Source organism: Zea mays, chromosome 8, assembly GCF_902167145.1.
Source record: "Zea mays cultivar B73 chromosome 8, Zm-B73-REFERENCE-NAM-5.0, whole genome shotgun sequence".
NCBI classification, from domain to species: Eukaryota; Viridiplantae; Streptophyta; class Magnoliopsida; order Poales; family Poaceae; genus Zea; species Zea mays.
This window is the reverse complement of record NC_050103.1, coordinates 46,129,818-46,201,906: the sequence shown is the minus strand read 5'-3', so window position 1 is coordinate 46,201,906 and position 72,089 is coordinate 46,129,818. Positions and strand designations below refer to the sequence as shown.

The following is a 72,089-nucleotide window of genomic DNA, read 5'->3' as shown; positions in this document are numbered from 1 at the left end:
ATGATTGTCGCATGATTATTATTTGTGCATCAACATGCTTCTCTCACCTTTATTCCAATTATAAGAACTTGTAAATAATGTGATGTACTGATATGTTAAAAATGTCTTACCTCGTGTCAGATTGGTAAGTCTTGTTAGGTCGTGTTATGTGTTTCTCTTGTCTTGCTATCTAGGTGGTACTGTGATTGTTAAACCCTTTTTGCAAAAAAAAAGTTTGTTGCTTGTTCTGTTCATAAAAAAAAGACCCCCCCTCCAAACAACCTTGAGTTTAGCGAGTGAAACCTCAAAAAAAATTAATTATGCTTGTGTTAGTGTTTTCTAACCCTTGTGTGTTTTATCCATAAAGTTACACCTACACAGCTTATAGACCCCCACAGCTTGGCCGCTAGACCAACCCAAGTCTCCTTATGCACTTGTTGTGTCAAAAAAAATGTTTTCTTTTGGTGTTCAATTGCACAAACCCTATCAAGGCCATGTTTCTTCCCATAGATCCTGTCCCGAATCTTCATAACCTTTCTGGTGTTCGTCCTAAGCAACCTCATGCGACTACCTCTCTTTTCACCTGGATTTGGTAATCCTTTTTCTTGTGAATCATGTTGGCTTTATCATCCGAATCTCAGGATCTCCTATTGATTCTGCCCCGTTATCTGGTTATCTACTCTAACCGTTCTCAAGTATCGGATGTTGAGTTGCCTAAATCTCTCATTTCTGGTCATTCTCATACCCCCTTCTCCGAGAATCATGACGCCATTTTATCAATTTTATCTCTAAAGGGCATATCCAAGTGGATTAATGGATGTTGTTGTTATCTTTGGATCTCTCATGTCTCTAAAAGCTTATCAATCTCGATCTCATGGTTGGTTCCTCCTCATATTAAATATCGTATCAATCCTTGGCTGATATTCCCCGTGATGATCATAAAATAGTTCTCTGAGTTGAAGAAAATTCTCATGTGATGCTCTTTTGCCAACAATCTTTGCTTCAACTTTATTCACATTTTCTGAGCCATACTCTCATGGGCTCCATCTATTTATGCTATGTGGAATTCTCATTGGTTACGTTTGGTAATGGTGTTATGACTAACGACCGATGGTGCCGCGACGAAACCGAGAGCCTACTATGGTGCGCACATGGTTAGCTGCTCGTCATGTGCTGGTATCACAGTTAATAGTCGTGATCCATTACGAGACTATACTGATGTGCTATCTTTTGTGGACACTCTCGGAATGATCGCTGCATTTTGTCTCGATATGTCGCGATATTCTAACCAAATCTGTCTTTAGTATCTTGTCAGATACCCTCTCATGAATTTACATCTATCTTCAGTCTGGGAGTTACATGCTTCTCCACCCTTAAAGATCCTCATTCGAATCTCGGGACGAGATTCTTTTAAGGGGGGGAAGGCTGTGATACCCCAGGTGTCTATTTCGGGTTATGTCGGAAGAATTATCCTAATCTTGAATGCTCAGTGAAAATTTCTATTTCTTGATCGTGTCTATCTCTGTCTATCAGGCTTTCTCATGGAAGTTCACCGAATTCAGAGTTATTCGATCGCAAGAAACAACCAATTTTAGAGCGTGTTAAAACTTTTAATTCTCGGAACTCATGCAGACTCGAAGATCATTCTCGAATTATAAATCTCATCTGAAGCTCTTTAAATCAAACTCTCGACGGCTGTTATTTGGTCTAAGCCCGAGTCTAATTTTTCGAACCTTGATCTATGTTCGACTATTTTATCCGAGTCTGTACTCTCAAATGGAATACTCAATATGACGTCCTCAAATTAATTCTTACTCGACTCAGCCTAATATCTCATGTCCGAACCGAACTCAAAACCCCGTATCGATAGCGATTTTAAAATATCACGATTCGCCTTCTCCGACAAAAAAATTCCAAAGCCGATCAAATCTCAGGACGATTTATTTTCAAATCACGCGTAGGGAATTATTTTCGAGCGAAGTCAAATCAAACTCTCGGCCGAGTTAATCGCCCAATCTTCCGAAACTCTAATTCGCTCTGTTCTCTGTAGAAACGAATTCCGCGGGAGCATTTTTATTCGGGAAAATAAATTAGCGTGACCCGATTTCGTGTTTTGGGCCAAGCCCATTCCAACCTAGCCCATTTGACCCACTATGAAACCCTAACCCTAGGGCCTCTTCTATAAATAGGAGCCCTCTCCCTTGCAAATTGGCTTTTATTCATCTACCCCCCAGCCGCCAACAACCTTTCTCTCCCTCCCCACGCTGTCTTCTTCCTCCCCTTGCTGTCTTCACCGACGCTCACCTCACATGGACGTCCAGCTCCCCCCTCCACTCGGTTCCCTGGAACGCAACAGTAGCCAGCGACCTCTCCAAGCTGGCCATGGCGCGACGCTGCTGCTCCAATTTTTCTCTCTCGCTCTGCTCTCCCGGCCGCTAGCAGCCATGGTCGGGCTCCCCTGGAGCAGGCGCTCCCAACAGCCATGGCTCCCTCCCGGTTGCTCCTTGCTGCTTCTTTTCCCAGGGAGCTGGCGCAGGGGACAACTCCATCTCTCCCCTTGGCGCCCCCTTTAGGCAGGGCAGCAGGGAGCTCCTTACCCCCATGCTCCAGTGCCTCGCCGTGGAATCCCCCTCTCTTCCTTGCTTCCTCAACCGCGCCAATGGTGGCTCAGCTCCAGTCCTTGGTGTTTTGGTCCCTTCAACCGCACACCATCGCTTCTGGGTCATCTTGGCCGAGCTCGCCCCTCCCTGGCATGTCCACCAATGCTGGCAGGGAGTAGCTCCATGGCGCCCTTTTTTTAGCCGCAGTGCAGATCGATGGACCCCCTGTCCTGGGCACCAGCATAGTGAGCTACTGCCCTATCCGCTGCTTGCCTCAACCACATCTCCATGGCCGAGCAGTCCCCCCTGCAGCGAGCTTCTCCTTTTCCCCAACGCTACGCAGCTCCTCCACGGCGAAACGCCGCTGTTCCTGCAGCCCCGGCACCTCCCCTGGCTTCCTCGCTGCTAGCGCTGCGCGCGTGCCACGTGTTCGGCGATCTGTCCAAGTGAGGTGTTAAGCAGTGAGCAGCACGCCGTGATGCCCGCCGGTGGGTTGCTGTTTTTGCGCAGCCTCGTCATCGTTTTTGTTCATGTAACACCCGGTTTTAAGGAACAAAGTCGGGTGCATCTCATACATGCGCCAAGAAGACAACATATATAATAACAGAGTGTATAGAGATAAATGTCATAAAACATCAGAGTATTTATTACATAGCGGAAAACTTATTACAAAATAAAATAATAAATATAAAACGAACTAAGGATCGTCGGCGCAAATGTCAACTGAGAAACGCCACCTAGATCAAGTCGAATGCCTCAGTGCTAGGCGGCTCCTCTTCGACCACCTGTTCTTCTCCTGTGGGGGGGGGTGTGAGACAGCAAGAGTGAGCTCACATACGTTCATAGCTCAACAAGTCGTGGGGAATAATGTGGCATGAACTCACCAAAGGTGGGAGTTCATGAAGTGTAAGGCTGATCAATGAAATAAAGGCTGAAGCTGAGCATTGCTTTTAGAAGTTGGTCAAAATTTTATTAGCAATTACTAAGTGTAAGTAAATACCAAACCATAGTAAATATAAATAAAAGTAATAATAAAATAATCCCACATGCAATGAAATGACAGATTAAGTTTAAGTTCCATAAATTAATCATGTGAGTGTCCGAGCCGCTCTTGACCGTGAGCACGGCTAGTATACCAGTTTTACACTCTGCAGAGGTTGCGCATCTTTACCCACAAGTCGTGTTACCCATTTGCCACGGAGTTGATAAGACTCCATACACCTCTACCTAGGAAGCGAGGCAGGGTACCACTACGAGGCCTTTACAAAGTTCCACTAGCTTCAGACTACCCGCTACAGTTTATAGGAAGTTCCAATGCAGGGTTCCTGACTGACTGCCATCGCAGCAAAATCAACCAGGGACCTCCCTACACTGACCACTCCCCTACTGCCCTTGCCCCTTTCGGGTAAGGTAGCCCTCCACTAGCTTTCCTAGTTAATCAGCCAAGGGCGTCCCATTAAACCCTTGTGGTAGCACTGTTTTCCCGGGTGGTTCTCCATGTTCCCATTAACAGAATGATCTTATCATGAACATAGAATAATGAACAAATAATAACAAGTGTAATCATGAGTAGTGAATATCTCCATACCCTAAACCATATAAAGCAATAGCATGTACTACCCAAAACTTTAGTAGTAAAACCAGTGGTGAAACAAGGTATAAAGATAGTCAAAATCTAGGGTATCCTATTGGGTCCCAGCAAAATTATCCTATGTAGATCATTATGAATAATAAGAACATGAATGGGTAAAAGAAGTGATCAAGGGCACAACTTGCCTTCAACGAGCTCCTGCTCAGCTATCTCTACTTGTTGAACCTCAGATTCCACAGTGGCTTGCTCGTCTACTCGCATCAATACAATACATACATAGCATAGCATAAATTAACATCACATCAAACATGCAAATAGAATATACAGTAATAAACTAGACATTAAAATAAGATCACAGGAATTGGAATCATTAAATTTGGAGTTATATATTTTAAGTTATGAATTTTCCAATGTTTTATGTATTTAATACAAGATTAAGTGGAAGAATAATTTTAATGTGTTTGTCATGTCAGAACAGAGGCACTAATGGGTAGACAATATTATTACAAAAATTTAGGAACTGGAATGGACCAATTTGGAGTTCCTATGCATTTTCTATGAATTATACAAGTTTTAACATTTATTTATGCACTAAAAATTGATTTCTGATATTAATTTCTAATTTTCAAAGTTCTCTGGATTGGGCCTCAAATACTAGGAAGCGCAGGGGTTCTGGCGCAAGAAACCAGAGACTCAGTAAATAGCGCCCCCAGGACGGCGGGTTGATTCCTAGATTTTCTAGGGTCTCTTCTGCAAATCGGTAAAGTGAAGGGGTACGGGCGAAACTGAGCCGCCCGATCAGAAACGGAGGGCTCAGATTAGATCTGGGTTCCACGTGAATCGGTACGCAATGCATGCCCTCGGATCCAAGATCCATGGCCAGGGAACACACACCCTCTCACCCATCCGATCCCGATCGGATGGCCCTCGCGAATTTGGCCGAATCGTTATCTCACTTCTAATCAGGACCGTTCGCCGTGCATCCAACGGCGCCCGGACACCCCCTTCTCCTCCTACCCCGCGACGGCGGCGCAGCTACCTGAGCGCGGTGGCGCCCTCGCCGGAGTGCACCAAAATCTCATCCCCGACCCTCTAAAGTTCAATTAACTCCCCTCTACATGATGTCAGGTGAAAGGCGAAGCAAGGGGAGGGAGTAGTACCGGCAGGCACGGCGCGAAGTCCCCTGGCCACGGCAGACGGTGTTCCACGACGGAAGAGGAGATCTTGGCGAGCGATTAATGGCGCCGGAGGCAGCGATTTCCCGCGACAGCCGGTCCGAGAGCACCCACACGCACCGGCGCTAACCCCCGGTCTCTCAACTCCACGGATTATTGGCGTTAAAGGGACGATTGAGGTGGTCGCGATTTCACTCCCTCGCGGTGATGTATGGCGGCGGTGTGTAGATAGGGGAAAACCGCAGGATCGGCGCAGACTCTTTATAGCTCGGGAATCCTGCACCCGAAGACTCGGTCCCCGCAATCGCCGTGGCCGTTGCCACGATTCCCGCACCGCGCACCGGCGAATTTTGCGGTGTCGTTGCGTTCTGGACGACGAAGCTGCCACCGGGGTCCACCGGTCAGCGTCCGAAGTCGGGGCGAGCATTGCGCGAAACCCAGCGGCTGGTATGCGGGCCCAAGCCATCAGCGACAGCGCGCGCTCCGCGTGGTTTGGAAAGCGCCGACTACCCGGCCCCACCAGTCAGTGGATTCGCGAGATGAACGGTGCGCGTGGCTGCGGGGGTAGGGGGAATTGGGCCGCTAGGGGCAGATTCGGCCCAGGCTAGGTTTGTCTTTTTTTTTCTTTTTATTTTCTTTTCTCTCTCTCTTTTCAAATTCAAGTTGTATTCAAATTTAATTCAAACTCTTGTGACAAATTATTACAATTTATACTTGCAGCATTTAGAGATACTAATTCCGGAGGTATTTATTTACATATATTATTTACTTATTCCTATCCTTTATCTCTTTCTCTTCTCCACATTTCTAGAATTCCTTTTAGATTTTAAATTCCACTATGGACTTTAATATATTTCTTGTCACATTTTTATTTTATTTTGTCACAATATGCACACAAAAGAAACTCCCAGCATGATGCATGATTTATTTGAGTGTCCTTTATTTGATTATTTATTTGTGAAAGTGAGGTGTTCACATGAAATGATAGACTTAGATGACACACATGTATATAAAGGAATACTCTTATTACAAAGTGGGTATTACAAATCCTACCCCCCTTAAAAATAATCTCGTCCTCGAGATTTAGGAAGGACTAGGGAAAAGATGGGGAAAATCTATGCGAAGCTCGTCTTCTCTTTCCCAAGTTGCTTCATCTTCACTGTGGTGACTCCATTGAACTTTGCACATCTTTATCACCTTATTTCTTGTAACTCGAGTCAGGGTGTCCAGAATCTTGATAGGGTACTCAGCATAGGTCAGATCATCTTGAACACTAAGGTCCTCCATTGGTAGTTGCTCCTCAGGTACCCTGAGGCACTTCTTCAGCTGAGACACATGGAATACATCATGTACATCTGACAGATGATCGGGTAACTCCAGTTGATATGCAACTTCTCCCACTCGCTTTAAGATCAAGAAAGGCCCAATGAAGCGAGGGGACAACTTTCCTTTAACTTTAAATCTCCTCATACCCCGAAGAGGTGACACCTTCAAATAGACATGATCACCCTCCTTAAACTCCAGTAGTCTCCTTCTATTATCAGCATAGCTCTTTTGCCTGGACTGTGCAATTCTCAAATTTTCTCTTATCATTCGTACTTGTTCTTCTGCCTCTTGAATAAGTTCAGGCCCAAAGAACTGTCTTTCTCCAGTCTGATCCCAATATAGAGGAGTCCTGCATTTTCTGCCATACAAAGCTTCAAACGGTGACATCTTCAAACTGGCCTGATAGCTATTATTATAAGAAAACTCAGCATAGGGTAAGCTCTTCTCCCAACTGCCACCATGCTTGAGAGCACAAGCCCTTAACATATCTTCCAGCACTTGATTAGTCCTCTCTGTCTGTCCATCAGTCTGGGGATGGTAGGCTGAACTAAAATTCAACTTTGTATCCAAGCTCTCATGCAACTTCTTCCAAAATCGAGAAGTAAACTGTGATCCTCGATCAGACACGATCTTCTTAGGCACTCCATGTAGACAAACTATCCGAGTCATATACAATTCTACTAGCTTGGCTCCCGTGTAATTAGTCCTCACAGGTATGAAATGAGCCACTTTTGTCAATCTGTCCACACTTACCCAAATAGAGTCATACCCAGCAGGGGTGCGGGGTAGTCCAACAATGAAATCCATACCAATTTCTTCCCATTTCCACTCGGGTATCTTCAATGGGTGCAATAATCCAGCGGGTCTTTGATGTTCGGCCTTGACTCTTTGACACACATCACACTTAGCCACATGGGCAGCAACATCTCTTTTCAGTCCATACCACCAATACTTTTGCTTCAAATCCTGATACATCTTAGTGCTACCAGGGTGGATGGAGTAATCAGAATCATGAGCTTCTTTCAATATAGTCTCACGGAGGCTATCAATCTCTGGAACACATATCCGATCTTTGAACCATATAGTACCTTGCTCATCCTCCGTGAATTCCGGAACTCGACCATCCGTGATCAGATCCTTAATCTCTTGAATCTTAGCATCACCAACCTGACCTTTACGAATCTCTTGCTCCAAGGCAGGTTCCAACTCAATGGTAACTCCTTCAGTGTGAGTAGCAATTCCCAAATTGAGTCTCTCAAAGTCTTTTGCTAATTCATCAGGTAGCTGGACAACAAAAGCGGAGTGAACATGTTCTTTCCGACTCAAGGCATCTGCGACCAAATTCGCCTTGCCCGGGTGATAGTGAATCTCCAAATCATAATCCTTAATGAGCTCCAACCAACGGCGTTGCCTAAGGTTGAGATCCTTCTGAGTGAATATATACTTCAAACTCTTATGATCCGTGTACACTTGACACTTAGTTCCCATAATATAATGTCTCCAAATGTTAAGGGCATGCACAACTGCTGCCAGTTCCAAGTCATGAGTGGGGTAGTTCAATTCATGTTTCCGCAACTGATGAGACGCATAGGCGATCACATGACCTTCTTGCATAAGCACACATCCCAATCCTTAGCCACATGCGTCACAATAGATATCAAATCCCTTCTATAAGTCTGGCATTACCAACACCGGTGGAGATATTAATCTCTCCTTCAATTGATCAAAGCTTTCTTGGCATTTCTCATCCCACTTGAATTCTCTTCCTTTCTCCAAAAGCGATGTCATAGGCTTGGCAATTTTAGAGAATCCCTCAATAAATCTCCGATAATATCCTGCGAGTCCCAAGAAACTCCGAATCTCAGTGACGGTAGTGGGTACTCTCCACTCCATTATCTCCTTAACTTTAGCAGGATCCACTGAAATTCCTCCATTAGAAATAATATGACCAAGAAATGGCACCTCGCCAATCCAAAACTCGCACTTGCTAAACTTAGCGTAGAGTTGATTATCTCGCAGCTTTTGTAGCACCAACCTTAGATGTTCCTCGTGATCACTATCACTCTGAGAATAAATAAGAATATCGTCGATGAATACCACGACGAATCTGTCCAAATACTCCATAAACACTTTGTTCATCAAATTCATGAAATAAGCTGGTGCATTGGTTAATCCAAATGACATAACAGTGAACTCATATAATCCATATCGGGTGGAGAAAGCCGTCTTTGGAATATCCGATGGTCTAATCTTCATTTGATGGTAACCGGATCAGAGATCAATCTTTGAGAATACTCTAGCACCTCTCATCTGATCAAATAAGTCCTCAATACGGGGTAACGGATACTTGTTCTTCATGGTAACATCATTAAGTGATCTATAATCCACACACATCCGCTGTGATCCATTCTTCTTTTGTACAAACAGAACCGGTGCTCTCCAAGGTGAAGACTCGGATGAATGTATTCAGCCTCTTGCAACTCCGTTAAGTGCTTCTTGAGTTCTTTTAACTCTTCTACAGACATCCTATATGTCCATTTAGAAATAGGAGCAGTCCTAGGTAAGAGATTAATGACAAACTCAACTTCCTTATCTGGTGGCATCCCTAATGTCTCCTCTTAGAAAGACATCCAGAAAATCCCTAACTGCATGGATGTTGCCACCCACAAACTTCTCATCTACTAAGAATGCCACTAGTCTGATGGTGGTAGTTACTGCAACTTCACTTCAAATCTTTGTCCTTTGGAACTGGTGAGTTCTACAGTTCCCTTAGCACAGTGTATATACTGCCTTTGCCTTTCTTAACATGACATACCAAGGATCACGTCTATAGTGCTCTCTTCTAACACTATAGGGGTAGCCCATCTGGGTTAGAAACACAGGGTAGGAAAGGAAGAATTGTAGACAAGGCGAGTAATTACGAAGAATGTTACTGCGGGGGGTTTATTAGCTAAGTAGATTAGTGTGTCACCTACTAAAGCTAATACTTTAACTTATGGTGGTACATGCTAAGATGCCCGTCTATACTATTTCAATCAATCAAAGAAGCAAATCAGGCATTAATCATCAGAACAATCAACCAACTTTTTTTAAGTAGAGAAAATAGTATTAATTTCATCTTAGGTTCCCTATCTCTTAACAATGTCGTAAATGTAGGATTCCAAGGTGTGAAATCCATCTTGTCTTGGAGTGGAAAAGGTAAGAATGATCAGAGTAGAACAGTAGAAGGTGAGACAGAATCAAGATAAGATAAGTATAGAATGAATCAGAGTAAGGTAAGTATAGAATGAATCAGAATGAGGTAAGTAGGTAAGGGTTTTGTCCATTTCTATCTAAGTTTCGTCCTACAGTCGACATTTCCTCTGATACCACTTCTGTAACACCCGGTTTTAAGGAACAAAGCCGGGTGCATCTCATACATGCGCCAAGAAGACAACATATATAATAACAGAGTGTATAGAGATAAATGTCATAAAACATCAGAGTATTTATTACATAGCGGAAGACTTATTACAAAATAAAATAATAAATATAAAACGAACTAAGGATCGTCGGCGCAAATGTCAACTGAGAAACGCCACCTAGATCAAGTCGAATGCCTCAGTGCTAGGCGGCTCCTCTTCGACCACCTGTTCTTCTCCTGTGGGGGGGGGTGTGAGACAGCAAGAGTGAGCTCACATACGTTCATAGCTCAACAAGTCGTGGGGAATAATGTGGCATGAACTCACCAAAGGTGGGAGTTCATGAAGTGTAAGGCTGATCAATGAAATAAAGGCTGAAGCTGAGCATTGCTTTTAGAAGTTGGTCAAAATTTTATTAGCAATTACTTAGTGTAAGTAAATACCAAACCATAGTAAATATAAATAAAAGTAATAATAAAATAATCCCACATGCAATGAAATGACAGATTAAGTTTAAGTTCCATAAATTAATCATGTGAGTGTCCGAGCCGCTCTTGACCGTGAGCACGGCTAGTATACCAGTTTTACACTCTGCAGAGGTTGCGCATCTTTACCCACAAGTCGTGTTACCCATTTGCCACGGAGTTGATCAGACTCCATACACCTCTGCCTAGGAAGCGAGGCAGGGTACCACTACGAGGCCTTTACAAAGTTCCACTAGCTTCAGACTACCCGCTACAGTTTATAGGAAGTTCCAATGCAGGGTTCCTGACTGACTGCCATCGCAGCAAAATCAATCAGGGACCTCCCTACACTGACCACTCCCCTACTGCCCTTGCCCCTTTCGGGTAAGGTAGCCCTCCACTAGCTTTCCTAGTTAATCAGCCAAGGGCGTCCCATTAAACCCTTGTGGTAGCACTGTTTTCCCGGGTGGTTCTCCATGTTCCCATTAACAGAATGATCTTATCATGAACATAGAATAATGAACAAATAATAACAAGTGTAATCATGAGTAGTGAATATCTCCATACCCTAAACCATATAAAGCAATAGCATGTACTACCCAAAACTTTAGTAGTAAAACCAGTGGTGAAACAAGGTATAAAGATAGTCAAAATCTAGGGTATCCTATTGGGTCCCAGCAAAATTATCCTATGCAGATCATTATGAATAATAAGAACATGAATGGGTAAAAGAAGTGATCAAGGGCACAACTTGCCTTCAACGAGCTCCTGCTCAGCTATCTCTACTTGTTGAACCTCAGATTCCACAGTGGCTTGCTCGTCTACTCGCATCAATACAATACATACATAGCATAGCATAAATTAACATCACATCAAACATGCAAATAGAATATACAGTAATAAACTAGACATTAAAATAAGATCACAGGAATTGGAATCATTAAATTTGGAGTTATATATTTTAAGTTATGAATTTTCCAATGTTTTATGTATTTAATACAAGATTAAGTGGAAGAATAATTTTAATGTGTTTGTCATGTCAGAACAGAGGCACTAATGGGTAGACAATATTATTACAAAAATTTAGGAACTGGAATGGACCAATTTGGAGTTCCTATGCATTTTCTATGAATTATACAAGTTTTAACATTTATTTATGCACTAAAAATTGATTTCTGATATTAATTTCTAATTTTCAAAGTTCTCTGGATTGGGCCTCAAATACTAGGAAGCGCAGGGGTTCTGGCGCAAGAAACCAGAGACTCAGTAAATAGCGCCCCCAGGACGGCGGGTTGATTCCTAGATTTTCTAGGGTCTCTTCTGCAAATCGGTAAAGTGAAGGGGTACGGGCGAAACTGAGCCGCCCGATCAGAAACGGAGGGCTCAGATTAGATCTGGGTTCCGCGTGAACCGGTACGCAATGCAGGCCCTCGGATCCAAGATCCATGGCCAGGGAACACACACCCTCTCACCCATCCGATCCCGATCGGATGGCCCTCGCGAATTTGGCCGAATCGTTATCTCACTTCTAATCAGGACCGTTCGCCGTGCATCCAACGGCGCCCGGACACCCCCTTCTCCTCCTACCCCGCGACGGCGGCGCAGCTACCTGAGCGCGGTGGCGCCCTCGCCGGAGTGCACCAAAATCTCATCCCCGACCCTCTAAAGTTCAATTAACTCCCCTCTACATGATGTCAGGTGAAAGGCGAAGCAAGGGGAGGGAGTAGTACCGGCAGGCACGGCGCGAAGTCCCCTGGCCACGGCAGACGGTGTTCCACGGCGGAAGAGGAGATCTTGGCGAGCGATTAATGGCGCCGGAGGCAGCGATTTCCCGCGACAGCCGGTCCGAGAGCACCCACACGCACCGGCGCTAACCCCCGGTCTCTCAACTACACGGATTATTGGCGTTAAAGGGACGATTGAGGTGGTCGCGATTTCACTCCCTCGCGGTGATGTATGGCGGCGGTGTGTAGATAGGGGAAAACCGCAGGATCGGCGCAGACTCTTTATAGCTCGGGAATCCTGCACCCGAAGACTCGGTCCCCGCAATCGCCGTGGCCGTTGCCACGATTCCCGCACCGCGCACCGGCGAATTTTGCGGTGTCGTTGCGTTCTGGACGACGAAGCTGCCACCGGGGTCCACCGGTCAGCGTCCGAAGTCGGGGCGAGCATTGCGCGAAACCCAGCGGCTGGTATGCGGGCCCAAGCCATCAGCGACAGCGCACGCTCCGCGTGGTTTGGAAAGCGCCGACTACCCGGCCCCACCAGTTAGTGGATTCGCGAGATGAACGGTGCGCGTGGCTGCGGGGGTAGGGGGAATTGGGCCGCTAGGGGCAGATTCGGCCCAGGCTAGGTTTGTCTTTTTTTTTCTTTTTATTTTCTTTTCTCTCTCTCTTTTCAAATTCAAGTTGTATTCAAATTTAATTCAAACTCTTGTGACAAATTATTACAATTTATACTTGCAGCATTTAGAGATACTAATTCCGGAGGTATTTATTTACATATATTATTTACTTATTCCTATCCTTTATCTCTTTCTCTTCTCCACATTTCTAGAATTCCTTTTAGATTTTAAATTCCACTATGGACTTTAATATATTTCTTGTCACATTTTTATTTTATTTTGTCACAATATGCACACAAAAGAAACTCCCAGCATGATGCATGATTTATTTGAGTGTCCTTTATTTGATTATTTATTTGTGAAAGTGAGGTGTTCACATGAAATGATAGACTTAGATGACACACATGTATATAAAGGAATACTCTTATTACAAAGTGGGTATTACAGTTCACCCCTGGTGAGACCGCGACGATCCTTGTTCGATTCCGCATCAGCGTTATTTTCATATGATTAATTGTGTATGTGTGCTGTTTTATTTTTGTTTTGTGGAGGAGAGGCACCCCGTGTTTTGCGAGGAGAAGGCAAGCCGCTCAACGCTCGTCGACGTGCGGAGCTATGCACAAATCGAATCGCCAACATTCTTACAAACACCGATTGGGTTTGTTTATGGTGAGCCGATGCATGTCGCTCTCGACTGACTTGATTAATAAATTATATAGATGTGGTTGAAATGTTTTGGCGGTAGGTCGTAATATGGTCGTACTCATGATTTCGAGTTAGAGATTGGTGGTTGTCGATTCGTATAAATTGGTCGATGTGGTGCGTGTTTAAAATTGTATTGGTATGGATTGAAGTTTGTGGCGAAGGAAAAAGAAGTAGAAAAGAACTCGGATGTTTTTACGTTTCGATAGGAAAATATGTGATGCGTTGTTTGATGCGAAAACTAAGTTACAAAATGTGGATTTTGTTTTGGGAAATGCATCGATATGTGTTTATGTGAAAAGTGTATTTGTTTTAAGCAATGTGATGGGATTCGTAATTTTAGAGGGGATATATTTATTGATGTGACGAGTAGTTTAGAGAATGCTAGTTTGCGTGGAGGATGTATCGTTAAGACATGAGTGTCGGAGTTCATTTATATTAGTGGTCGCGCCACATTGAGTGAAGTGTCTCGAGTGCACGCCATAATGTGGTTGTATGCGAGACAGGGTTATGCGTATGATGAGTTTAGTAAAATTCCATCGGTGTCAGTTGTGTTAAGTTGAAGTTTATTTGTGCATGTAAAGTAGTAAGGTATTTAATGCTTACGACTCTTAGTCGATGGTAGAAATTGTCTTGGCTTAAATAGAGAGGTGGTGACATGCCAGAGTAGTCATCGCTTTCTCTATATTTATAGGTCAAGTCATGACGATGCGTATTATGCGCTCGTTAAATTAGGCTTCGCATGTAGTGTATGATTGTGCTCACGATTTCGAGTAGACACTTCACGTAAGTCAAGTAGGTTTGTGATACAAGGATGTAATGGAGTAAGTTGTTTTAGGCTAATTATTGAAATACCCGGTTCGTAGGATAAACATGTAAGCGTTCATGATTTGGGAAGTAAATACGTGGTGATTGCGATTTGGAGATTTGTGGTTTACGATTCATATGAGTTGGTTGGTGTGCGCATATACTTGTGAATCTGTGGGTTTATAAAAATGTTGTAGTATATGTTGTATCTCGAACTGCGATAATAATAGGCAAGCCGACGTATATGTCGTATGACGGGCTATGCCATTCCTTTGGTTAATCAACTTGTTAGATGGCTTTGGTTAAGCTCGTAGTTACGATGAATTACTTGTTGTAGTCTAAATGCGTATGGTTATGATCGCGGGTAAAAAGTAGTAGTGCTCATGTGATGTCTAATTTAAAATGCAAATTGTTGAGTGATTGTCATGAAGAATGCATTGTTAATTGGTTGTAGTAATTTTAGTGCACTAATGACTTGAATAAAATTTGCAAGTCGAATTGTTGGTTCTAAATTGATTGTCTCAACTCGAACAAATAGTAAAGCGTTAGAGTAATTTAAGTCTCTCGAACGCGGCGATTCTTGAATTATATAGGAGCTGAAATTTATTGATTGTTGTTTTGGACTGCACGCACTATTTTAGTTGTGCTGTATGTTTGATGAACTAAATTGTGTTTTCTGTAGATATGTTCTATAGAAAAGTGGTAGATAACTTTATTATCTTGCTGGTGTTAAAATTTGACAGCCATAGGTCTGACAGTTTAGGAGTTATGCTGTTCACAAATTCAGTAACTGAATCTGTCCAAATTCTGTACAGATTTCAGAAACTGTATTGTTTGTTCAAATTACTGTTGCAATCTGTTCATGGTCGTTATAAGAAAGTTGTAGATGCTTTTCGGATCTTGCTTGTGTTAAAATTTCATAACCACAGGCCTGATAGTTTAAGAGTTATGAATTTTACAAACTGCTTGCTGTGTTCTGTCCACCGTCAGAACAGATTTCGAAAACTGTGTTGTTTGATTTAGTTAAACATTGAATCACTTCTTAGTGATTATAAAAGTTATGTGGTGCTTTTGCTGAGCTTTCCAAAAAAGTCTTGGATCACTCTTTTTGGTGGTCTGAAGCTTAAGTTATGAATGTTTCAAATATGAAGACTGAATCTGTCCAGTTCTGGACAACAAAGTCTTTTAGTGATGTTTATCCTTAGTTAAATATTGAATCACCTTGGGATGTTTATAAATAATTTGTAGAACATTTAATTAGCTTTCCAGAAAGTTTAGGATCAATTTGTTTGGATGTCTGAATCTTCAGTTATGAATTTTTAAAATCACAAGTCTGAATCTGTCCAAATCTGGACAGAGCTGCTGTGATTGCACTTTTTGACCTTGCTAAGTGTTTAATCATGCTGTGATGAAAACACCAAAATTGTAGAGCACTTTCTAAAGCTTTCCAGAAAGTCCTAGTTTGCTAGTTTTGGATTAATATTTGAAAAGTTATGATTAAAACAAGTAACGGCTGTATTGCTGTCCAAAAATCTGCAAGTGAGCAAATGAATGTTTAGTTCACCCTATTTACTAAAAATGTTTGGTTGACACTTAAGTAATGTAGACTTGCCATGACTAAGCTTAATAATGCACATGTGTCATGTTTTGTATGTTTCTTGCTCTAGTTGATTATGATATAGGAGTTCCGTAGTTAGTGATGCCTATGTCGTATTCAAGCTTACGTTGTCTTGGTTGGACTTGTGTGGTCGGTGATGCTTAGAACTAATAAAAAGCCGTATCCAAATAAATAAAATGTGCGTGTACTTGTCATATCGTATTTGTGTTGCGTAAATAAATAAAATATGGTCGTCTTGTTAATGGTGTTAATGATGAACGCCGATAACATACGAATAGCTAGCGCTTGCGTATAGTCGTTGCGGTGTCTTACAATTAAATGTTAGTTTGCTACCATGTATTTATATAGCTTGTGATATTTTTCATTGTATTCATACATATGCATCCTGCATCTCATTTAGGACCGAGAGGTGACGACCGTGCAAGTGATGTGGTGCCAACCACAAGATGCAGTTGGTGGACGTACTGAAGGATGGTGGACTTAACCAGTGGATGCTCGCCAAGCTAGTACCTCCCCCAGCAAACACTATCTAAGTGCTAAATTAAAGGCAAGCCCCGGTTTTATGCATAACCGTTTATATATGCTATTTTACTACACTTAATGTTTGTAGGCTTGTACTGTGCACTTAAGTGTAGGAGTTGTTTGAAAACCCTAGTTGCATGATCTCAGGAATCCTTTTTGAGATGGATACTAGTATGCTAGGTCGAGTAGTTGCTTTATTTAATTAGGATCTCGGTAGAAGACGAGTGATTTTTCTAGCACTCGCGCGAGATCAGGAATTGGTTGTACCCACTTTTCATATCATATTGATAGTTGGTTGGTGGACACGGATCCATGGGGATGCGTGGTCTACGAGGTGAAATTGGAATAAGGATTAACGTGCGGATACCTGTGTCAAGCGATTGAACATACTAAGCACATGCCGAGAAATATGGTAAATCGGTAAGCCTAGTACCTGAGTGAACCTGGCAGTGGACATATCCCCTCACGTGACCTGAGACGTGGTCTCCCATTCCGGTTATGGTGGGTACAAGTGCGGTTACTGCACGACGGCAGTCGGGGTCAGTGAGGCATTGTACGCCAAGGTGGTGAGCCCTGATATGCTGACGGGGAATCGATGGGGACGGTTGATGTGTGTGGGGACGGAGTGCCCCTGCATGTCGTGTGTTTAGGTTTACCTTGCAAGGATAAAAACTCGATTCGAATCGTCTGCTTCTCGCAGCTAATGAGACTGCTTGATCCATTGTACTGCATTGAGTAACAAGTGGAAATATGATGAGTTGATATAAGATGTTGATTGCTAATAATGTTTGCTACTATGTATGAGTAGATAGTACACATTTAGCCTTAAGAGAGTCACACTTAAATTGACAAAGTTAAAACTTGACTTAGAAACTCAGCTAGTGCTTTTGGCAACCAAACCCCACAGCCAAACAACTGCATGTCTAGAGGTAGAGGAGTAGACTCCTCACACCGGGTAAGTCTAGCTGAGTATTAGTATACTCAGCCTTGCTTGTGGCATAATTTTTGCAGGTACATCCTAGATTTGGTTGATGGTGTGACTTGGCCTTCATCCCAGCCACCGGGATAGACGGCCGAGTGGGTTATTGCTTCCGCAGGAGAGGACCAGGAGGAGTAGCGTGGCCAGGCTTCACCATGTTACTCGGTTTTCTCCGTTAGTTATTTCCCTGCATTAAAATTTATGGTTATTATTTCTGAAACTCCGATAATGTAATCACTAATAATACTTATTAAATTTGTGGTATTATGTTTTATTGTATTTCTCTGTGCCTCACCTTCGTGTGAGCTACTGGTATTCGATCCTGGTATGTTGCTTTTATCGGACTAGATCCGAGGGACTGACGGGTTATTCCTGTTTAAGTGTGTTGCTGCCCTTAAGGGTGCGACTTGGGCACTTAAGCTGGAATAATTCGGGCGGTTCCGGCACAAATGATTAAATGGAAAACAACTTTGCAACGGGGTCTCTGGCGGGTGTTTTAAGTTTTCCTTACAGACTAGTCCCTGGGTTACTATTCAATTGAGTCACTGACATCTCGGAAAACCCCCTGGATTCTTCTAATCCTAACCCGAGGTCCTTCTCCCAAATTAAACAGTACCCGCAGCGGAAGAAAGGGCGGAGGTGCTTACCGGAGGCGAGATTGCTCCGGTGAGGTGGCCGAGGGTGTAGGGGAGGTTCCGAGGGTCACGGCGATGTGCGGGTCGCCGTCGGGGATGGTCGGAGTCGGCCGATCCGCGTGCGCAGGCGAGGGAGCTCGTCGGTGGCGAGGAGTCCAGCCTATCCAGGGCGCAATTGACCAATCAACGGGTCAGAGAGCTTCACCAGGGATCAAGGAAGGGGTGTGCGCGAGGAATTGAAGAATGGCTCAACGGAGTGCCCAGTCTACGCGCGGAGGCGGGCGGCCGAAGTCCGGTGAGGTCGATCATCGCCTTCCAGTGAAGTTTTGCCAGGTCCGAGGGCTTGGAAAGCTTCACGGGCCAATGGCGGAGCTAACCGAAGCGCTAGCGCGACTTGGGGGTGACTAGTGTGGGCTGGCCACGGTGGCCGAAGCTCTGGCAGCAATGGCGGGCGGGAAGGAGCTCGCCGGAGCTAAAGAGGGGTGTCTGGCGCGGCGAACACCAGTGCGCGCTCTGGCGTCTGGCACAGCGTCGAGCACGAGGCAGCGCAGAGAGAGGTCGAGTTCAAGCGCGGATTGGCCCCAAATCTTTGAGATTATGGCCATGATCCCGTTGAGAGATATCTTCCTCTCAGGTTCCTTTGTCGTTTGTGTGTGGAGGCTAGCAGGTTTGGCTGACTGGTTTAAGAGATAGAGAGTGGAGAAATCTTGTTTGTCTCACTGCCGCACACAGGGAGAAGATCTCTGGTTTGACGTGTCCACGACATGCGTCCCAATGCCATCTTCTGGCACAAGACAGAGAGGTTAGTTATGCACATTTTTGTCAATGGGGCCATTAGGATTTGAGTTAGCAATCAAGGTGGACACGCTTGATCTTTGGCTCAAAGTCTGAAATTCAGAATTCTGAATTTCAGAATTCCCTAATGAAATCCCACTTGAGAGGCTTGTTTAGAGTTTTATTTAAATTGTTTTGGCCAAGCTCCCATAATCTTTGTTGTTGCTTATTTAGTATACTTTAATGTTTATAATTAGCCCAAGCCATGATTCTGAATTTTTCATACTCTTTTCCCCATTTTCTTGAATTTTGTTTATAGGGCTCAATTAGGGTTTTTGTTGGGGTTGCACATTTTGCCTTTTTGAAAAAACCCATTTGTTTTGAACATGACACTTTGAAGTATAAGCTTAGTGGATCCTTTATTCTTAAGTCAATTTGATGTTCATGCTCAATTTTGGTTCACATAGGATGATGGTTCTTGGGTTAGCACTTGAGAGAAACCCTAGGTGACACTGGGGTGTCACAGCCTTCCCCCCTTAAAGGAATCTTGTCCCGAGGTTCGGGGCAGAGTCCTCCTGGGGTGAAGCGAAGGGTGAGACTCATAGGAAGTGGGTGCTTATTGTTATTATTAGGGCAAACTGCTCTTCGAATGTCATTCTCTTTGCAACTTCAGAAGGAAGTTCTTTTTAAATTTTGTTTCATGATTACTTCATTCTGATTTAAGATCATATTTCTGAATTTTAGATTCGAAGGGAAGGAGGAGGGGTTGGGTGTGATTACGTACCAGTTTCCTTAGGTAGGCAATCGGGGAAGTTGGATCTCAAGAATTCCTCAGTTTCCCAAGTAGCTTCTTCCGAGTGATTACTCCACTGGACCTTGTACATCTTGATCGATTTAGCCCGAGTTGATCTTTCTTTGCAATCCAGAATCTTGGAAGGATACTCTTGGTATGATAGATCTGGTTCTATCTCCAATTCTGGCTCTGCTATGATCTCGGTTGGCAATCGAACACACTTCATCAGCTGAGATACATGGAACACACTGTGAATGGCAGACATTTTCGAAGGTAACTTCAGCTTATATGCCACGGGTCCACAGGCTTCTATGATCTCATAAGGTCCAATGTAACAAGGGGCTAGCTTGCCTCTGATTCCAAACCTCTGCACTCCCCTGGTGGGTGATACCTTGAGGTACACGAAATCTCCCACCTTGAACTGGAGAGGTTTCCTTCTTTTATCATGGTAACTCTTCTGCCTGGCTTGAGCAGCTTCTAGATTTTTCCTGATTAGTTTGACCTTCCTTTCGGCTTCAGTCACTAAGTCAGGTCTGAAAACTCCTCTTTCTCCAGGTTGAGACCAATTGAGTTGTGTCCTACACCTTCTTCCATAGAGAGCTTCGAAAGGTGCCATCCTTAGGCTGGATTGATAACTGTTGTTATAAGCAAACTCTACCAAGGAGAGGTGCTTATCCCAGTTCTTGCCACAATAGATTGCACAAGCTCTCAGCATATCCTCCAGAATTTGGTTTACCCTATCCGTCTGACCATCAGTCTGTGGGTGATAAGCTGAACTTCTGATTAGTTTGGTTCCCAACGACTCCTGCAGTTTTTCCCAAAATCTGGCAATAAATTGGGCTCCTCGGTCAGAAATAATGGTCCGAGGTAATCCGTGCAAACACACGATCCGGTCAATGTACAACTTTGCATACTTTTGAGCCTTATCAATGGTGTGCACAGGAAGAAAATGTGCCACTTTCGTCAGTCGGTCCACAATAACCCAAATCGAATCATGATGACGAGAGGTGTTGGGCAGACCCACGATGAAATCCATGCTGATGTCATCCCATTTCCACGAAGGTATAGATAGGGGTTGCAAAGCTCCAGCTGATTTCAAGTGGCTTGCCTTTATCCTCTAACAGGTGTCACATTCCGATACATACTGGGCTATCTCCCTCTTCATTCTGGTCCACCAATACAAAGGCTTCAGATCATGGTACATTTTGGTGCTTCCCGGATGCATAGAGAATTTGGAGAGCTGAGCCTTGTCCAAGATTTTCCTCTTGAGGTCCTTGTTTTTAGGAATCACCAATCTGCTTTTGAACCATAATACACCCTTTTCATCTTGGCGGAAATATTTATACTTTTCAACCTTCTGATGGAGATTCTCCTTGATAATCTGCACTCCCTTGTCACTGAGCTGGGCCATGATGATCTGGTATTGCAAAGCTGGCTCGACAGAAATGTGAGACAGAGCACCAGAAGGAATCACTTCTATTTGCATCTTGCTCAACTCATCACACAAGGTGTTGATGCGAGAATCCATCAGAATACAATTGCATTGCAACTTCCGACTCAAGGCATCTGCTACCACATTGGCTTTTCCTGGGTGATAATGTACCTCCAGGTCATAATCCTTGATCACCTCTAGCCATCTTCTCTGCCTCATGTTGAGATCAGCCTGAGTAAAGATGTACTTAAGGCTCTTATGATCAGTGAAGATGTTGCAGTGGGTTCCCATTAAATAGTGCCTCCACATTTTTAATGCATGAACCACTGCTGCCAACTCGAGATCATGAGTGGGATAATTTTGCTCATGAGGCCTGAGTGCTCTTGAGGCATAAGCAATGACTCGGTTGTCTTGCATTAAGACACAACCTAGTCCAGTGCCAGAGGCATCACAATACACATCAAAAGGCTTGCTGTTGTCGGGTTGCGCTAGCACTGGTGCTGTGGTCAGATGCTTCCTTAATGCATGGAAGGCATCTTCGCACTTCTGACTCCAAACAAACTTGGCTTCTTTCTTCAGCAGCTCAGTTATAGGCTTCGCAATTCGAGAGAAATCCGGAATAAATCTTCGGTAATAACCAGCTAATCCCAGAAAACTCCGAAACTAACGGACAGTCGTTGGTGGCTTCCAGTTCATCACCTCTTGCACCTTATCAGGATCAACATCTATTCCTGCCTGAGAGATAGTGTGACCCAAGAATTTGATTTCCTTTAGCCAAAAATCACATTTTGACAACTTGGTATAAAGGTGGTGCTCTCGCAGACGTTGAAACACTACATGCAAATGCCCAGCATGTTCTTCTTCGTTCTTAGAGTACACCAAGATATCATTGATGAACACCACTACGAATTTGTCCAATTCAGGCATGAAAACAGAATTCATCAGATACATGAAATATGCTGGTGCATTTGTCAGCCCGAATGACATCACCAAGAATTCATATAGCCCATATCTGGTTGAGAATGTCGTCTTCGGAATATCGCTTGCTCGTATCTTGATCTGATGGTAGCCGGAGCGAAGGTCTATTTTGGAAAACACCTTAGCCCCGACCAACTGGTCAAAAAGGACATCAATACGAGGCAATGGATACTTGTTCTTGATAGTTACCGCATTAAGAGGGCGGTAATCTATACACAGTCTCAAGCTTTCATCCTTCTTCTTCACAAACAGTGCTGGACATCCCCAAGGCGAAGTACTTGGGCGAATAAATCCCTTATCCAGCAACTCCTGCAATTGCTTCTTCAATTCTACTAACTCAGTGGGTGGCATTCGATAGGGCCTCTTGGAAATTGGTATCGTTCCCGGTTGCAACTCGATGGCAAATTCAATATCCCGGTCTGGTCGCATTCCTGGCAATTCATCAGGAAAGACATCCGCATACTCACAGACCACTGGGATTTTCTTCAGAGGTAACTCCATCATAGAAAAAGCACATGACTGAGTAGAACCCTGACTGGGCAGAATTAAGGTGAAGTTCCCACAGAACGGACAATTGATTTCCACGATACAGCTGGCTACATCAAGCACAACTTGGTGCAGGGTCATCCAATTAGCTCCCAGAATAATGTCCACATTTTCCAAACCCAAAACAAGAAGGGTGGTTTTGACAATGTGGCTTCCCAGTTGAATAGGCACACTTTGGTTTAATTGATTAGTTGAAATTTTACCCCCAGGTGTGACTATCATAAATGACCCTTTTGAGTGAGAGAATGGCAGTTCACATTTAGCACTGAACTTTTGGCTAATGAAACTATGAGATGCACCAGAATCAAACAGAATTAAAGCAGGTTGATTATAAACTGAAAAGGTACCGGTCATGATAGGAGCTCCCTCAGGTACTTCCTCCAGAGTAGTGAAGTTGAGCTTCCCTTGCCTGACTTGTACCTTCTGCTTTCTTCCCTTGTCTTGACTTGGTGCTGACATCTGCCTTTGCTGGTTCCTGGGACAATTCTTGACATAGTGGCCCACATTGCCACAAGTGAAACACTTGTTCCCATTGCCCTGGCGGAACTGCTGCTGCTACGGAGGCTGATTGTTCCTTGGAGCGGGAGCTGGAAAGCGGTTGGGTGCCGGCTGCTGCTGCTGAGGTGGCCTGATCACCCATCTGCCTGCCTGCTGCTGGGAACCCCTACTCTGATTGTGAGAAACAATCCTAAACCTCTGGGCCTGAGTAGATGGTGCTGCCATTGGTGCCTTTCTCTTCTTCTCTGCCCGGTGAACTACAATGCAATCCTCCTGGGAGATGGCCAGATTGACCAACTCATTGAAGCTATCAGCCTGGACAGTGTTGAGTCGTTCCCGCAGCTTGGTGTTAAGACCCCTACGGAAGCGGTCTCTCTTCTTCTCATCAAAATCAGCATGGTAACCTGCATACCGGCATAGGTCGTTGAAGGCCTGCGCATACTATAGTACCGTGCGGGTTCCTTGGTTAAGCGCCAGAAACTCATTCAGCTTGCGATCAAGAATGCCAGCTGGGATGTGGTGTCCTCTAAAAGCAGTCTTGAATTCCTCCCAAGACACTTCACGATCAGCGGGGAGCATAGCACGGAAGTGGTCCCACCAAGTCCGAGCAGGGCCGCGAAGCTGCTGCGCAGCGAAGCGAGCCTTGGCTTCATCAGGGCAGTCTCCCGTGAGGAGGGGAAACTTGGACTCAACGACGCGGAGCCATACGTTGGCGTCCAATGGATCCTCTGCCTTGGTGAACAAGGGTGGCTGCGTACTCAGGAACTCCTGGTAGGTTGTCGCTGCCGGAGGTCGCTGATGCTGGCCTCCACCATGCTGCTGAGGGTGGGGCTGGCGCTGCAAGAGCTGTCGCAGAATCTCATTCTGCTGGGCCATCAACTCCTGCAATGTGGGAGCTGGAGGAGGTCGCGGGGGAACCTGCTCGTTATGCCCGCGACGCTGCCTAGCTGCCATCTGAAAACAGAGATTGCCGCCATTGTTATCCCAACTCACAATTCCGGACGACAAGATATTATCTCATATGGAAGGAAAAATGCCATAATCATAATATTAGGTTCTAAATGAAGATAACATGGTGACAAACATCCCACAGATTTCAAAAGTTCACAGGGTTACATCAATCAGGGGAAAGTACCCGTAAGCCTAGTCCAAAATCTGACATTAACTAAGCTCGCATAGGTTTCTATCCGCCTAAAAGTGTCGAAGCGACTGATTAACCCTGAGCGGTGGAAGCGACACTGGATACGGGTGAGGGAGGCATCGCGGAGGTAGTCCCATTGGCACCAGGGGCTGGTCCTAGCTCCTCGGGAGCCTCTTCTCCCTCACTTCCGGCTTCATTGGCCTCCATCTCCAAGTGGTGCATGTCCAGGTGGTCATTTGCTTCTTCGAGTTCCCTCTGCACATCGTGGAGCTGGTTCTCCAAGACATCAATAGTGTTGTCTCGGATCTCCACCTGCTGATCCAAGGTGGTAATGCGCTGGCTCAGCCTTTCCACCTGCAGATCCTTCTCCACCAACTCGGAGGATAAATCGACCACAAAATGTTCTCGACTGTCGAGAGTGAGCTTGGCGGTTTGAGCGATGTTAGCAAGGTGTGCCATAGCGTCGCTCTGAAGGGCCTGAAGGCGGTACAGCGCACTCATGCACTGAACGGCGACCCTCCCAACCAAGTCAGGATAAATTGCCCACACATCCTTCACATGGCTCACGCGGTTACACCACATGGGGTCATCCTTCTTCTCAGCAGGGAAGAGTCCCAAGGGGTGCATCACCATCTCTAGGGGATGGTAGCCACAGAAAGTCATCAGAGTCTTCATGGCTGCCGCTTCAGTGGTGTCGTCCGTCCTGAATCCAATTGTCTCGGAATCAAGAGAACGCCAACCCGGCTGAAGGGGATGAGCCTCCAAAGTCAGCCAGACCCGGCAACGAGGTACCCGATGCTCCTCATACAACTGCACCGTGTACAAAGGGGGCGTAGGGTAACCGGCAGAGTTAAGCACTTCCCACAAGATGGAAGGAAAGCCATCACGAGAAAGGAAGTCAGAACTGAAACGAGTGTCTCCTCCACGGGCGGGGGTGGGTGAATTCATCTGCGGAAGGGTATAAAAGGTAAAGATTATGGTGGAAGGAAAATAAAAGAGCCCGGATGATTTTCAAAGGAAGTGGGTTAGCTCAAGTTTTAATTCCCTTTTGTGTTTATAATGCATGCATGCTGGAAGCAACGTCTCCTCTCCAAATAATAGGGTGCTCTTAGGGCATCCTTAAAAGTCTAAGTACTGGCCCACAGGGCCTAATTAATTAGCCACCTATTTCTCCCTCTACGCCTAAGGCCTTTCGTCCTAGGTCTAGCGGTCTAGTCCTGACGATCCGTAGCAGTTTCTAGGCAAGTTTTAATTTTGAAAATGGTATTCATGGTTTATTGTCCTTCTCTGTGGTGGAATTTGCTCCGATACCAGCTATGGTAGAACCACCCGAATTATTCCAGCTTAAGTGCCTAAGTCACGCCTCAGGGGTCGTAATACACTTAAATCGGAATAACCCGTAAGTCCCTCAGATCTAGTCTGATAGAGCCACTCAACCAGGATCAAATTCCACAATCTCACTCGAAGGTGAGTCACAAAAGAAATACAATAAAACAGGAATCCTCAAATTAAGTACTGAATTATTACATAGATCGGAGTTTTTCGAGTAGCAAATAAGAGTTCACGAAATAAAATGCAGTGGATAATCGATGTCGTCGTTATCGAGGAAATGGGCAAGGCCTAGCCCACTACTCCTCGTGCTCCTCTCCGTCCGGAGCAGCATCCCACTCGACCATCCAACCCGGTGGTAGGGTGGTAGGCCAAGTCACACCATCAACCATATCCTGAATCGCACCTGCAAAAATTATGCCACAAGCAAGGCTGAGTATACTAATACTCAGCTAGACTTACCCGGTGTGAGGAAACTACTCCTCTACCTCTAGACTATGCAGTTGTTTGCCTGAGGGGTTTGGTTTGCCAAAAGCACTAGCTGTTTCTAAAATTCATTTTTAGCTTTTCAAATTCTAGCATCATTATCTTAGCTAGGTTTGCTCCTTCTAAGCATACATGGTGACAAGCATTTAGTTCAATCAACAAATTGTCACATGTAACCTCGTTTCACTTCTTACTCGATGTAGTACAAGGGGTCAAGCAGTCTCATTAGCTACGAGAAGCAGACGATTCGAATCGGGTTTTATCCTTGCAAGGTAAACCTAAACACACGACATGTCAGGGTACTCTGACCCCACACATGTCAATTGTCCCCATCGATTCCCCGTTCGCGTCTAGGCCTCACCGCCTTGGCATACAATGCTCCACTGACCCCGGCTGCCGCCGTGCAGTGACCGCACTTGTACCCTCCATAGCTAGCATGGGAGACCCAGTCTCAGGTCGCATGAGGGATAAAGTCTGCGCCCGGCTTCACTCAGGTACTAGGTTTACCGGTTACCATTTTTCCCGACATGTGTTTAGTACGTTCAAAAGCTTGACTCAGGTATCCACACATTAATCCTTAATTCCTTTTTCCCGTCTCATGGTCAAGGCATCCTCCCTGGATCCAAGTCCATAGACTAACATATATCCCATTATCAAGATGAATACAATTAATTCCTGACCTCGCGCGAGTGCTAGAAAAATCACTCGACTTCTACCGAGATCCTGATTAGCAAGCAGCTACTCAACCTAGCATACTAGTATTGATCTTCAAAAAGGAATCCTAAGTTCATGCAACTAGAGGTTTCAAGCAACTCCTACACTTAAGTGCACATTACAATCCTACAAGCATTAAGTGTAGTAAAGTAGCATATAATAATACGATTATGCATATAAACCGGGGCTTGCCTTCAATAGCTGGGGCAGCGGAGAGATTCTCGATAGCAGCCTCGGGAGCTTGCTCCTGGTCCTCCTCTTGGACAGTTCCTTGCTCGGGGATGAGCACGTACTCTCCATCGGCGAGATTACAATCTAATGAATGCAATGCGTAAGATATATGCATGATATGATATGTGCTTTGTAACACCCCAGGTGTTACCATGGCCATGGCACATCTATGCACTAATGACTGTGATCACATGTGGAAGAAACTTGAGGAGGAGAACATAAAACCTTGGGAACCATGTATTAGCCAAGAATGTTAATGACCAAAAGCATTACCCAAGCCTTTGTGCAATTATCACCTTGGGCAAGAGAGGATTAAACCCTAGACCCTTCTTGAGCTCTTAACTCCCAAAACCCTGGTAAAGGGGGGAAGGTTAAGCAAATGTGCAAATCATGAGTTAACCTTTAGCCAAAGTTTAAGTAACATTATAATCTACAAAATATAGAGAGGAAGCATTGCAAAAAGACCCCTTAAAGAACCCCAAATCCATTCCTTTAGTGGAGAGAGAGCTAGAGCTCTCTAATTCTTTCTAAGTCAAATTTTGAACCTAATCTAAAGATCCACCGTGTTCACTTAGTAAATGGCACCAAAACCACTTAAGTTGTATACCAAAAATGTGTCATACCACCTAAGGCACCCACTGGAAAAGTTGAAACCGAGCCCAAGACGTTTGACATGATTTGGCATGGCTTTTGTCGCGAGGTGGGCAGAGGGACAAGCCAGATTTGGCGTCCGCATATCTCCCTACCTAGGGCATATCTGCCATGGGGACTCACATACAAGAGACAGCCCTAGGTGTCAGGAGGAGGCCTGCGCTGGAGTTTTGCCAAGATTCGCACGCTTGCGATCTCGGCGAGCTGTTGAACACGGGCAGAAGAACACTTCCACGTGTTCGACGCGCTCTAAGCGCCAGAGCACGCCCGCGCCCGACCCCTCGTGCCCCGCGCCGCACTGAGCCGTGCCCGTGTCCCCTGCTCGCGCCCGCGCCTATAAAGCCCCCTCAGGCGTCGACCGTACTCCTCCGCGCACGCTCGACCTCACCGGAGCCAGAAACCACCGGCGTTGCCCTGCAAACGGCGTGCCCACGGCCACCCGATCCCCTGCCACCGTAGACCGGCCAACAGAGCCCTTCCCAGCCACGCCCGACCCTCGGAAGAGACCGTACATGCCTCGGTGAAGCTCCCCGAGCAAGGAATCGGACTTTGCTTCGCCGGAGAAGCCAGTCCACGGTCGCCGGACTTCACCCGACCGCCGGTGAACGTAGACCGGGTAAATCTCTGCCCCATTCTTCGATTCCTTGCGCACATAGCCTCTACGTCATCCCATGGAGCTCATCGTGTCGTTTAATTGAACTACATCGCCGTGGTTAAGCCGGAGCACTCGCCGCCGACGAGATCACCCGCCTACGCACGTGGACCGGCCGATTTCGGCCACCACCGCTGTCAAGCCGTACCTCGCTGTGACCGCCAGGACCTCCCGAAGCCAATCCCGCCCCTCGCCGGACCTCTCTCACCGCCGGTAAGCCGCGCCACCCTTTTCTTTCCCGCGGGTACTGTTTGCATAAGGGGAGGGACCTCGGGGAAAAAGAAGGAAAGGTCAGGGGGTTTTGTGCGCTGTCAGTGACTCAAGGGAATAGTGGCGCAGGGGTAGAAATGAGTGGATTGATTTAGAATGAACCTAGGGTCTTCGGTGCAAAGTAGTTTTCCAGGAAACCTTTTAAATTATTCTGAATTAACTCCAAATAGAACTTGGAAAATTCATAACTTCAGTTTGGTTTACCCAAATCGAGTCAAACCAATTTTGCCAGATCCTAAATAATGTAAACTACTTAGGAAAAATATAAAACCCTAAGTGTTCCAGAAAACTTTAGAGTTTTGATTTAAATGATTAACTGATCAAAAGCTAAAAGAAATAAGGAAAAATAGTTACACTATTTGACTAGGGTTAAGAAAATTTAGAGAAGTAATTGATCACTTTCTAACATGTACAAAAATAATAAACCCCTCTGTACACCAAGTTAAGGTAGAGTTTACCATTTAAATCATTTTTAGCCTAAAGTTAGAGAAAATATTAAAGGTGGTTTAAATAAAGAACCAGGGAACACCCACATTTTTGTTAGTTCACTTATTCAGTATAGTTCACTAGAAAAATTTATTATACCCTTGTTTAGTACAGGATAAATGAGATACCTTTTAGTTTAGGAAAACAAGGAAAACTTAGAAAAACCCTAGAAAAATAACCCCAAGGAGAAAACACCCAAACCTTGGGATAACTAATGTTTTGTTATTATGAACATAGGAAAAATATGAAATCTGTTGTTTGATATTTTTTAAATAACAAGTTAGTTATAAGCACCTTTTTGGCATGAAACTTTAGAAATTGACAACTAAATATCCAGTATGCCGTTTTCTGTGATTTTTAACACAAAGGCCTAATATCACCTATGTATCTGGACAAAAATAAAATTTGGTACAGAAATCTCAATTAAATCATAGCTACAGTGTAAAGTGCCCTTTTAAAACTTATCCTTGTTAATTTTTGCACAAGTAGTATCTGAATCAGTAACGACCTCAAATTTATAGGACAAATTACAGTAACAACTAGTAACGCACTGTAATTTTTACAGAATTTTTGGAAAGAGTTAAACCACTGTTGTAGTTCAAACCCACCCTAGAATTCATAAATAGAAAATGAAAAGGGAAATTAATAGTGGAGATTAATGTCACCCTAACCCAACCAGCAAAACCCCTTTTATTGCCCACTAAAATATCTAAGGGAAATACAATCCACTATGCTTATCCCTAACAAAACCCAAACCTAAATTGATAAGCATACACCCCTAAGAGCCACGTATGACCAAGAAACCCTAAGTTACTAAACTAACTTAGTTTCTTTCACTTAGCATAATGTTTACTAAATCCTGCATAATCATGGCATACATATTCTTATTCATTGCATTCGATAGATTGCAACCTCGCCGACGGAGAGTACGTCCTCGTGCCGGAGCAAGGAGTTGCTCAGGAGGTAGCCCCGTATTCAGCACCAGAGCTTGCCCTAGAGGATCTGCCTGCCCCAGCTTTGGAAGGCAAGCCCCGGTTTTATGCATAACCTGTTTATTATGCTATTTTACTATACTTAATGATTGTAGGGTTGAATGTGCACTTAAGTGTAGGAGTCGGCTGAATCCCTAGTTGCATGATCTCAGGAATCCTATTGAGATGAAAACTAGTATGCTAGGTCGAGTAGCTGTTATACTAATTAGGGATCTCTGTAGAAGTCGAGTGATTTTTCTAGCACTCGCGCGAGATCAGGAATTGGTTGTATCCACTTTCTTATCATAATGATGTTGGTCTGTGGACAACAATCCATGGGGATTGGTTGTCCTCGGGATAAAAATTAGAATAAGGATTAAGGTGTGGTACCATGAGTCAAGCGTTTGAACGTACTAAGCACATGCCGAGAAATATGGTAAATCGGTAAGCCTAGTACCTGATTGAAACTAGTAGTGGACTTTACCCCTCACGCGACCTGAGACGTGGTCTCCCATTCCGGTTATGGTGGGTACAAGTGCGGTCACTGCACGACGGCAGTCGGGGTCAGTGAGGCATTGTACGCGAAGGCGGTGAGCCCTGATCTGCTGATGGGGAATCGATGGGACGGTTGATGTGTGTGGGGACGGAGTGCCTCACCACGTCGTGTGTTTAGGTTTACCTTGCAAGGTTTAAAAACTCGATTCGAATCGTCTGCTTCTCGCAGCTAATGAGACTGCTTGATCCATGCTGCTACATTGAGTAACAAGTGGAAATGTGATGATGTGACAAAAGATGTTGATTGCTATATTTTCTTGCTACCATGAATGAGTAGATAGTACACATCTAGTCTTAAGAGAGTCACACTAAAACTTGACAAAGCTAAAACTTGATTTATAAACTCAGCTAGTGCTTTTGGCAACCAAACCCCACAGCCAAACAGCTGCATGTCTAGAGGTAGAGGAGTAGACTCCTCACACCGGGTAAGTCTAGCTGAGTATTAATATACTCAGCCTTGCTTGTGGCATAATTTTACAGGTTCTCTGGAGGACATGGTTGCTGGAGTGACTTGGCCGTCCATCTTGCCACCGGGTTGGACTGTCGAGTGGGACCCTGCCTCGGCTGAGGAGGAGCATGAGGAGTGATGGGATAGACTTCCCCATCTCTCTGTTTATTTATCGTTAGTTTTATTCCGCTGCACTTCGAACAATGATAACCACTTTTGCAAAAACTCCGATGATAATGTAATAAGCTTAATACTCCTTAATGTATGGTTTTATGCTTTATTGTATTTGCTCTGTGACTCACCATCGAGTGAGATTGTGGTACTTGATCCTGTCAGTGGCCTCGTCGGACTAGATCCGAGGAATTGATGAGTTATTCCCATTTAAGTGTGGTCTAGCCTCTAAGGCGGGGCTTAGGCACTTAAGTTGGAATAATTCGGGCAGTTCCGCCACAGTTGGTATCGGAGCTCATACTACCACAAAGGAATCAATAAACTATAAACACCATCCTTTTTCAAGGTAAAACTTGGTAGAAACCAATGTTGGATAGATCGTAGGACGATCAGGATAGACCTAGGACGTGAAGCCTTGGGATGATAGAGGGTATCTAGGTGGCTAATTGAGTAAGCCCTATAGGCTACTATAAGGGATGGGAGTTTCTTCCTATTCCCTCTAAGTTGATGCGAGGTCGTTCAGGACGAGCATGCATGCATCCTTAATTAAACTAATGGATAATTGGGTAAGAACTTTAATACAAAATGATGACAAACTAAGTACCCCAGTACCATTGTCGTAGTTATAGAGAGGCTGAGTTGTGATCCCTTTTCTTTTTATAATTCCTTTTCTTTTACTTACGCTTAATCATGCACAGATGACTTCTCACGGATCCTCGGATGAAGGGAATGCACAGTCCCACACTAACGGGCTTGCACGAGAGGGTTTCCCCCGTATCTTGTGGGAGGTACTTCACGGAGCTGGTTACATGACGCCTCCCCAGTAAGCAGTGCAGCAGTTCGAAAAGCAGCGAGTGCCCCGCTGTAGGGTGAGGATGACCCTGGAGCCTCATCCCCTACAGCCAGGCTGGCGTTCGCTGGACTCTGAGTCTTTTGGTTACAGGGCTGAGGACACTATGGAGGCAATTGCTCTTCACGGACTGATCACATTCTGCGGATTCCACCCCTTGGAGCTGTCCACTCACCCCATTGGTTTGTTCCCCGCGGAGAAGGAGGATGACCCAATGTGGAAGGACCGGGTGGAGCATGCCAAGGATATCTGGGCCATCTACCCAGGTCAGACTGCTCACTTGACGGTGCGGTGCATGAATGCCTTGTATCGTCTGCAAGTGATGCGTGGAGAGGCAATGTCCCATCTGATGGCATTGTTGGAGGCGACAAAGATCACTTTGGATAACAGAGAGGAACTTGTGGTTGACTTGTCCACTGAGATGGTGGAAAAGGACTTACAAGTGGAGCAACTATCAAATGAGATCCAAGAGCTTGAGGAGCTAGTGGGAACCAGGGAAAACACTATCGAGGTTCTCGAGGATCAGTTGATCAACACCCAGCAGCAGCTTGCAGAGGCTAACCAGCACCTGGATATGCACCACCAGGAGATCCAGGACATGGAGGCCAATGAGGATGTCGACATCGAGGGAGGAGAGGAGCCTGTCCCCAGTTTGGACACTGCTGGCTCAGGGAGACCACCTTCCCCCGAGTCGAGCGTTGCCTCGTTTGCTCACTAGATCGTCGAGATAGGGTTAGAAGTCTGTGACGGTAGATCTCCTCGAAGCTAGCTTAGCTTTTGCACCCTTGGGGTACTAGGCTAGATAGAGTTGAGTCTTTTGAGTTATTGATGTAATCTTGGCAGACTCTTTTGGAGGCATGGATGATGAATGATGTCAGTTTTTAATTTTAAGGAGAAACGTTTATGCTGTGTGGGATCTTTTATAATTATGCAAAATATATATTGGTTTTACCCTTTTGACTCTTTCACCACAATTGAACCTTGAACCTCAAAAATGTTGTATTGAGAATATACATGATTTTTCAGATGGCTGGAAGAGCGCGTCGTGGTCAGAATGAGTGTGTTCCTCCACCACCGCCACCGCCTCCTACTCTGCAGGAGCTGGTGGCTCAGCAGAACGAGATCTTGCGACAGCTAGCTCAGTGTCAGCCACCACCTCAGCACTATGGTGGTGGTGATCATCAGCGTCACCCCGCAGCAGCCACTTATCAGGAGTTCCTCAGTACCCAGCCACCGTTGTTCACCAGGGCCGAGGACCCCCTTGATGCTGATGTATGGTTGAGAGTAGTGCAATCCAAATTCCCGCTACTCCATGGAGTTTGTTCAGAGGTGACTATGGTCAGGTTCGTCACCCAGCAGCTTCACGGACCCGCGCGGACATGGTGGGACCATTTTCTTGCTATGCAGCCAGATGACCGAGAGGTGGAATGGAGAGAGTTCAAGGTAGCTTTCAGGGGGCACCATATACCAGCGGGCATTATGGACCGCAAGCTCAATGAGTTTCTGGCACTCACTCAAGGGAACCGGACAGTGTTACAGTATGCTCAGGCCTTCAATGACCTGTGCCAATATGCCGGATATCACGCAGACACGGACGAGAAGAAGAGGGACAAGTTCAGGAGGGGGCTCAGCACTAAGCTCTGTGACCGTCTCAACACAGTCAGAGCCAACAACTATAATGAGTTAGTCAACATGGCCATTTCTCAAGAGGATTGTATCACAGCTCGTCAGGCAGAGAAGAAGAGGAAGACCCCTGTGGCAGGACCTTCAGCTCAGCCATAGCGCTTCAGGATCATGTCTGATACTTAGAACAGAGGACCCCAGCAGCAACAAGGACGTTGGGTAATCCGGCCACAACAGCAGCAGCAATACCGCCAGGCCAATGACAACAAGTGTTTCACTTGTGGTAACACCGGGCATTATGCTAAGAATTGCCCCAGAAACCAGCAGAGGCAGGGACAGAATGCTAACCAGAACCAAGGCAAGAGGCAGAAGGTGCAAGTGAGGCAAGGCAGACTGAACTTCACCACCATGGTTGACATTCCCGGGGGAGCACCCGTCATGACTGGTATCTTTTCAGTTTTGAATTATCCTGCTATTATTCTTTTTGATTCGGGTGCATCACACAGTTTTATCAGTGCCAAATTTAGTGCCAAGTGCCAATTACCTTTTCACCACACAAATGGGGGTATTGCAATTTCAACACCACGAGGCAGGGTTGCCACCTATCAAATCAACAGACATGTTCCCATAAAGTTTGGTAGTCTAATAATTAAAACCACCCTCCTCATATTGGGTTTGGATAGCGTGGATATCATATTGGGAACTGACTGGTTAACAAGACATCAGGCAGTTATTGATATTGCAGCTAGGGCCATTGAGGTGCACTCACCGACTTGTGGTGAAACCACCTTATATTTGCCCGACCAGGGTTGTACCCGTTCTTGTGCCTTCGTTATGATAGAGTCCCCAGTGGAAAGGATCCCAGTGGTCTGTGACTACCCAGATGTTTTTCCGGATGAATTGCCAGAGATGCCACCTGATAGAGACATTGAGTTCGCAATTGAATTGCAACCCGGAACTGCTCCTATATCCAAGAGATCCTATAGGATGCCTCCAGCGGAATTGGCAGAATTGAAGAAGCAACTGCAAGAGTTGTTGGACAAGGGGTTCATTCGCCCAAGTACTTCACCGTGGGGATGTCTGGCCTTATTTGTGAAGAAAAAGGATGAGAGTTTGAGAATGTGTGTTGATTACCGCCCTCTCAATGCGGTGACCATCAAGAACAAATACCCGCTGCCCCGCATTGATGTTTTGTTTGATCAGTTGGTGGGAGGAAAAGTGTTCTCCAAGATAGACCTTCGCTCGGGCTACCATCAGATCAAGATCTGTGCCAGTGATATTCCGAAGACGGCCTTCTCTACCAGATATGGGCTCTATGAATTCTTGGTGATGTCTTTTGGGCTGACCAATGCCCCGGCTTATTTCATGTATCTGATGAACTTAGTATTCATGCCAGAGCTGGACAAATTTGTAGTGGTTTTCATTGATGATATCCTGGTCTATTCCAAGAATGAAGACGAGCATACTGAGCATCTGCACATCGTGCTTCAGCGACTGCGTGATCATCGTTTGTATGCTAAGTTTTCTAAATGTGAATTCTGGCTGAGGGAAATTAAATTCTTGGGTCACACAATTTCTCAGGATGGGATATCAGTTGATCCTGAGAAAGTACAAGAAGTAATGGATTGGAAACCTCCTACCACAGTGAGACAGATTCGGAGTTTTCTAGGATTGGCAGGGTATTATCGACGATTCATTCTGGATTTCTCCAAAATTGCCAAGCCAATGACCGAACTGTTGAAGAAGGGAGTCAAGTATGATTGGAGCCAGAAGTGTGAGGATGCCTTTCATACACTAAGGCAACATTTGACAACAGCACAAGTGCTAGCTCAACCTGATAACACCAAGCCCTTTGAAGTGTATTGCGATGCTTCCGGTACTGGATTGGGATGTGTCTTAATGCAAGACAACAGAGTAATTGCTTATGCCTCCCGAGCACTCAGACCCCATGAGCAGAACTACCCCACACATGATCTGGAGTTAGCAGCTGTGGTTCATGCTCTCAAGATATAGAGACATTACCTGATGGGAGCTCACTGTAACATTTACACTGACCATAAGAGCCTCAAATACATTTTCACTCAAGCAGATCTTAATATGAGGCAGAGGAGATGGTTAGAGCTAATCAAGGACTATGATTTGGAGGTGCATTACCATCCTGGCAAAGCCAATGTTGTGGCAGATGCCTTGAGCAGAAAGGCCCAGTGCAATTGTATGAGCATGGATGCAAGAGTCACCACCCTGTGTGATGAGTTGTGCAAGCTGAACCTAAAAGTTGTTTCTTCAGGTGCCTTAAATTATATATCGGTGGAGCCCACATTAAAAGAGCAAATAGTCAGGGCACAGATTGAAGACAAGGGTATTCAGGTCATTAAGGAAATGATCAAGCAGAAAGCAGAAAAATACAAATGCTTCCGGCAGGACAGCAAAGGAATCCTATGGTTTGGAGATCGATTGGTTGTTCCCAAGGACCCTGAGCTCAGAAAGAAGATATTGGATGAAGCTCACCTTTCAAAATTCTCCATGCACCCTGGCAGTAACAAGATGTATCATGATCTCAGGTCCTTGTACTGGTGGACCAGAATGAAGAGGGAAATTGCTAAGTATATATCTGAATGTGACACCTGCCAAAGAATCAAGGCCAGTCATTTGAAGGTAGCAGGCCCTTTGCAACCCCTTCCCATACCATCTTGGAAATGGGAGGACATTTGTATGGATTTTATCGTGGCATTGCCCAATACCTCCCGACACCATGATTCCGTTTGGGTCATTGTGGATAGATTGACCAAGACAGCTCACTTCTTGCCAGTGCACACCACCCACAGGACGGAGAAGTATGCGGAAATCTACATTGACCAGATAGTTCGTTTGCATGGAATACCAAGGACTATAGTATCGGACAGAGGAGCACCATTCGTGGCATGATTTTGGGAGCAATTACAGGAATCACTTGGGACCCATGTAATAAGAAGCTCAGCATACCATCCTCAATCAGATGGCCAGACAGAAAGGGTAAATCAGATTCTGGAAGACATGTTGAGAGCATGTGTGTTACACTATGGAAAGGATTGGGACAAGTGTCTTTCATTGGCAGAATTCTCCTATAATAACAGCTACCAGTCCAGTTTGAAAATGGCACCTTTTGAAGCCTTCTACGGGAGAAGGTGTAGGACCCCGCTAAATTGGTCTCAAGCTAGAGAGAGAAATATTTGGACCAGACTTGGTACTTGAAGCAGAGGAAAAGGTCAGAGTTATTAAGAATAACCTAGAAGCTGCCCAGGCGAGGCAAAAGAGCTATCATGACAAGAGAAGGAAGCCCCTGCAGTTTGAAGTGGGAGATCATGTTTATCTTAAGGTGTCACCCACTAAAGGTGTTCAGAGATTTGGAATCAAGGGTAAGTTAGCTCCTCGCTACATTGGACCCTACGAGATCAAGGAAACTTGTGGACCAGTAGCATATCAATTGAATTTTCCACCACACATGTCACCTGTTCATGATGTGTTCCATGTATCTCAGCTGCGGAAATGTGTCCGTTTACCCACTGAAGTGCTACCTGAACCAGAAATTGAGATAGAACCAGACTTATCCTATCAAGAGTACCCTGTCAAGGTATTGGATTAGAAGGAGAGATCAACGCGGGCAAGGTCGATCAGAATGTATAAGGTTCAATGGAATCACCATTCAGTAGAAGAAGCTACATGGGAGACTGAGGCTTTTCTACGCTCTCGCTTCCCCGACTTTCTGCCCAATGGAGTCGGTACGTAACCCAAAACCCCACCCCACCTACCCTTTGAATCTAAATATAAGAAAAACTTAGATGTTAAAGGTAGTGTAAGCTTTAGAAATGACTTAAAAAGGACTTCCTTCTGAAGTCGCAAAGAGAATGACATTCGAAGAGCAGTTAACTAGAGAAACTTGAATAAAAGAAGGAACAACGCACCAACACGCCTTCATGGCACCCCTCCAGAGGACTCTACCTAAAATCTCGGGACGAGATTCCTTTAAGGGGGGAGGGCTGTAACACCCCAGGTGTTGGGACCATGCTTCGTCGCCGAAGGTCCTACAGGAAGAAACAGCTTCGGCTGAAGCTGTCTATACGTGATGCCGAAGGGTGCCGTTCATGAAGCTTCGGAATTACAAACCGACTTAAAGATAGAATGTCCTTTTAGTCCATAAGAATTTGAGTCGTTGTTGTAAACTTTTATGAGGGGTATGATTGTAATTGCTCACGGGCTGTGTCCTGTGTCTATAAATAGTGAACAGTATTCCCTTACTGTTCACGCATTCTTGTAATTGTGATCACATCACTCGGAAATTATTCCTTGCCAAGGCAGAGGTATAAATGTACCTAAACATTATATTTGAATATGTAGATGATGTTGTTTAACTCTAATTTACTTGTCTTTAATGCTTTATGACTCGTGTTATTTTACATTATCTTTAAGAGTTCAATTACGAAGATATAACCTTCGTAATTGTGCCATTATAACCTTCGTCCGAAGTTCATTAAATCCTTGGGGAAATAATGTTTCAGCGGATGAAGGACATTAATATTTAACATTTTATGTTGCCTTGTTCTTAATTCATAGCATTTGAGAACAAGTCCCCAACATTGGCGCCCACCTCCAGTGAACTCACTTCCACTTTTTTGAGCTGATGGCTTCGTTCAACTTTCAAGCTGGAGCTGCTTCGGCTCCGAAGCTGGTACTCCCGATAACAGGCGGTTCATGCTCAGAGCCAGCCAACAAGAAGCAGAAGAAGGAGGCACAAAGAAGGGTACAGCACGTCGGGGTGCAAGGACCCTTCATCAAGTCAAGATGGTCTCACATTCCTATTACCTTCTCCCAAGAGGATCTTCAACTCAAGGATTACCCACACAACGATGCTATGGTTATCTCTTGTGTTATCAAAGGATTTCTGGTCCATAATGTTTTGGTTGATACAGGCAGTTCAGCTGATATCATATTTGCTAAGGCCTTCAGACAGATGCAAGAGCCCGAAGATAAAATTCTTGATGCCACACATCCCCTTTGCGGCTTCGGAGGAAGGCAGATTGTAGCACTCGGCAAAATCTCAATGCCAGTGACCTTCGGATTTATCAACAACACAAGGACTGAACAAATTGTGTTTGATATTGTTGACATGGAATACCCTTACAATGCAATCATTGGTCGTGGTACTCTCAATGCCTTCAAAGCAATTCTTTATCCAGCTTATCTTTGCATGAAGATACCTTCGGACCAAGGGCCCATTGCTATTTATGGAAGTTAGGAAGCTGCCAGAAGGGCCGAAGGAAATTGGACAGACTCAAAAGCAATCCATAATATAGATGGAACTGAAGCTTGTGAGCAATACAAGTTCAGAAGGGAAAAGGCTGCTTTGGCTGATCAGCCGAAGCCCATGCTCTTATGTGAGGATATAGCAGAACAGAAGGTGCTACTGGGATCTCAACTGTCCGAAGAGCAGGAGAAAACCTTGATAAGGTTTTTGTTCAACAACAAAGATGTTTTTGCTTGGTCAGCTAATGATCTTTGCGGAGTAAACAGGGATGTCATTGAGCACTCACTCAATGTTGATCCATCCTTCAGACCCAGAAAGCAGAGGCTTCGGAAGATGTCTGATGACAAGGCCGAAGGTGCTCGGAATGAAGTGAAAAGACTCCTCAGCGCCGGAGTTATTAGAGAGGTAAAATACCCAGAATGGTTGGCTAACACTGTTATGGTGAAGAAGGCCAATGGTAAATGGAGAATGTGTATCGATTTTACTGATCTCAATAAGGCCTGTCCGAAGGATGAGTTTCCATTGCCAAGGATAGATTCCTTAGTCGATGCAGCAGCTTCATCAGAGCTTATGAGTCTGCTGGATTGCTATTCAGGCTATCATCAAATCTGGATGAAGGAGGATGAACCGAAAACCAGCTTCATAACCCCTAGTGGGACATATTGTTACCTTCGGATGCCTGAGGGGCTTAAGAATGCCGGAAGAAGTTTCAGCAGAATGAAAGCGAAGGTCCTCCATTCTCAGATAGGCAGGAATGTGCTAACTTATGTTGATGATATCATTGTAAAAAGCACGAAGCAAGATAACCACATTGCTGATTTACAGGAGACCTTCGCTAATTTTAGACAGGCTGGTTTGAAGCTGAATCCAGAAAAATGTGTCTTCGGAGTAAAGAAGGGGAAATTTCTTGGTTGCCTAGTTTCAACAAAGGGAATTGAGGCTAATCCAAGCAAAATCGAAGCTATACTTCGAATGGAACCACCAAGTACAAAAAAGGGGGCTCAAAGATTGACAGGAAGGCTGGCATCTCTCAACAGATTCATATCCAGATCAGCAGAGAGAAACTTACCATTCTTCCAAGTGCTGAAGTCAGCCGAAGTCTTTCAATGGGGACCAATCTAGAAGATATCCTTCGAAGAGCTGAAGCAATATTTGATAGATCTAACAACATTAAGTCCACCAACGCCAGGGGCTCCTTTGTTATTATATGTGGCAGCTTCGCACTCAGCGGTAAGTGCAGCACTTGTCTAGGAGAAGTTTGAAGGCCAAGTCAAGAAACATGCTCCAATATATTTCGTATCCGAAGTTCTTAGTTTATCAAAGAAAAATTATACAGAATTGGAGAAAGTACTGTATGCTGTTTTGATGGCCTCCAGGAAGCTTCGGCATTATTTTCAAGCTTATAACATAATTGTTCCTTTTCACAACCTTTGAAGGATATTATGAGAAATCGAGAAGCTACTGGAAGGATTGGAAAATGGGCTGCAGAGCTCAATGAATTTTGTATTGATTATGTTCATAGATCTTCGATCCAGTCTCAAGCGTTGGCAGACTTCATTGCTGACTGGACGCCAGGGGCTCAGGAGGAAGACACGAATAAAGATGCCGAAGCATGGACAGTGTTTTGCGATGGGTCTTGGGGAACCTTCGGAGCAGGAGCAGCTGCTGTGTTGGTTTCACCTTCTAAAGTTAAAACCTGTTATGCGGCAAGACTCAATTTCAGTTGCACAAATAATGTTGCTGAGTACGAAGCTCTGCTCTTGGGTCTTCGGAAGTTAAAGGCAATGGGAATCAGAAGGGCCATTCTTAAAACTGATTCCCAAGTTATTTCTGGTCATGTTGACAAGAGCTATAAAGCAAGAGACCCGAAGCTTGAGAAATATCTAGATACAGTTCGAAGGATTGAGGCTTCCTTCGAAGGTTTCTCTGTCAAAAATATTCCTCGTGGAGAAAATGAATATGCTGATCTATTGGCCAAGTCAGCAGCCCAGGGGCTGCCTATACCTTCTGAAGTATTTTTCGAAACAATAAAAGCACCTTCGTCGAGCTTCTTGAAAGAGCAATCCTTAATATATCCCCTGTGTATAGCGAAGATTGGAGAACTGAGATCATCTCTTTCCTTCAGGGTAATTTTCTTTCAGACGACGAAGCTTATAACAGGAGAATAGAAGCAAGAGCTCGACCATATGTCATAATAGAAGGGGAGTTATACAAGCATGGGGTCTGTTCCCCATTGCTCAAGTGTTTATCCAGATCCGAAGGTATAGAATTAATGAAGGAAATACATGCAGGCCTGTGTGGATCTCACATTGGATCTAGGCCCTTGCTTGGGAAAGTTTTTCGCCAAGGATTTTATTGGCCAAAGGCAGCTTCGGATGCAGCGGATCTGGTCCAAAAGTGCGAAGGTTGTCAGAAATGTGCAAGAGATCAAAAACAACCTTCGTCTTTAACTCAATTAATACAACCCACTTGGCCGTTGCAAAGGTGGGGCCTTGATTTGCTAGGCCCATTACCACCAGCACAGGGGAACCCAAGATATGTAGTAGTGGCAGTTGAATATTTTTCCAAGTGGATTGAGGCAAAGCCCTTAGCCACAATAACTTCATTTACTATTCAAAAGTTTTTCTGGCAAAACATTGTTTGTCGCTTCGGAGTGCCGAAGGCTATTACTATGGACAATGGGACACAGTTTGATTCTGAAGCCTTCAGAGAATTTTGTGATCAAATTGGCACGAAGATCCATTTTGCATCAGTCCGACACCCAGAGTCAAATGGACTTGTCGAAAGAGCTAATGGGATCATAATGACAGGAATAATGAAGTCAATCTTCAATCAGCCCAGGGGAAAGTGGCCAGACGAGTCAATCAAAGTGGTGTGGAGTCATAACACAACCATGTCAAGGTCAACAGGCTTTACGACCTTTAAACTATTGTTCGGTGACGAAGCAATAACCCCGGAGGAGGCTAAAGCAGGATCAATAAGAACAGTAGCTTCGGCAGAGGGCGAAGACGAAGCTGATTGCTCTATAGAAAAAGATGCTATAGAAGGGATCAGACTTCAAGCTGTGGAAAACATCAATAAATATCAAGCTGAAACAATAAAATGGCGTGACAAAAAGGTCAAGCTGAAGAACATTGAACCAGGACATTTGTTACTTCGAAGAGTAGCCAACCCTGAGACAGTAGGCAAATTACAGCTGAAGTGGGAAGGTCCCTTTTTGGTAGTATCTTCGTCAAGACCCGGTTCCTACAGATTGAAGGATATGGACGACAACGACATTCCTAGATCATGAAATGCGGATGAGCTTCGGCGATATTATGTTTAGTTTGATGTAATTTTTTATATTCTTTTTTGTGGCACCCTTTTCCTTTCCAAAGGGGGAGAAAGGTTTTTAATGGGGCCACAACATGTAATTTTCTTTATTTCAATCCTATGAGAGTGATATCCCCCAAAAATGTAAATGTAAATGCAAAGGAAAAAAGAAAAGGAAACAGGGAGAAGCTCCAAAGGCATTCCTAAGGGAATGCAGAACTTACAGCGAAAAAAAGCGCTGATTCCGCCGAAAGTAAAAGGCGAAGAAGCTCCTAAGGGAGGCTTACAGCGAAAAATAAGCGCTGATTCCGCTGAAAGTAAAAGGCGAAGAAGCTCCTAAGGGAGGCTTACAGCGAAAAATAAGCGCTGATTCCGCTGAAAGTAAAAGGCGAAGAAGCTCCTAAGGGAGGCTTACAGCGAAAAGTCAACGCTGAAGGGCTATGATTATGGTTTTTTGAATATGTGTTTTGATATTCATTTGCACAGTACATTTCATCATGTCATTTGCATTCATAAACATTCATTTAGACATATATAGAATCATCATCATACTACACAAAAAAGACAGGTGCTTCAGCAATGAGGAAAAACTTCGAAGAAAAAATTTTTATGCTTCGTTGTGTACGAAAAGAAGGGAAGGTGTTTTTCGCCTTCGGCTCAAAAGAGAAGTTTCGTCCAAAGCAAAGCAGATTGTACACAGATAGCAGAAACAAAATATATTACAAGGTATGTACAAATTTACATGAGTTGTTCCATAACTATATTACAAGAGTTTCTCCAAAATTTTTGCAGGAAAGTATATTGTAAGCAACTATCAAGCTTCAGGCTAGGCTTCGTCAAACTTCAGCTTCGTCATCCTGTGCATATCAAACAGCAGAATAAGAAAAGTGCAAATTTCAAGGAGAAGGTAAAAGTAACAAACATAAGTTTCTTACCGGCTTAAGATGACTTCGAGCTTCGTCACCTGCCATTTTTCGCCCGCCACTTACCCAGATCTGGGTCATGAATCTATTTCCAATGCTTCAGGCTAGGCTTGGGATATCTATCAGATCTGATGCTAACAAGCTGAAGTTTGGTCTGTTCACAATATTTCCATGCGTGCAGCCAGCCTTCAGAAAAGCGGTGGCTGTGCCCCGAGAAGCTACCAGGGCGCAGAAGTCGGCATGCCCACCAATAACTTCGTCAAGGGCATCAACCTCGCCTTCAATATATTCTAATGTGATGGGCAGATTTTCAGCTGAAGGTGTAAATTTTGCAGAGCTGGCTCCGACAGAATGAAACACATCCTTCAGCCGCTGCACGCATCGGCTGCCGAAGCTTAGGCATTTCTCTTGAAGTTCTTTAAAGGATTTATGCAAATTTGAATTCTTATCCACCTCAGTTTTCAGGCTTGCTTCAAGATATTTCTTCTCTTGCTCAAATTTTTCTGACTGTTGGAGCAATTCATTCTTTAAGCTGTCATTCTCAGTTTGGACTTCAGCCAAAGAACCCTCCATAGTCTGAATAACAAAATCTTTCTTTTCTAATGCACCCTCGTGCTCTTTAACCATCATTTCAAGATCTTGAATGTGAAATCCTTCTTTTTTAGATTAGCTTCGTAATTTTCAACTTTTTCAGCCAAATTTTGGATGACGGCTTTGTTCATCTCTTCTTCGAGATCTTGTTGCATTTTTAGAACCTTTCTTAATAATATGCTCTGTCGAAACGATCTTCGTTAGAAAATGACCTAAAAGATAATAATAATAATAATAAAATAACAAAGATATTTGTTACCATGAAGTTAGCATAAAGCAAGCTTCCGGCGATATGGTGTCGTTGGTAACGGCAGAGGTCCGCTTCTAGCTTCGGCAGGCCAATGTTTTTACAAAGAGTTCTAACAATTTTAGCTTCGCTGCGGTTTCGAAGGCACCTCAGCTTTCCTTCGTTAACCCCACCGAACAGTGTAGCCGCTGGCTTATATCCGCAGGCTATGGCACATTTTTTAAGCTTTGCTTTTTCAGCGTCTGTCAGTTCTTACCCAAGTAAATCTTGAAATTCAAAATCTTCTTCCTCCAAAATGTCTTTAGCTTGTTTTTTCCCCTTTTCAGTAGCTATGCTCGCCGCGGCCACAACAGATTCTTCCTCAGTCATTTTTAGGAGTATGTTATCAATAACTTCAAGTGTCTCTTCCAGGTTCGGATCTTCTATGGCCTCGGTTTCAACCCCGGCAGCTTCGGCTGCGCCAGTTTCAGCTTTGAAGGTTTCCGCTCTGGTGGCTTCGGCTGCGGCGCCTTTAGCTTCGGCGGTTTCGGCAGTCTGGTCAATAGCAATTCTTGATGCCGGTGTTGGTGACGGTGTCCCATGAATTACATCTTCTATTTGAATAATCCTTCGTTTTTTCGGCAGTGCAGGACCTTCTTCTGCCGAAGCTGCCTTGTCCTTCTGAAAAAACATCGTCAGTTCCAGCGCCAGCGGACATAGCTTGACAGGCAAGGGTTCAGTCATTACCTTCATAATCTCTTCTACTTCAACAGCAGAAGGCGTTGCAGGAGTATCTTCTTCTTGAACCAACGTTTTTGGTTCTGGAGATGTAGTTTTCCTCTTTCTTGCAGTGGCCACCTTCGGCTCAGGGTTCAACTCTTCAGGGCTAAGTTTTTCAGAATCTCCCCTTTTCTTTTTGGCTACCTTGGCGACCTCTTCGTCAGCAGCGCTAGCAATTCTTTTTCGCTTCGGGCCTCCAGCATCTCCGCCCAGTCGACCATAATCAGCATATTCAAATCCTATAGCATCAAGCACCCTGTTCAGCCTTCGCTTCGGCCGAGTGCCGAAGGCTGCTGTCATCAGCTGGTCCTCTTTTTTGGAATAATTTCCAAGGATTTCATTACTCATTACTTCGATTGTATCGAGCCATTCTTGGCAGGGTGCTTTAAAATATTTCTTAAACTTATAATAATAGGGTAGTCGGACAAGCTCCCCCTCTTTCTTTTCTCCTTTAAGCTTCGACATAGTCCACTCCTTCATAGCCGGAAATACTCTGAAGGCCAGAAATTCCTGCACTAAATCTCTAGTGTCAATGTGTTCTGCAATAATTTTGAATTCAGCCAGTGCGGTCCAAGTTGGACCTTCTGCTGTCATTCTGCATTGGGGTCTTGTTTCTCCGAAGATCAGTTCAAGAGGGCTCTGTACTAGCTTCTCTTTGTCATCATCAACTTTGACGTAAAACCATTCTGACTTCCAGCCTGCCGGCCATTTGCTTCGGTAGCTAATCACAGGAAATTTTGTGGTTTTCCGATAGGCAAAATTGTAACAACCAAAATTTTCATGCAACCCATCCTTTCTGGCCTTAGTCTGGTAATGCAGCTCATGTACTCGACAGAAGCTGTCGGCAAACGGCTCCACCGCCTGGCTTCGAAGAGCCCAGATATAAACACTAAGTCTGACAATGGCGTTAGGAGTCAGTTGGTGAAAATAGATCCCAAACTTTTGCAGCACATCAGAAATCATTCTATTCAAAGGAAATCTCAACCCAGCTTTTAGAAAACTCTTGAAAATAACTATTTCATCCTTTTCTGGCTTCGGGGTAGTTTCCTCTCCCCCGAAGCGGAGCAGCTTCTTCTCATTTTCACTGAAATAGCCCGACTTCACCATTTTGGAGAAATCAGCCTTGGAGATAGTCGACTTTCCGAAGTCCAAATGGCTAGGCTTGCTCGGTACTGCGATATGGTAATCATCGTCAGAATCAGCTTCCTCAATATCTCCTTGTTCTGTTTCGGCAGCAGCTTGTTCTGTTTCGGCAGTGGGGATTCTTTCTGAGGTCACCAATCCGGATCGCTGCATTGCTTCGGAGATAGGAACAGTCTCCGCAACTTCGGCTTCATCTCCCTCACGCTCAACTCTAGCAGTAGAGCGCACTCTGGCCATTTAATTTTGAACTTCTCGAAAGATTTCTCGGGAATTAAATAACCTCTTCTCCCGAAGCTTTTCTTCTGACGAAGTAGGCACTAAACTGGAGCTTCGTCTGAATGCGAGAGTCGAGCTTCGGCTATGGTTAAAATTTTTGGCAGCAAAATAGTGCAATAGCAATGAATGCTGTGGTAACTTCACACCTACCTGTCTGTTTATATAGTGCCGCAGGTAAGAAGGTGAATCGTCAGGATTTTTAAACCAGGCAAACAGCTGCTCGCACCCGCTGCGCGGTGGGCCGCAAAGACCAAAATAGTGAACCTGCATGATGGGACCGCTACACGCTCGGAAATTGTATCGTTTCTCGACAACAAGCTCAGGGAAGGTGTTTTTTGGACCTTCGGCTTCCTGAAGCCTAAGAGACTTTTTTCACGGATCAAGCTCGTTACGAAAAACGATCTAGCACCGCGAAGGGGCTACTGTTGGGACCATGCTTCGTCGCCGAAGGTCCTGCAGGAAGAAACAGCTTCGGTTGAAGCTGTCTGTACGTGATGCCGAAGGGTGCCGTTCATGAAGCTTCGGAATTACAAACCGACTTAAAGATAGAATGTCCTTTTAGTCCATAAGAGTTTGAGTCGTTGTTGTAAACTTTTATGAGGGGTATGATTGTAATTGCTCACGGGCTGTGTCCTGTGTCTATAAATAGTGAACAGTATTCCCTTACTGTTCACGCATTCTTGTAATTGTGATCACATCACTCGAAAATTATTCCTTGCCAAGGCAGAGGTATAAATGTACCTAAACATTATATTTGAATATGTAGATGATGTTGTTTAACTCTAATTTACTTGTCTTTAATGCTTTATGACTCGTGTTATTTTACATTATCTTTAAGAGTTCAATTACGAAGATATAACCTTCGTAATTGTGCCATTATAACCTTCGTCCGAAGTTCATTAAATCCTTGGGGAAATAATGTTTCAGCGGACGAAGGACATTAATATTTAACATTTTATGTTGCCTTGTTCTTAATTCATAGCATTTGAGAACAAGTCCCCAACACCAGGTGTTACCATGGCCATGGCACATCTATGCACTAATGACTGTGATCACATGTGGAAGAAACTTGAGGAGGAGAACATAAAACCTTGGGAACCATGTATTAGCCAAGAATGTTAATGACCAAAAGCATTACCCAAGCCTTTGTGCAATTATCACCTTGGGCAAGAGAGGATTAAACCCTAGACCCTTCTTGAGCTCTTAACTCCCAAAACCCTGGTAAAGGGGGGAAGGTTAAGCAAATGTGCAAATCATGAGTTAACCTTTAGCCAAAGTTTAAGTAACATTATAATCTACAAAATACAGAGAGGAAACATTGCAAAAAGACCCCTTAAAGAACCCCAAATCCATTCCTTAAGTGGAGAGAGAGCTAGAGCTCTCTAATTCTTTCTAAGTCAAATTTTGAACCTAATCTAAAGATCCACCATGTTCACTTAGTAAATGGCACCAAAACCACTTGAGTTGTATACCAAAAATGTGTCATACCACCTAATGCACCCATTGGAAAAAGTTGAAACCGAGCCCAAGATGTTTGACATGATTTGGCATGGCTTTTGTCGCGAGGTGGGCAGAGGGACAAGCCAGATTTGGCGTCCACATATCTCCCTACCTAGGGCATATCTGCCATGGGGACTCACATACAAGAGACAGCCCTAGGTGCCAGGAGGAGGCCTACGCCGGATTTTTGCCAAGATTCACACGCTTGCGATCTCGGCGAGCTGTTGAACACGGGCAGAAGAACACTTCCACGTGTTCGACGCGCTCTGAGCGCGCTAGAGCACGCCCGCGCCCGACCCCGCGTGCCACGCTGAGCCATGCCCATGTCCCCTGCTCGTGCCCGCGCCTATAAAGCCCCCTTAGACGTCGACCGTACTCCTCCGCGCACGCTCGACCTCACCGGAGCCAGAAACCACCGGCGTTGCCCTGCAAATGGCGTGCCCGCGGCCACCCGATCCCCTGCCACCGTAGACCGGCCAGCAGAGCCCTACCCAGCCACGCCCGACCCTCGGAAGAGACCGTGCATGCCTCGGTGAAGCTCCCTGAGCAAGGAATCGGACTTTGCTTCGCCGGAGAAGCCAGTCCACGGTCGCCGGACTTCACCCGACCGCCGGTGAACGTAGACCGGGTAAATCTCTGCCCCATTCTTCGATTCCTTGCGCACATAGCCTCTACGTCATCCCATGGAGCTCATCGTGTCGTTTAATTGAACTAGATCGTCGTGGTTAAGCCGGAGCACTCGCCGCCGACGAGATTACCCGCCTGCGCACGTGGATCGGCCGATTCCGGCCACCACCACCGTCAAGCCGTACCTCGCTGTGACCGCTAGGACCTCCAGAAGCCAACCCCGCCCCTCGCCGGACCTCTCCCACCGCTGGTAATCCGCGCCGCTCTTTTCTTTCCCGCGGGTACTATTTGCATAAGGGGAGGGACCTCGGGGAAGAAGGAAAGGTCAGGGGGTTTTGTGCGCTGTCAGTGACTCAAGAGAATAGTGGCGCAGCGGTAGAAATGAGTGGATTGATTTAGAATGAACCCAGGGTCTTCAGTGCAAAGTAGTTTTCCAGGAAACGTTTTAAATTATTCTGAATTAACTCCAAATAGAACTTGCAAAATTCATAACTTCAGTTTGGTTTACCCAAATCGAGTCAAACCAATTTTGCCAGATCCTAAATAATGTAAACTACTTAGAAAAAATATAAAACTCCTAAGTGTTGTAGAAAACTTTAGTGTTTTGATTTAAATGATTAACTGGTCAAAAGCTAAAAGAAATAACGAAAAATAGTTACACTATTTGACTGGGGTTAAGAAAATTTAGATAAGTACTTGATCACTTCCTAACATGTACAAAAATAATAAACCCCTCTGTACACCAAGTTAAGGTAGAGTTTACCATTTAAATCATTTTTAGCCTAAAGTTAGAGAAAATATTAAAGGTGGTTCAAATAAAGAACCAGGGAACACCCACGTTTTTGTTAGTTCACTTATTCAGTATAGTTCACTAGAAAAATTTATTATACCCTTGTTTAGTACAAAATAAATGAGATACCTTTTATTTTAGGCAAACAAGGAAAACTTAGAAAAACCCTAGAAAAATAACCCCAAAGAGAAAACACCCCAAACCTTGGGATAACTAATGTTTTGTTATTATGAACATAGGAAAAATATGAAATCTGTTGTTTGATATTTTTCAAATAACAAGTTAGTTATAAGCACCTTTTTGGTATCAAACTTTAGAAATTCACAACTAAATATCCATTATGCCTTTTTCTGTGATTTTTAACACAAAGGCCTAATATCACTTATGTATCTGGACAAAAATAAAATTTGGTACAGAAACCTCAATTAAATCATAGCTATAGTGTAAAGTGCCCTTTTAAAACTTATCCTTGTTAATTTTTGCACAAGTAGTATCTGAATCAGTAACCACCTCAAATTTATAGGACAAAGTACAGTAACAACTAGTAACCCACTGTAATTTTTACAAAACTTTTGGAAAGAGTTAAACCACTGTTGTAGTTCAAACCCACCCTAGAATTCATAAATAGAAAATGGAAAAGGGAAATTAATAGTGGAGATTAATGTCACCCTAACCCAACCAGCAAAACCCCTTTTATTGCCCACTAAAATATCTAAGAGAAATACAATCCACTATGCTTATCCCTAACAAAACCCAAACCTAAATTGATAAGCATACACCCCTAAGAGCCACGTATGACCAAGAAACCCTAAGTTACTAAACTAACTTAGTTTTCTTTCACTTAGCATAATGTTTACTAAATCCTGCATAATCATGGCATACATATTCTTATTCATTGCATTCGATAGATTGCAACCTCACCGATGGAGAGTACGTCCTCGTGCCGGAGCAAGGAGTTGCTCAGGAGGTAGCCCCGGATCCAACACCAGAGCCTGCCCCAAAGGATCTGCCTACCCCAGCTTTGGAAGGCAAGCCCCGGTTTTATGCATAACCTGTTTATTATGCTATTTTACTATACTTAATGATTGTAGGGTTGAATGTGCACTTAAGTGTAGGAGTCGGCTGAAACCCTAGTTGCATGATCTCAGGAATCCTATTGAGATGAAAACTAGTATGCTAGGTCGAGTAGCTGCTATACTAATTAGGGATCTCGGTAGAAGTCGAGTGATTTTTCTAGCACTCGCGCGAGGTCAGGAATTGGTTGTATCCACTTTCTTATCATAATGATGTTGGTTTGTGGACAAAAATCCATGGGGATTGGTTGTCCACGGGATAAAAATTGGAATAAGGATTAAGGTGTGGTACCGTGAGTCAAGCGTTTGAACGTACTAAGCACATGCCGAGAAATATGGTAAATCGGTAAGCCTAGTACCTGATTGAACCTGGCAGTGGACTTTACCCCTCACGCGACCTGAGACGTGGTCTCCCATTCCGGTTATGGTGGGTACAAGTGCGGTCAATGCACGACGGCAGTCGGGGTCAGTGAGGCATTGTACGCCAAGGCGGTGAGCCTTGATCTGCTGACGGGGAATCGATGGGGACGGTTGATGTGTGTGGGGACGGAGTGCCTCACCACGTCGTGTGTTTAGGTTTACCTTGCAAGGTTTAAAAACTCGATTCGAATCGTCTGCTTCTCGCAGCTAATGAGACTGCTTAATCCATGCTGCTACATTGAGTAACAAGTGGAAATGTGATGATGTGACAAAAGATGTTGATTGCTAAATTTGCTTGCTACCATGAATGAGTAGATAGTACACATATAGTCTTAAGAGAGTCACACTAAAACTTGACAAAGCTAAAACTTGATTTATAAACTTAGCTAGTGCTTTTGGCAACCAAACCCCACAGCCAAACAGCTGCATGTCTAGAGGTAGAGGAGTAGACTCCTCACACCGGGTAAGTATAGCTGAGTATTAGTATACTCAGCCTTGCTTGTGGCATAATTTTACAGGTTCTCTGGAGGACATGGTTGCTGGAGTGACTTGGCCGTCCATCTTGCCACCGGGTTGGACTGTCGAGTGGGACCCTGCCTCGCACTACAGGAAAACGCAATTTTTCCGACGACCGACACTATTTCCGACGGTTCTTAGGGTACCGTCGGAAATAGCGATATTTCCGACGGCCCACGGCCAGCCGACGGAAATAACGCTATTTCCGACGGCCCCGGTAGTGGCCGTCGGAAATAGGTGGAGGCCCCTAACGGCCGTTACCCGCGCGGCCCCCCGGCCGCACACACACAACGCACACACGCACACACGCGTACAGCGCCGACGCCGCGCCCCTGCAGGTGCCGCCGCCCGGTTTGCCGCCGCCGCCGCCCGGCCGGGGCACGCCAGAGGCGCCGTCGCCCGGGGCTGCCAGAGCCGCCGCGCGGACGTCCCCGCCCCCCCGGTTTGCCCGCCGCCGCCCGCCCGGGGCTCGCCAGAGCCGCCGCCGCCCGGCCGGGACTCGCCAGCGCCGTCGCCGCCCTCGAGCCGCCCGCCGCCGCCCGGACGGGACTCGACGCCTGCCGCTGCCCCTCGAGCCGCCCGCCGCCGCCGGCCGGGGCTCGCCACAGCCGCCGCCGCCGCCCGGGCCCGTCGCCCCCGCGCGGACGTCCCCGCGCGACGCCTGCCGCTGCCCCTCGAGCCGCCCGTGCCCCGGTTTGCCCGCCGCCGCCGCCCGGGCCCGTCGTCCCCGCGCGACGCCTGCCGCTGCGCCACCCGTCTCAGGTTTGCGCCCCCATCACATAATCTTACTAGGTAAATATAATAGTTTAAAGTAGTCGTATATTAAAACACTAATGGACAATTAAAATCTTACTAGGTAAATATTAAAACACTGATGTACCGTCTCTAATGATTATATTTAGACTTGGAGAGTTGTAATCCAAGTGTAAAAAGTAGACAATTGGATATCCTATTGTCTAAAATCCATTAGGTCATCAAAAGAAAGAAAAAAAATCCATGTCACAACCTCTACCACTGGCAAGGGTGAATTTGGACGAGAGACTCCTATTTGAGACGATTGCGCCAAGTTGCTCTAATATGGCTTGTATAATATGGTGGTGGTGCATAACATAGTATTAGTAATAGGTCTATAGGCGATACTTAACTAAAATAGGTCTAAACTTATGCGTCACCCGTTTCGGTCCAACACATTGCTTAATAAAGTAGTGTGTTGTACCGAAATTGTCCCTTTTTGGACAGCCTTAGAGTGAACGACATATCAAATAGGATTTATGATGAGTCAATGAGTTTGAGCGAGATTTTGACAGCATAACCCTCTTGTTCTCCGTTGCACCATTACGGGCGTGCAATGGAGAACAATAGGGTTATGCTGCCGAAATTTCGTTCAAACTCATTGACTTATCATAAATCTGTGATATGTCGTTCACTCTTAGGTGGGTTTAGGACCTATCCTTTCCTATAATTGTAGGACCACCGGCTGATAATATATCTAGAAATTAATGAACTTGTCTTGATCTTTAATTAGTCGAACGATGGGTGATAGTCGTCGCTGGATGTATGAAGGCTGGCGAAAAAATGATCCTTCGCTTGAGTGGATACAGAAAACCGAAGATTTTATCAATCGTGTTTTTTCTTCGTCAAGAAATGGTCGAGTGTGGTGCCCATGCAGTGTTTGCAAAAATTATCAACGTCAAACCAAGAAAGAGATGTCTGGTCATCTTTGCAAAAATGGCTACGTGCCAAATTATGAAGTTTGGGTGCATCATGGTGAGGAGCTTCCCCGTGGATATGCTCCAGAAGGTCAAGACGATTTTGACCCGGATTTAGACCGAATGGAGGAGATGGTTCAGGATTTAAGAGAGGATCCCGATTTAGTGTTTCCAGATAATCCTGAGGATCCTCAACCGCCGGAAGTTAAAAAATTCTTTGAACTTCTCAAGGCAGCAGAAGAGCCGTTGCACGAACACACGAGAGTAACCATTCTTGCTTTTGTGACGCGACTTATGGCTATCAAGTCTAAGTTCGCATTCTCCATCAACTGCTTAAATGAACTTTTGAATTTGATCAGCGACGTATTACCACCAAATCACAAAATGCCCAAAGACGTGTATCAGTCAAGAAAGTTACTCTCTGGCTTAGGTATGGAGTATCAAAAAATTGATGTTTGTCCAGATAACTGTATGCTTTTCTGGAAGGAAAATGAAAAATTAGACAAATGTTTGAGATGCAGCAAATCAAGGTTCGTTGAGGTCGTAAATGAAGATGGAGAAAAAATGACAACAGAAGTAGCAAAGAAGCAACTTCGTTACATGCCTCTCACGCCTCGTGTAAAACGGTTGTTTCTCTCAAAAAACACCGCTAAGCAGATGAGATGGCACAAAGAAAGTGAACGCGAGAACCCTCAAGTTATGATGCACCCATCTGATAGTGATGCGTGGAAGGCGCTTGATGATTTTGATTCGGATTTTGCTAGTGAAGCTAGAAATATTCGAATCGGGTTGGCGACGGACGGGTTCTCACCTTTCAATATGACCGCATCACCGTATTCTTGTTGGCCTGTATTTGCAGTTCCATACAATCTTCCACCTCACCTTTGCATGAAATACGATTACATGTTTCTGTGTCTAATCATTCCTGGACCAGAACACCCTGGAAAACATCTCAATGTAATGTTGGAACCTTTAGTCGATGAGTTGAAAAAATTGTGGGAAGGAGTCGAAGCTTACGATTGCTACAAGAAAGAGAGATTCAATCTTCGAGTTGCGTACTTGTGGTCGATTCATGATTTCATGGCCTACGGTATTTTTGCTGGATGGAGTTGTCATGGAAAGTTGACATGTCCAATATGTGGTAAGGATACAGATTGTTTTCGTCTTGAGTTTGGTGGGAAGATCTGTTACTTTGATTTCCACAGATGTTTCTTACCTCTCGATCACCCATTCAGATTTGAGGCAAATCAATTCAGAAAAGACACCATTGTTACCAAAGGCCCACCGAAACGTTTGAGTGGCGCAGAGATTCATGCTGCGCTCGATAATTTGAAACCAGACGGTACTGGTTACCTGGGATTTGGAATAGAACATAATTGGACACATAAATGTTCTTTGTGGGAACTCCCTTATACGGAGGCCTTGATTCTGATGCACAACATTAATGTTAAATATTTGTTCATACATTATATGAAATTTGTTAATGCTTTTTTTGTACAATGTGGTTGCAGGTCTTGGATTGATGCATCTTTTCAAGGTCAAAGACGTCGCACACAGGTGAATAAAGTTTTGGGAAGTATATGCAAATATCTCTGGCCTGGTGTAGTGATGGAGAAAGGCGTTGAGGTGCCTTGTATGTCTTGGGATCAGTACGGGCTCGCGTTCAATGCAGAACATAGGAATGCCCAAGGTGCTGTGTGGCATGAGTTCTGGGTATGTTCTCTAGCCCAACTTGAATTGATTCAACTATACAATGTGCTAAAAATCTTGTTTCTTGTTTTTTCAGAAACGTTACAAGTTGCCTGAAGATGGAAGTATGAACGATCGTGCACGGATCGTTTTTAACAAGAGCGCGACTACCTTGGTTAGGGATCAGATGTATTATGCTCGGATCCAGGTCACTTCTGATTACATATTAAGGCAGGAAGGACGTCGGCCACATTCCAAAAGTGAGGCATCAAACAAATACTTAACCGAAGAAGAATATCTTGAGGTAAATTGTTTTTATCCTAATTCATGTCCAAGTGTTAGTACTAACAATACATTGGATCGAAATAAAGTTTTCAGACTCGGTGCCATGGATGGCATCAAATGAGGCTGGTTGGCGGGCTGTATGCAAATATTGGGCAACAGATGGATTTAAAGGTGTTTCATTGAGAAACAACTCAAATCGTGGGCATGATGTTCACCACAGATATGGTGGTGATGGCCACGTTCGTTTGGCAAAGCGCATGGTAAGTGTAATTTATGGTCGTGCATATCATGAATCTTCTATGTGTTTTATGTTATTTTCTTTTGCCTGTAGGAAGCTAGTTCTGGTGTTACGCCGAGTGATGTTCAGGTTTACCTTAGAGGTCACAGGGGGTCGGATTCTACAAATCCAGAACAGTTGTGTTCTCAGTCAGCTGCTGAGCGTGTGGTGAGACTTTCGCAACTAGTTACAATGCACTTCTATTCTAAGAGTCGAGAAAAATATAACTGCATTGTTTATTATTTGTCAGGCCTCATATGGTGCTTCCATGATGTCGGAGCATGGGCAAGACTATGATTGGATGAATCAGCCTATCGATCCTCAGATTGTGTATGCTAGTGGAGGCGGAAAACCTCATGGACGGTGAGTTTGCTATTATTAATTCGTCGATTTGATCTTTTTTAACATGATGTGTTGCGTGTTTAACTTCTTTCTATTTTTTTGTAGTTACCCCATGTTTGGTAGTGTTATCGACTCGACTCAGGTGAGGCTGGAAAGGTCTCGCCCATCGAGGTCGTCTAGCCGTGGTCCTCGCTCTAGTACCCAAGGAAACGCCGAGCTGATCCGGGTGCAGGAAGCTTTGAGGCGGCAGGAGGAGTATAACAAGCAACAACAAGAGTACTGGGCTGCTCAATTTGCACGACAGCAGGAGATGATGCAGGTAATTAGATCCTCGTGAGCCTCTACTATAATTGGAGCACATATTTTCTAATATATCCTCGTAACATAGCTTTCAATTTCTTTCAGCAAATAGCACTAGGACAACGTCCAGATTTTTCAGCGATGACTATGCCAACTCCGCCACCTATCCCGCAGTTTGTACCGACTCCACAATTTAGTTGGCCCACACCTGCACCTCAGGTTATATTACTTGACTTTTTCTTTTGACGTTGCATAACAAGAATTTAACTACTAACACATTTTTTTTAATGTTGTAGGTCCCTCCATGAAACTTGCTAACTCCGGGAAATGAGGACTCTGAAGATGCAGTCGCTTCTTTTGTGGATGGTCTTCTAAACAGCGGAGGAGCTAGCGGATCAAATCAACCCCATCCATTTGATCAACCTCCTCCATTTGAGTAGCTTGTCTCCTTGTGTTTTTCTCGTACTATGGACTTGTGAACTTGTGGTATTGTGAACGAACTTGTGCTATTGTGAACTTGTGAACATGTGAACTTGTGCTTTAATTTGTGGACGGATGAACATTTTGTGAATTTAATTGTGTGTTTCATGTGAAACGATGAATTATGGATATTTGTGGTATTGTATGTGATTCTGGATGAATTATTGGAAACTGGATATTGATTGAATTTGTGTGATTGTTTGTAAAATAAAAAGCAGGCAAATTCTGTTTCTCTGTTTTTTAATTACTTCTGACGGCCCCTTATTTCCGACGGGGCCGTCAAAAATAAGCTATGACAGCGTCAGGCGTCGGCGGCCGGTCGTCTGCGGGGCCCACCTCACTTTATTTCCGACGGTCCCACGCCGGCCGTCGGAAATAAACTTATTTCCGACGGCCCTGTCGGAAACGCGAATACTTCCGACTGGGTATCCCCTACGGCGTTACTTCCGACGGGACCTGCCTTAAGCCGTCGGAAGTAACTACTTCCGACGGTTCAGTGCTTATTTCCGACGGTTTAGGCCGTCGGAAACTGAACGTTTTCCTGTAGTGTCGGCTGAGGAGGAGCATGAGGAGTGATGGGACAGGCTTCCCCATCTCTCTGTTTATTTATCGTTAGTTTTATTCTACTGCACTTCGAACAATGATGACTACTTTTGCAAAAACTCCGATGATAATGTAATAAGATTAATACTCCTTAATGTATGGTTTTATGCTTTATTGTATTTGCTCTGTGACTCACCATCGAGTGAGATTGTCGTACTTGATCCTGTCAGTGGCCTCGTCGGACTAGATCCGAGGAATTGACGGGTTATTCCCATTTAAGTGTGGTCTAGCCTCTAAGGCGGGGCTTAGGCACTTAAGTTGGAATAATTCGGGCAGTTCCGCACATGCTTTAGTAATTTAAACTTTTGATGGTGTATGATCTACTAGAGTTTGATAGAGCTAAACCTTACTTATACGAGACTTTTGGGTGGTATACTTGGTAAATTGGATCAACCTTAGCTAAGTTAAGTGGTAGGTTTATTTTTGGGGTTCCACTGAATTCTTTTTAAAGCTTTAGTGAGAATTGCCAAGAATTCAAGTTGGACTTATTGGGTGAGGTTTATTTCTCCTTTCTTTTTCTCTATTCTCTTTAAGTTTTTGGAGTGGGTTTGAACTACAAGTCACCTTAATAAATTTCCAAAAATTCTATAACATTACAGTGGCTTATTACTGGTGTATAATTCTCTGTCTCAAAAATTAGGGTTCAAAAAGTGAATAGTTTTCTCTGGACAAAATTACCAAATTTTAGGGCAGAAGGGGTGATTTGAACTACAACTACCATTTAATAGTGGGAAGTTTTCTAATACTTATTTTTGCTGGCATTTAGATGATATATCATGACTTGGTACAAATTTCTAGCCATTATTACTCATTAGTTATTTTACTAGGATTTTCTAAAGTTTCTAGCCAAAGGGGTGCTTTCTACTACCACTATATTTGAAAAATATCAAACAACAGATTTCTGATTTTTCCTAGCTTCTATTTTGCACAAGAGCAATCATTCTGAAGTTTGGCATCTTTTTGCTTAAGGGAAGGGGTGATATGCATTAATTGGATTAAATGGCCTTTCTTATAAAATATTGGCAATAGGTATTATTTTGCATCTTTCCAATGGGTTTGTATTTTTCTCTGGTGGCCTATCTCATTTATGATCTAGCAAAATTTTATTTGCCCATTATTGCATTATTATGGGTTATTCATGATTTATTTGAAATATGACTCATTATCATATTATATTTATTTACCTTTCTTAAAATGATGGGCTTGGATGTCCATTATTTTTGCAGTGGGGTTTAGGTGGTTCCAAGTCCACTGGATTTTTATTATCAATTTTGGGTCTGGTTTTGTAATTCTAATAATTGATTTCTAGTTGGAATAATGCTGAATAAAATATTTCACTTTAAGTCTGATTTGGACTAGAGGTTCCTTTATTTTTCCTAGGTTTTTTGTTACTTAAGCAAACTAGGAAAAATAATTTCATCCATTGGTTATTAATTTCTAAGGCCTTTCTGATTTTCCTAAGGTTTGGACAAAAATGGCTTTTAATGGATATCTACACTAAATTTTTCAATACTGGGGTTCTCACTATTTTTAAACAGTATTTAAATGGGGTTTGAACATCTACAAATTTTCTTAGGTTCAGCACAGAAACATAACTAATTTTCTGTAATTAAACAAGGTTTGGTCAGTTTCTGTATTTAATTTTAAACTCTAAAAATTAGAACAGAAAGCATAGGATTCAGTATTTTTAATTGATAGTTCATAATATTTAGAATTTAGCAAAATTGGTTTGACAACTTTTGGTTAAGTATTCATCAAGTTATGAATTTTCTAAGTTCTCTGTTTATTAAAAAAGATTAAACAGAAATGATTAAATGGAAAACTACTTTACAACGGGGTCTCTGGCGGGTGTTTTAAGTTTTCCTTACAGACTAGTCCCTGGGCTACTATTCAATTGAGTCACTGACATCTCGGAAAACCCCCTGGATTCTTCTAATCCTAACCCGAGGTCCTTCCCCCAAATTAAACAGTACCCGCGACGGAAGAAAGGGCGGAGGGGCTTACCGGCGGCGAGATTGCTTCGGTGAGGTGGCCGATGGTGTAGGGGAGGTTCCGAGGGTCACGGCGATGTGCGGGTCGCCGTCGGGGATGGTCGGAGTCGGCCGGTCCGCGTGCGCAGGCGGGGGAGCTCGTCGGCGGCGAGGAGTCCGGCCTATCCAGGGCGCAATTGACCAATCAACGGGTCAGAGAGCTTCACCAGGGATCAAGGAAGGGGTGTGCGCGAGGAATTGAAGAATGGCTCACCGGAGTGCCCAGTCTACGCGCTCAGGCGGGCGACCGATGTCCGATGAGGTCGATCTTCACCTTCCGGTGAAGTTCTGCCAGGTCCGAGGGCTTGGAAAGCTTCATGGGCCAATGGCGGAGCTAACCGAAGCGCTGGTGTGACTTGGGGTGACTGGGGTGGGCTGGCCATGGTGGCCGAAGCTCTGGCGGCAATGGCGGGCGGGAAGGAGCTCGCCGGAGCTAAAGAGGGGTGTCTGGCCAGCGGTGGTGAGCACGGGGTGAAGTGAGGCGCGCCCGGGGAGGCTTTATAGGCGCGGGCGAGCACGACCGAGGGCGGGGCTCTGACAAGCGCTCGGGGCATGCGCGGCGAACGCCAGTGCGCGCTCTGGCGTCTGGCACAGCGTCGAGCACGAGACAGCGCAGAGAGAGGTCGAGTTCAAGCGCGGATTGGCCCCAAATCTTTGAGATTATGGCCATGATCCCATTGAGTGATCTCTTCCTCTCAGGTTCCTTTGTCGTTTGTGTGTGAATGCTAGCAGGTTTGGCTGACTGGTTTAGGAGATAGAGAGGGGAGAAATCTTGTTTGTCTCACTGCCGCACACAGGGAGAAGATCTCTGGTTTGACGTGTCCACGACACACGTCCCAATGCCATCTTCTGGCACAAGACAGAGAGGTTATTTATGCACGTTTTTGTCAATGGGGCCATTAGGATTTGAGTTAGGGATCAAGGTGAACACGCTTGATCTTTGGCTCAAAGTCTGAAATTCAGAATTCTGAATTTCAGAATTCCCTAATGAAATCCCACTTGAGAGGCTTGTTTATAGTTTTATTTAAATTGTTTTGGCCAAGCTCCCATAATCTTTGTTGTTGCTTATTTAGTACACTTTAATGTTTATAATTAGCCCAAGCCATGATTCTAAATTTTTCATACTCTTTTCCCCATTTTCTTGAATTTTGTTTATAGGGCTCAATTAGGGTTTTTGTTGGGGTTGCACATTTTGCCTTTTTGAAAAAACCCATTTGTTTTGAACATGACACTTTTAAGTATAAGCTTAGTGGATCCTTTATTCTTAAGTCAATTTGATGTTCATGATCAATTTTGGTTCACATAGGATGATGGTTCTTGGGTTAGCACTTGAGAGAAACCCTAGGTGACACTGGGGTGTCACAGATTGTTCAAAAATTTACACATAGGCACTTGTGGAGTGTGGCTGAAAACGACCTTGATGAAATACCTAGTGCCTCTGGACTGTCATACCAAGATGATACATGTGTAGGTTTTGAAGTGCAAGTTAATGAAGGAGATACGGAGATGATTGAACATCAGGATGCTGACGGTTCTGTTAATGTCAGTGTAAGTGTGGTTGATGAATTTCGGGTGCAACGACAAGAGGAAGTGCAAGAGGATGGGACAAGCGACGATGAAGATGAAACTGGATGGCAATATGCTAGTGATAATGAAGAATCAACAACGCTTGTCAATGATAATGATGATTTCAACGATGACGAGTAGCATATTTTTTTGATTTTTAAGAAGTGAACTCGCTACTGTTATTTGTGAGAAGTGAACTCTATGTTGTTCTTTGTTTGATTTTTAAGAAGTGAACTCGCTACTGTTATTTGTTTGATTTTTTTAATAACTGAACTCGCTACTGTTATTTGTTTGATTTTTTTAATAACTGAACTCGCTACTGTCACTATCAATTTTAATACAACAAGTATTTCAGTCAAATTGTGAGAAGTGAACTCTATGTTGATTTGTAAGCTTCAATTCAGCATCAGTTCACAATCTCCAATTCCACTCCACGCATTACTGCTTTCACTTTATGGTCTAAACAACCTGGGTACTGTTATGTAAGACTAATAAGCCACTGGACAATATCTAGATGTTTGTCTTGAAACTAAAATATTATTGGTTTCTGGTAGTCATCTTTATTACCTGATAGAACAGAACTAGTGCAATGCAGAGCTTCATCTGTCCCTGAAGTCATTATCTGTTAAGATAATGCACATAATTATTTCAACTAGCGTTGCAACATTATGTCCATATCAAATTGATGTATTAATAATCATACAGTTAGTGTCCCATCCGCCGCCCTTTTGACACCACCATATACTGGAGCATCAACCAACTTTATCTGTCAGCATTCAGCTATATGGAGCATATACTAACATTTTTTATCACGGAAAGAACACAACATGCTAAGAGTTGTTACCTTCTAATCTTCTGTTGAGGTGGATCACAAATCCAGGAGAAACTATAGAAGAAAGGATGACAGATGTTCCAGCAGATAAAACTGAAAAGGGACAATGGAATCATTAGAATTAAAGCTCATCAGCAGTAAACCAACTTGGCAGAAGAAATTATTTTGCAAAGTCAGAACATAAGGGGTAAGCTTGTATAGATTACCTGGTACAGCACCAGCATTTCCAAAAAGAACACTATCAGCTTGAGACTCATTTGCAACCATGATAATATGTATTTCCACATCTGCAATGAGCTTGCATGGTTAGTGTTGGGGACTTGTTCTCAAATGCTATGAATCAAGAACAATGCAACATAGAAATCGTTAAATGTTATAGTCCTTCATCCTTCGAAGCATTATTTCCCTCAGGATATAATGGATTCCGGACGAAGGTTATGAAGGTTATACCTTCATAAACACAACAAATAATGAGGAAGGGTAAAAATATGTAAAATAATTTAAACACATGATTATTATTATTAACTCATTTCTATTATTGTAAAAATGATAACAAATTACAAATGTACCTTCGGCTCGAAGGAAAGCAAAAATACCAGCGTGAAGCAAAAACAAATGCCCAATGCGCGATTACAGAAGAGCCCGCGAACAGTACAGGGGTACTGTTCACCTATTTATAGGCACAGTTCACAGCCTGTATATAATTACATTTATACCCTTTACAATGAACTATAATAATGACACAGAATATCATGGGTCTTTAAGTCATTTCATCTTTGAGTCGGTTCACCCCTTCGTCTTGAGACATGTCACTGTACCGAAGCTTTATAGTTGATAGCTTCGGCGCTGTTTTGGAGAGGATCTGCCGAAGGTGTTTATTTCTTTAGGATCTTCGGCTACGAAGCATACCCCCAACAGTTAGTACAACATCATTGGTACTAACAAGTAATAGCTAATTAGTTAAAACTCTGTGCAGGTAGCAACTATAACATTTTATATTAGACCAATGTGTAAAACAACTTTCTTGCCACATCTATAATCCACTCAATTTTTTTATCACGCAACTAGACCAAATTATGACTGTCAAGTTTCAATATTTTTTATCATATTTGGTTTTTTTTGTGCGTGAGAAGGCATTTTAATCATAGAAAATAACAAATAATACAAAAATGTGACATCATTACACGAAGTGAGTTTGCAACCGTTAGATGAACCAATGATACAATTTTGAAGAAAAAAAAGAAAAAGTATGAAATGTAGGTAAAATTGTGTAATGCTGCTCAAACTACATAAACTAGTGAATCTTACGAAAATTCAATGGAGATGTCATTTTGTGAACAACGTACATAAACTTTTGTCTAATGGATAAACTTTTGGCATTTATTTAATTATTTTCTTGGAAAGGTATTAGGCTCTCTCCAGCAACGTACCCTAAATTTCATCCTCTAAAAGAATATTCTATGTCCTTTATAGCTTCTCCACTACCGACGGAGGGCCCCGCACCGGCGGTGGCTGTGGAGCGCACTCCTGTCACAGACTCGTGGTAGAACGAACGTGGCCACGAGCATCGTCGGACGGCAACACGAGCAGCGTGACGACGTGGTGGAGCGACGTCATGTGGCCTTGCCTCCTCCGTGCAGGCTTGTCGTCGTCGGAGCCATACGACAGAGACGATCTCCTTAACAGCGAGTGCGACGGGAAGGTTCCAACTGGCGTGGGAGCGAATTGACGAGAAGCTTTAGCAGGCAGACAAAAGTGTGTCAGGTTTAACGGACGACAAGGACGTCCACTATTTTAGCGAAACATTTATAGGCCATTACTGGATGCCTTGCGAACGACGAGAAACCCTATATTTAAGGTACAGGACGCTTTGGCATCTCTCGCTGGAGACAGCCTTAGAACACACACATTTCAGAACTTTTAGAAGTGAACTCATTTTTATTTATGTGCTTGTGAACACCTTATGTGCAACTTAGATTTCAGAACACATTTTTGTGCAACTCAGATTTCCAGAACACGTGTGTGCATCACAGAATTCACATTTCATAATACATTTCAAAAAGTTTATTAAATATGAGTCTACAATTTAATAATTGTTAAATAGCCTCTAAATTTTTATTCCCGCCAAATAATCACACCAAATCAGCCATCCTACCACCAAATTCTAGCGTATTCTATATACACCATCGCCTATAACTCTAAACCTAAAAGAAATTTTGCAGCCAACTGCATCCACCGCACCATCCATCCACCTCGCCGCCGCATCCACCGCCCCATCCTCGTCGCCACAGCCCCATCATCCAACTCGCTGCTGTATTCACTGCCCCATCCTCGTCAGCATTGCCCCATCCGTCCACCTCCTCGTCGTCGCCCCATCCACCATCGTCGTCGATCCGTTCTTCGCTGCCGGGCCGAGATCAAGATGCCCCCTAGAAGGATGGTTGGAGAAACAACACGCACAGACCTTGGTGGTGGTAAGTGACAAATTTTTCATACATAGATCTTGCTTGCGTCGCCCAGCAAGGACCGCTACTTCCGTCGCACAGCAAGGGCTGCCCCTGTAGTCCTTCATTGCTGCACCGCCCTTCCCTAGTTGTCGTGTTTTCCCCTAGCTGCACCACCCTCCTAGCTTGCCCAGACCTTTTAGTTGCTGCGTCGTCATGGCAATTCAAGGCACATGCATCTTTCATGGCTAATAACTAGAGGCTTAGCCAATTTGTGTCAATCAGCTTTGCTCCTTGTTTTTTGTGTGAAAATAAATTGAAATCAATTAGTGATATTGTATTCTAACTTGAAAATTATGTAAGATATAGACGATTTTTGCTATTGTAGAAAACCATATGGCATACGTAGCCATTTGTTGCATATATAAGATATAGATGTTTGATGCTACTATAGAAAACCACATGGCTTGGCTGGTTTAGATCATAGTCACTTGCTGCAATGAGTTCATCAGCAATGGAAATGTGGTTTCATATACTTTTCTGGCTAAGGCGATGTTTAGATTCATTGAGTTAATTATTTGTTGCATTAAAATTAAAGCTAGTTGTTCAATAGGTAGGTCAGCGTATAAAAATTACATGTTTTAGGCAATGATTAATAGGAGAACACTCATATTTTGTCTATTTTTAATGTTTGTTCAGATGTGCCAATTACTCACTATGAAAAAGAGAGGGCTCTAAATGTGATGAGGAACAACAACATGTTGAGAAGCCTTGGTATAACTGGATTAACATCACTTATTCGATCAAGTAAAACAAGGAATAACACTATCGCTCATGATGACTTTGTTTCATTGTATGAACCGGATCATAATGAAGACAATGATCATCATGTGGCTGATCAGGTGCTTAGATTTCTTCTTGTAGTCCTTTATTGTTATTAGTTTATTACTTATTTGTGCTCATTGTGCAATAAGATCAATTTGGGTTTAATTCTTGTATCATGCATATAAGGCCATGCAGGATGTACCTTTAAACTGTCAAAGAAGGAACACCAACATGTCTACTGTTTCTGGAGGAACAAAAGGATCCAAGAGAGTGCTAGCACCTAATGCAGAAGACCAAGTTCGCAGAGTAACTAGACAAAAGACAAAGGAAATATCTTCAGCCGATAAAGATCTTCATGGTTCGACTACAAATACAGAAGAGCATGCATTGATTTCTGCCAATTGTTCTGCACAACATGATGACAAGATTCAGATTTGTGATGAAGGCAAGAAAACAATGATCCATAATGCATCAAATATGTTCTATAAATTAGCATTAAACTGATTATAATCTGCACTAATTTTGTGAAAATGTTCATTATTTTTAGGTCAAACAGATGTCATGATACATAAATGGATAAGGGGAAAAAGTATGGGCAGACAATTGGAACGGATAAGTCAAGGCTTAAACACTAACATCCCATTGGTCATCACTGAAGGGAAGAGACGTCCAGAGGTTCCTATGCAAGCTGCAATGCTTGCATCGGAAGGAGGAATTACAATTAGGCAACATATGCCGATCCTGACACACTGGAAGGAATACAAGAATGACAAGTCCTATTTGGAAGACTTCATCGAAAGAATTGGTGTAAGTAAATAGTATTCCTTCCTACAACATCAAATGAATAGGGTGGTAGGGCCTATGTCCTATATTGCCAATTTATTAGCATAGAGTTAGCAGGTGCACGTACTTTATTTCATACATTGCTAAAAGAACTATGCCTGAAAGAATTGCATATGTTTCCTCTATTTGAAATGACACCTTACCTTACAAATTGTTCTATCCAATTTCATTAGACACTTTGAACCTCTCTATTCTAATGTGCATGCTTTTACTAGGGTCAATTTGTCGTAGACACCAAAAGATGTCAGATATGCATGTGCTGATTTGATGAGGTGTAATCAGCGACAAATGAGATATAAGCTCAAAAAGGCTTACTTTAATGGTGTGGCAGCAGACAAAGTGAGAACAACATCACCGTTGAGTACTATGACAGATGAGCAATGGATGCAACTAGTGAATATGTGGTCTACCCCAAAGCACAAGGTATAGAGTTACTAGTTGCAATGGATGCAACAATTTGTGTTCTCTGCTTTTGAGGATAAACTGTTGGTTACTGTTGTTTTCTAAAAAAATACTGGTTTTATTAAGCATGCAAGAGTCTTATGCGTCTTTAAGTTAAAAAGAGATAACTATCTGAAACACACACAAAATAAATAATATCAAAGCTTTTTATTTGCTCTTTGAACACATAGTTGTATCCTTTACTAGTAACTTTCTCGCGCTCCGCGTGCATTGGAAATATTATCTATTAGTATGATTTGGAACAATCAAATTCATATAAAATAAAGAGTTGTGCTGCTATGTTTAAGTATGTTTATCTATAGTTATCTGTTGATCATCCAAAGATGGGTCGTCAGCACTGTTTGCAAGCAAAGACTAGAGCGGCTCATATTTCAATTGGTTCAAGGTCTATGCTTATAACATTTATTTATGTCAGCACAAACATGATCTAAATTTTTTCTTTTATTGCAGAATAAAAGTAGGTGGACATTCTTTTTTAGTTTTATTATAACACTTTCTGGATATGGCAGTGTGAACCATCAGCAAACTTCCATAACACCAACATCATTCATTTATTTTGGAGAGACTCTAAAATATTATGATAAAAATAAAATTTCTTTGATATTTATAGTTCTAGATTAGAGCTTAAAGCCATGGAAGCCCACTACTAGTTCAACACCATTTGCTCAAGCATCTCAGCAGTAAAATCATCTCCCAAAGACACAAAGCTGCTATGTGGTTGTTGATTGAGCGCATCAACACATAAAGTAATGTGCAGATGGGACCTAGCGTCCCTTTCCATGCACCCATTTCACTTCACTACCAAGAAGCAACCAAAAACAGGACAAACATCCAAAGAAAATAGGGGAGGAGAACATGGAGAACTGTAGTAGGAGCGTAGATTTTTCTACTCCGTAACTAATGTAGGTGAGGTGGGGCGTAGGCAGGCTAGCGGCGCACCGACTGGACTGCCCGTCTAGGAGCTAGGGCTTGTAGGTGGGGATGGGCGCGGGGTAGAATTATGCTGTGTAGCGCCGTGCCGGCTGGACTGGCCGTCCACGGGGCAAGGACTTTCGACCATGAGGGAACAGTGGTGCTGGCAATGCCTCATCGACAATGCCACACAGTGGCTTCTCCTACATCACCATCTTCCCCAACTCCTCACCCTGATCGGCTGTTGAAAGAAACAGGCAGTAACATAGCTAGTATTCCAACAAAACATACCTTGTTGAAAGGAACATGTAGGAACATACTTTACTATATGTTTCTAATTTTACAAAAAATGGTTTTATAGGACAAGTGTGTGAATAACAAAGTGATTCGTGGCAAAGTTCGGTTCCAGCAAAAGACAGGATCTCGAAGTTACATTGCACATATGCATGTCGTGGTAATATACATATACAATGTGCGTTCAAGTATTCCTCACCTATCATTATGCTCTAAGCTTACATTTAGAAATTGTTTGCATGTATTTTAGAAGCAAGCCAAATATGGAGATGCACCACCAAGTGCAATTGATCTTTTTAAAGAGTGCCATTGTAGCAGCAAGACTGGTTTTGCTGAGCATGTAAAGGAAGCAATTGTAAGTGAATGCTCCCTTTTCAACTATAGTTTTATTTATTGATTTCAGATAATGTTGTTGTAGTGTTATTAATTGATTTCAAATAACCATATAAAATCATGCTTGCTCCTTTTTCTGTATAACATTGTATATGTATGGAAGCCTCACTCTTGGACCATGCATATTGTTCTAGGTACTGTTCTATTCTAAATTAAGGAACTGTTCTGTTCCAAATCAAACATTTGTTCTGCTCTAGTCTATTCTGGGTACATCTTATTAAGGAACTTTTATGTTCTATTCTGATCAAAATCTATTATGTTCATTTTTCCATGTGTGTTGCTTTGTTGATCTGAATCAAACATCTCTCCATGTGTACTACTCTGAATCAGTTTAGTGTTCTGAATCAAAGTTTAAGTAACTATGTTGGCTCAGAAATGACAATGCTTTTTGATATGCTACTTGTATAATCAAGATGATATGCTACTTGTATAATAGAGAGCAACAGAATAACATAGATTACTTGTCTAATAGAGATGAAAATGCTACTTGTGCTTTTCGATAGGTGAGGAACAATGCTACTTGTATAATAGAGATGACATGTATAATAGAGAACGCTTCCCTGTATTGCTACTTCTATAATAGAGAACACTAGAGTAATTCTACATGTAGGAACATGACTTGTATAGTAGAGATAACATATACTAGGTAGAAAACAATGCTACTTGTATAAAAGATATGATGTGCTACTTGTATAATAGAGATGACTTATATATTTTGATATGCTATTGCTTGTTTTGGTTTCATTTTATCCATACCTCTTGTCTTATTTTTAAACCTTCCCATTCACAAGACACAATGGAAGCACTTGTGGCTGAACCTGGAGTAGAAGGGAAAGAATCTAAGACCCCTACAGAAGCAGTTGCTCAAGTGTTGGCTTCATCAAAATTTCTTCAAAATATTGGTCTTGTACCTGCCACAAAGAAAAGCAGCAACGGTTCTGATCCTACACGTGTGGCAGAACTTGAGGCAGAACTTGAATCAGAGAAGCAAAACTCATTAGAGGTTAGAGCTCAGTTAAATGCCCTCAAGAAGAAGGTAGAAGAATCAGAAGAAGCAAGGGCTAAGGAGTTAGAAAAGATTAATGATCTACAAAAAGGAGCAGATGAGACCAATGCTCTCCTTCGTCGTCTCTTTAGCCTCAATAAGTAGTTGGCCGATTCATTTTTGTGTGTCCCTTTGCTACCGTATGGCCCTTATTTTGCTATTCTTTTGGTACTATCCTTTGCAGCTAGTGTGATGAAAACATGATGACATTTTTTATTTTGCTATTTTCTTTTGGTACTCTTATCGGCACACTACATGATGCTGGTGATGAAACACGATGCTTGTATTGACAATTTTGAAGGATTTGTTTATTGATAAATGATATCTACGATCATATGTTGCTAAGTATATGTGATGGTCATTGATTGTTTGTTTAATTACAATAGATTTTGTTTATAGTACATTGTGATTTGTGAAACAAATTGGCTGTTGCAACCCACCGCTGGTTCCAGCAGGGTGCTACAGTTTCTATGCCGGTTAACGGCTGCTGGCTACATAGTTAAAAATAAAAGGTCTAAAATAGGGTAAAATAAATTGGTTGCATTATTTCTACGCTAGACTACTAGATTAAAAAATAAAAATGCAAAAAAAAATGGTGAAACAAATTGGCTTACGGCTAAATATGTTATGACGAATAAAATTGTCATACTCATAGATGCCACGTAAGATTCTTGTCATGCCATGTCATTTGCATGTTTACTTTTATGACGTTTTCTATCCTACGTGGAAGCAAGATGTGGCATTTTTTATAGATGGTTAGTGACGAAAATAGCGTGTCATAAAACTATGACGACATATAACATGTCACTAAATTTATGACGAAAAAACATGAAACGTCACAGATGATGCAATGCCACGCATGATAGGTGACAAAGCGATTTTCGTCACGGATATGTCATAAATTTCAAAAATTGACATAAATTCAAAGTTTGGTAAGATAAAGAGAACGTCACAAAAGGTCACAAGTGTTGTAGTGACTACATGAGGAAGTTCTTGTATTGTATTCACAACTGCACCCTAACGTACCTGCGGATCCTGTCGGGATGGAAGCCAGACCTTCTGGAGTAGCGGGAGAAGCACTTGGTGGTGAACTGGACCTTTTCAGGCCCCCTCCCTCCATGAAGCTGGTCGATGAATGGTCTCCTACACCCGACAGCGAGGCTACCAAAAGTGATAAGAAGCTAGAGTAGTGTAGTATAGAAGTCGTAATAATGTGTAATAGGTAATGTAATCCTGTTGTAAATTCGAGTCTGTATCATTACCTTTTTAAGTAATGTAAAATGGATGGTTTGCTTTGGCATATTATATTTTTTTCAAATGTTCTTTGCCTCAGATGCCATCCAAGACTCATGCACAGGATGGGGTAGGAACCTCCTGTGGGAGGGAAGCAACTCCTAATCCACCCCTAGTACCTCCAACATTAGCTGAGGCCATCGCTGCCTTAGTTAATGCTACGGCCGACAACACCCGCTTTCTGCGGGAAATGGCGGGACAACAAATGCAATAGCAAGGCGGGCGAGCGTATCCACAAGGACCCCGCGAAACTTCATATCTGGATTTCTCAGAGACACGTCCCCCATTATTTCTCAAGGCGGAAGATCCTCTGGAAGCAGATGAGTGGATCCAAGTTATCGAACAAAAGTTTGGGCTTCTTCGATGCACGGAGACTCAAAAGCCCTTATTTGCGGTGCAACAGTTGCGAGGCCCTGCCAGCACCTGGTGGGGAAATTATGTAGCCGTTCAGCCGGTCGGCCATCAAATTACATGGGACGAGTTCAAATTGGCTTTCCGGGAGCACTATATTCCTGAAGGGGTGCTCCATATGAAGCAGGAGGAATTTATGAAGCTCAAACAGGGTGGGGATACTGTCACTCAGTATCTCAACAAATTCAACCACTTGTCCCAATATGCTATCGATCAAGTCAACACTGATTTAAAGAAGATAAATTGCTTCATGAGAGGCCTTAATGATCGAATGCAACGAAAGATGGCCACCTGCATTGATCTTTCTTACGGAAGGGCTGTCAGCACGGCGCTGGCAGTTGCAGCCAAATATGTAGGCCTTGGAAAATCGAAGGGTTATGGAGGCGACAGGCCCAATCAGGGGTCTGAGAAGAGACAAAGGTTGGTAATTCGACCTTTTAACCAGAATCGTTCTTCGCCACGCCCACCCTCCTACCCCTTCAAACAACCGGTTTTTATCAGTCCTGCCACTGCCCCCACCTCAACAAATCAGCCAGGTGCCCCTGGTACTCATTTCCCCGCTCTCCCAAGCTCTTCAACGGGTTGCTTTAATTGTGGAAAGTCTGGACATTTTATCAAGGACTGTCCATACCCGAAGCAGAACAGATCAAATAATCAGCAGAGTTCTGGGAGTTCCGGTCAAGGCAAGGGAAATGCGGCAAACAATACCGCGAGCAAAAATATGAGGAAAACGGGGCGGATTTATTATACTCAAGTGGCCACAACACCAGAAGGCGAACCGGTTATGATGGATACGTTTCTCGTGGCCAATCACCCTGCAGTTATTCTTTTTGATTCTGGCGCTTCACATACATTCATAAGAAAGAAGTTTGTGGAGCAACATTGCATTCCATACCATGAATCAAGGGAAGGGTTTATAGTTCATTCGCCTGGGGGACAAATATTTACTAAAGAGGTGGCTTACCATGTGCCCGTAACATTGGCTGAACGGGACTTTCCTACAAACATGATTGTTCTAAAAGGCCAAGATATAGATGTAATTTTGGGCATGAATTGGTTAGCCCAGCATAAAGCAATCCTCAACACTGATCTGAGAACCATCAGGTTGAGTTATGGCCAAGAAGAGGTTCTTTTGTCCATCCCCGTAGCTATTCCAGCTAAACCATGTGGCAGAGTATATGAAGCCATCATACCGAAGATCCAAGATATTTCGGTAGTATGTGAGTTTCCAGACGTCTTCCCGGAAGATCTGTCTGGATTGCCTCCAGAAAGAGATGTAGAATTTGTGATTGAGTTGAAGCCCGGTACGGCTCCTATTTCTAGAAGGTCATACCGAATGCCTCCGAATGAATTGGCAGAACTCAAGACCCAATTACAAGATCTACTTGAAAAAGGATTCATCCGACCAAGTTCATCACCTTGGGGTTGTCCAGCCATCTTTGTCAAGAAGAAGGACCAAACACTACAGATGTGCGTGGATTATAGACCCCTTAATGAGGTCGCCATCAAGAATAAGTATCATCTTCCCCAGATTGACATTCTATTTGATCAACTTACCGGAGCAAGGGTATTCTCCAAGATTGACCTCAGGTCGGGTTATCATCAGATCCGTATCCGACCCGAAGATATACCAAAGACCGCATTCACCATGCGGTATGGATTATTTGAATATCTGGTTATGTTTTTCAGACTAACAAATGCTCCTACCCACTTCACATATCTGATGAACTCGGTATTTATGCCCGAGTTGGACAAATTTGTGGTGGTATTCATTGACGATATCTTGATATACTCCAAGAATGAAGAGGAGCATGCTCGGCATTTGCGGATCGTATTAACGCGCTTAAGGGAACA

The 72,089-nt window shown here is 43.7% G+C and overlaps 1 long non-coding RNA gene and 1 pseudogene across 1 annotated transcript; one reads left to right on the top strand and one right to left on the bottom strand.

Annotated features, from left to right (window-relative positions):
- Nucleotides 1-61,181: 61,181 nt before the first annotated feature.
- On the bottom strand, nt 61,182-61,598 carry LOC103635152 (uncharacterized). The gene is made up of 3 exons (XR_002264128.1): nt 61,520-61,598; nt 61,326-61,406; nt 61,182-61,261 (listed from the first exon to the last, which is right to left on the bottom strand). It is a non-coding gene; the product is annotated as an uncharacterized lncRNA (long non-coding RNA).
- Nucleotides 61,599-63,735: 2,137 nt separating this feature from the next.
- On the top strand, nt 63,736-68,637 carry LOC103635151 (uncharacterized; annotated as a pseudogene).
- Nucleotides 68,638-72,089: the final 3,452 nt, after the last annotated feature.